Here is a 72,089-nt window from a genome sequence, read left to right as displayed (position 1 = left end):
CAATAGTGGATTTATTTTCTACAGCTAGATGGTACTTTGCTCATTCCTTCTGCAGCTATTTGCAAGATCATACTTATCCTATAAAGGTAATGTAAACACTTCTGGTAATGGCAGTTAATAGCACAATTATTGATAGAGCCGTGTAAAAGGATCATTCAAAGTGCAACATAACAAGACAGCGGGGCATGCAAGTAAGATCATTCTGCTCTTTATATTTATTTTTCTCCTTTTTTTTGTTCCTTTTAGGTACCTAGTAGTTCATAGTGGAAACAAACTTAAATTTTAAGAAGTCATAGCCAGGTAGAGTTGCCCTCGTGGTCGTGAGCTGCCAGCAAATCGTGTTTGCAGCTGTGTTGTGACCTCTGTTGGCTTTTAATTGAGCACTGGAGCAAGTCAGGAATTTGCTTGCCAATGTGATTCCAAAATGTTATTAGGAAAATCTGTTTAATTTCCAATGTTAATGAACACAGCTTCAACAGCTAAGAGTTGGCATCAAAGGTCATGCACTGTCCATGTAAAATAATGTCATAAGTATCCTGGAGAGAGGTTGTGTTTTTCTGCCAGTGGCATTTCTTTTCCTCTCCGAGGCAGACAATTTTATTACGAGCTTTGGTGAGTGCAGGGAAATGTACGTGTTTAGCGGAAAGCTCGGGATAACTGCCAACCTTGCATCAAAAATGTGTAGAGGTTTATTTAACAGAATATATGCAAATAAATCTCAAGAAATGTCTGAGCAGTTGCCCAAGACTACTAATTAGAGTCCAAGGGGTGGATTAACTGACCTGTGGTAAAACTGCTATGTGCAGAGAGCAAATAGCTATTTTAACAGTAGTTCAGACAGTAATGTGTAGAACAGGTTGTTAGTGATGAGCACAAATTTCACATATTTCACAACTGCAATGCAAAACTGTAATGTGAATGTTAGGGTAAAATCATAATTCATTTTGTTTGTAAATGTAATCAGGAGCTGTCATTTCACAATTTAGCATCATTTTTGTGTAATTTCACAATGGAGAGGGTAGGAACAAGGCCAAAAAATAATTTTGCAAAAAGATTGTAGTTTTTGTGAAAATCGATTTTAAAAATGCAAAGGAAAATGGTTTTTAAACTGGTTTAAAATTTTCTGAGTTTAAAAAAAAATTCTCTTTGCAAATTTAACCATTTTAGCCTTTTGAACGTAGCTGATATGACCATAAGGCTGCTGATGCGCTTCTGCGTACTCCTGTGGCCGCTCACGTGCTAAGTGAGCTCGTGCCACCATCTGTTAGCCCGGAGATAAATGAATGGGAACAGAGTTCCCATTCATTGATCTAAGTCCCAATTAGAAAGACCGAGGGTTTCTAAGAGAAGCCACGATCTTTCAAAACAAAACAAAACAAAAAAAGTCACATCCTCCCTACACTTCCTGTAAGCAAGAGCGCTAGCTTACAGATGGATTTTTTTTTTTATAATTAATTACTGAGGCCATCTTGTGGCTAAATAGTAAAACTACATATACACACATTTTTTTTCTATTTAAAACAATACATTACATTTAAAATTAACTGTTTCCCCTCCCAAACTCCAAAAAATACCCAAATACAATTTTTAACTTAATTTTTTTTTTTAAAGTTACAATGTAAAAAAAGAAACAAAACATAAATAGTTACCTAAGGGTCTGAACTTTTGTAATATGCATTTCAAGAGGTTATATTACTAATCTTTTTTTAAGTTATAAGCTTGTAAATAGTGATGGATGCAAAACTTAAAAAAATTTACCTTCATTTCCAAATAAAATATTGACACCATACATTGTGATAATGACATAATTTAAATGATGTAACAACCGGAACAAATGGACAACTAAAATACAGGTTTTAGCTATGGTAGCATGCATTATTTTAAATATTATAATGGCCGAAAACTGAGAAATAATATTTTTTTCTTTTTTTTTCTTAATATTCCTGTTTTGGATTTAGAAAAAATAATTCTTAGCAAAATGTACTACCCAAAGAAATTCAAATTGGTGGCGAAAAAACATGATATAGATCAATTCATTGTGGTAAGTAGTGACAAAGTTATTGGCAAATGAATGGGAGGTGAAACTTGCTCGAATGCACAGGGTGAAATACGACTGAAGGCTGAAGTGGTTAAAATCGATTTTCTCAAACTACAAGGTATTTTTGAAAAATTATATGTTTGCCTTGTTCCCACTATTCGCCTTAACATACGTAGCAATTTTGGTGACTATAGCATGTATGGGAGCTTTGATATAAACCACTAAATTTGGCACAAAATTGCACAAAAAATTCTCAAAATTATAAATGGATTACACAAAAACAGTTGAATGTCCAAATCGTAATTATGTATGGTCATAATGGTCATATGGTTATAATTGGGAACATTTACGTGAAATTTCACATCATTGTAATTTGCAGATTATGATCATTACTACATGTTTTTAGCAAAGTAATTAGCAAGACCTACATTACCTAAGTAAAGCGTACATTGCAAGGATACTGAGTACTATGCAAGTTAGCGTAGTGCGCAGTATCTTGGTTAAGTACCCGTTACCTAGGTAACTTGGGTTGCAATTATGTCCAACGCATACTACCTAACTGTTGGACACACCAGAACAATTGCAGTGTGATCTCTGCTTATGCCAGTTTATTTTGCCACTCTCCTGATAAACCAACCACTTAGTGTCATAGGCAATTCTAGGTGGACTAACTAATGAGAATTATCCTAAGCATCCCTTAGAGGATTCTCATTGGTCCACCTAATGGACCAGTTTGTAGGCTGATGGGAGCTATGAAGATGCTTTGCCAGGGCTCTTGTTTTCTGTATTAGCAATCAGAACTAGTGGAGATGACATAGAGCAATGATCATGGGGAAACTGACAAGTGGTGCATGGGTATTGGGTCAATTCTGGGAAGCCTGGAACTGTAGCAGCAGTGAGTGATGGGTTTGGTGGTAGTACCGATGGGGAGCGGCGGCTGGAAGAAGATTCTTCAATCAAGACTTAAAGGAGAAGAAAAAAAAAGATTTAATGGAGAAGAAAGAAATAAAAAGAGAATGAATTAACAGATAGAAAAGCAAAAAATACAAAATATTTTTTTTTCTTTTTCATAAGCTTTATTATAATTTATATAATTTATCATTTTAAACAAGCGACTAACTATGTATACCTATTTACCTGGAAGAGGACAGATATGACAAATAACAACATTTATATCAGGCTTTTCTCCTATTGGCCTCAAAGTACCAGAGCTGCATCCACTAAGGCACGCTCTATAGGCAGTAGCGGTGTTAGGGAGGCCTGCCAAAGGACTCCTACTGATTGAATAGGTGCTGACTTACTGAACAGGAAGAGCTGAGAGTCAAACCTTGGTCTCCTGTATCAGAGGCAGAGCCCTTCATCAGTACACTATCCTGCCACCTGGGTTCCCCTTACTAACAGGGACCCCATATTTCACCATAAAGTTACCAGGACCTATAAGCTCTCAGAACTACTCAGGGAGCCCTGGCAAAGCATCCCTAAGCCTCCCACCTGGGCTCCCCATTGGTCCGGGGCTCAAACCAATGAGACTCGCCCTTGAGAAGGATTTTTATTAGGCAGTTTAGTGGACCAATGAAAAACCTCCTCAGGGAGGATTCTCATTGGTTGCAACCCTAAACCAATAGGGATCCCGAACAGAATCCTCAAGATACTTTGCCAAGGTTTCCTGAATAGTATAGAGTAGGAGAGCCAGCAAGAAGAAGCGGTGCAGTGTGTGCTCCTGATGGCTAATGGCAGAGCATACCTATTACCTAATATGAGATCTGCACTTGGGATGGCCCCCCATCTGTCTTCTTATCCTTCTTACGCTCAGACATTGGCCTCAATTCACTAAGCTTATCTCCTGTCTTTAATAACTCTTCTAGAGTTGTTACCATGGTGATACGGCATGTAGTATTCAGGAAACATTTTACCTCAGGCAAACCTAAAGTTAACTCTTCTGTCTTTAAGTTAACTCTTTAATCCTTAAAATAACTCCAGAGTTAAAGACAGGCTGTTCATTAACTGCGTGTGAAAATAACTACAGAGGAGATAACTTAACTACAGAGGAGGTAAATTAACTACAGAGGAGGTAAATTAACTATAGAGGAGGTAAATTAACTACAGAAGAGGTAACGTAAGGAATGAAGAGATAAGATAACTCTCTTACTGTGTGGAGGTAAGTTTTCTCTTGCCTTATTATCTCCAGCATGAGGCCATTGGCCTCAATTCACTAAGATCATGCTGGAGATAATAAGACAAGAAAAAACTTAACCTCCACACAGTGAGAGAGTTATCTTATCTCTTCATTCCTTAAGTTACTCCTCTTTAGTTAATTTACCCCCTCTGTAGTTAAGTTACCTCCTCTGTAGTTAATTTACCTCCTCTGTAGTTATTTTCACACGCAGTTAATTAACAGCCTGTCTTTAACTCTGGAGTTATTTTAAGGATTGGAGAGTTAACTTAAAGACAAACTTTAGGTTTGCCTGAGGTAAAATGTTTCCTGAATACAACATGCCTTATCACCATGGTAACAACTCTAGAAGAGTTATTAAAGACAGGAGATAATCTTAGTGAATTGAGGCCTTTGTCCTGCATTTAAGTGAGTTAAATAGGCGGCAAGTGTATACAATGCACACCTCCAGGAGGCTTCCATTCTTGGTCTTGCTCATCATCATCATTCTCGGTTCTCTCTCTATGCCCTCAGTCCCCCGCTGTTCCCCATTGAAATGCTGTGCCTTGGGTCCCAGAGTGTTTCTAAATATGGGGGTATACATAGGGGTGCACAGTATGGACGCACTTGTCTTCAGAAATATTTGGGGGCTCAAGTACTTCCCAAAGCCTTCACATCACGTGGACTCCTGAAGCCGTATTCAACTAGTTGGTGAAATAACTTCAATAGGGTGAGAGCAGTTTACCAAGGGCAAGGAGAGTGGACCAGGAAGGCTCAGAGTCATCCCTCTACATTCTAATTGTTTATTAGTATTGCTTCAGTATTCCTTTATTCCATTTTTAAGGCAAATAGGGCAATAATCAGCATAAGTATAATGCTTCTAATAAAGTGCTCAGTGAGTGTACAAACTATGGCTTATAAGCACCATCACCACCAGACAACAGAATTAACACTGCAATTTAAATCAGTTAGTTTATCTGTAAACCTGCACAGTTCGAATACAGTATGTATGAATTTCCTAACAAACTGCTGTATATAAGCACAATTACCTTTTAAAAAAATATATAAATAGATTTCATTAAGGAAGACTTTGCTGATTTCCCCCACAGGAGCTTATGGCTTAACGGTAAGATTTGAGCAGTGGAATATTTTGATGTTCCATCATCGGTAGAAGTAATTGCATCTACTGATCAACTCCTTGAGTCTCCCCAGGCATAGAGGAAAGAACCTGTTCTCGGTGAGTGACTGGGGGTAATCTAGCAGAGCTCATTCTGTTTCTTTGTGTACGGGAGATGAGGCTGATGGCAATCAAGAACAGCAATTCTCTCGATAAACCACCAGAAGTAAAGATCTTCCCTGAGCTCACTTTGATTATATTGATGGGATATGGACTGGGATGAGGGAAAGTGATCATATCCAAGGGGTAATCTCAACAACAGATGATAATGAATACACTGAACAAATGTGTTTCTTTCTACGAGAAATGTTCTGTTTTGTGCGCTGTTTTAAATTTTGCTCTGTGCTGATACTATTGCTGTGCTGTTGATTGAAAGCAGAATTTAAAGCAAATCTGATGGCAAAAAGAAGACCAATGAATACTGCCACTCAAAGGTAATTTTATTCATCAAAACAGGACATTACTGTGCAAACCTGAACTGAACTGAAAATTAAAAAAAAACAAACTAAAAATAACCATACACACACGTCATACTTACCTCCTGTGTAGTCTACTCATCGATCTCTTTCTCCTCTCCTGCTTCCTGCTTGTCCACTGTAATCAATTGAATTCTCCTTCCTACATTTTGAAAATGGCCATTACCCCATAACAGCTTCCGTGTCAGGACAGGGTTAAAGGGACTCCGAGCAGTACCCTGTAATCAAAAATTTCACTTACCTGGGGCTTCCTCCAGCCCACCGTAGGCTGCGAGGTCCCCTGATTTCCTCCTGGCTGCTTGCCGTGTCCCTCCGTCGGATCCGTTACCGGCGACACCTAGGCCGATTGTCGGGCCGGCTCTTCCTGGTTCCAGGACGCTCTGCGTCATCACACCGGCCGCTATGCGTTATCGCAGTGGCCGGCATGACAGTCCTGCACATGCGTGGTTTAGAGGTTAAAAATCGCACATGCGCAGGACTGTCACGCCGGCCGTGATAGCAGGCGGCGTGATGACGGGAAGAGCCGGCCCGACACCCGTCCGGGGTGTCGCCGGTAATGGATCCGCCGGAGGGACACGGCAAGCAGCCAGGAGGGCATCGGGGGACCTCGCAGCCTACGGTGGGCTGGAGGAAGCCCCGGATAAGTGAAATTTTTGATTACAGGGTACTGCTCAGAGTCCCTTTAACTATAAGATCGCCCACTTGAGCTATAGGGAAACATGCACATTACCTTGCTCATCAGTTGTCCTTTCAGTTTTAACTGACAGCAACTGATATATTTCAGTACCAACAAAATCTTGGAAGGAATTGTTTTAAGAAGAAAATGATGAGCTTCTTAGAGGAATTGATGACAAGTTAAATATGTAATATTCATTTGCAGGTACATCATGTGTTTATTTTAAATAATTTTACTCAGTTCAGGTTCAATTTAACCCATTCTGCTTTGGTTTGGCTAGGTCCGATATTGCCATTTTCCTGCATGGCTGCTCTGTCGGACATAGACCGACGCAATGAAACTTGCAGCCCCTATATGGCGCTGTTGCCATATAAAATGTGCTACAGTGCCGCCCCTTGCAGCTCAGTGTCAAACACACACACACACACACACACACACACACACACACACACACACACACACACACACACGCTTAGACTTAGCCCAGACTGGTTGAGCACTGCCATGCAATGCTACCATATTGCAACAGAGTCGTCTGCAACTTTGTCACTCTTCCAGATGTCTCTCACTATCTTCTGAGCTAGGACTGTGCAATATCTTATAGCACCAGTTCTAACCCCCACCCCCACATCATACCATATAATGTTATATAAAAATGACTGCACTGATATTAAGTGGCAGTTCTTCTGCAATAAAACTTAGTGTGCACATGCTACATGCACCCCTCTCTGCGTAGCATGCACTCCTAACGTATGCGAGTTAAACCTAATTGCCACGCAATATCATGTATTGTGACTGCAAAAGTCCACTAGTGTGGCCACTACTACGTTAATTACTATAGTAGAGCACGCTAGTGAACTATCACGATCGCACTACATGCTAAGGCATGGAAATTAGATTTAGCTTGTGTAAGTAAGGAGCACACGCTATGCAGAGAGGGTCACGCATAGAGTGCACATAATTATTATAACTCATTCCTGCAAATTAACTCTCGCTACTGGGCGTATTCGTTTTTATGAACCAAACTCATAGTCACCATCAATGTAGAAAACTCCCCAATAACCTCAATTCCCAAGGCTCACTGTTTGAGGGTTATTCTGTACGCTGAGCTCTCATTTAGACCATATATTACTACATTAACTACCTCGTGTTACTTCCATCTCAAAAATGTTTCAAGCATTTGTCCCATTCTTTTACAGGAGGCAACCAAATTGCTTGTACATGCTCTAATCATATCCCGCCTTGACTACTGTAACATCTCTACCAGTGGCGTAGCTAAGGAGCTATGGGCCCCGGTGCAGGTTTTACATGGGACCCCCCCCCCAAGTACATAACAATCGATATGGTGCACCGAAACCTGCCAATGGCAACTACAGTGTCAGAGGCGCAAGAAGGGGATGGGGAACAGTGTGTTAAGGTTTACTGCTATTCAAAGCATCTATAGAAGTAATTTTTAGTATTACCAGCACAGGACCTATAGAGAGCTAATACTGTGATAGAGGGTAGGCCTTTCGGGCCCCTCTGGCCCAACGGTCCCAATGTGGTCACTACCTCTGCACCCCCTATTGCTACGCCACTGATCTCTACTCTCTACACAAGTTGTCACCTCCATACATTTCCTTATTAACCACTTGAGGACTACAGTACTAGACCCCCCTAAAGACCAGGCCATGTTTTGTTAATTTGGCCACTGCAGCTTTAAGGCCAACTCAGCACACAAGTGATCCCCCCCCCCCCCCCCCTTTTCTAAACACCACCAACAGAGCTCTCTGTTGTTGGGGTAAGATTGCCCCCCGGATGTATGTTTATTTATTAATGTTTGTTTGTCTATTTTTTAATACATTTCTTTGTTTTTTTTAAATTATATATTTCTTTTCCCCTCCCTCCCCCCCCCCCCCCCACCCCACCAGCCAATCAGCGTAATCAGCTGCTATAGACTTCAGCCTATGACAGCCGATCACCGTCTGGTCTCACAAGGGGACAGCCGTGTCACACGGCTGTCCTCAGTACAGCTCTGCTGTGGATAGCAGCACTGTACAAGGTAATTAGATGGCGGTTTCACCGTCTAACAGTCTCTGAGCTGCAACGCCATTGGGAGACTGAAGGCGGAGCTCTGCTCTGCCTTCCAAGCAGGAGTTTCACACGCAGCCTGCGCGCGATCTCATGCACAAGCCAGCTCCAGGACCTGATGCCAATTGGCGTTAGGCGGTCCTGGGGCTGCCGCCGCGGTCACGCCTATTGGCGTGATGCAGTCGTTATGTAGTTAATCTCTAGATACCATCCTGCCCAGAGCCTTTGATCCTCCTAGGAGACAATTTTGTTCCTTTGGCTTAGTCACTTTTGCAAGGACTTCTCACAAACATCCCCTCTCCTTTGGAACTCTTTCCCACAGCTGGTTCATTGTGCTCCAATCCTGGCATCTTCAAACTCTCAAAACACATTTTCAGGCAAGCCTATAATTTTCTGTAGGTAACAGTGGAGGCTCACTGCCTCATCTGCTAACTTTTGTGTCTCCTTCCCTAGTGTCTCCACCCCACTACACTCTAGATTGTAAGCTCGCAAAGGCAGGGACCTCCTTGTATTGTTTCACATTTTGCTGTAATTTATCTTATGAACGTGTACCGATTTTAGTGATGTCTCAATTCACACATCAACTATGTATGTATTTGTATTGCTGGATGTCATGATCATATAGTGTCTTGAACTTCTCATGCATATATGTTCCCCAATATTTGTTTTATACTATGTGCAGTGCTACTGAAAATATTGGCGCTATATAAATAAATAATAATGTATATTATAAGGCACCAAAAGGAACATATTCAATTAACAACAACACTGTATTTGATCAAAGTTCAATCCAATAGCTGGAACTCATTTGATGCTATTACTGTTGATCTTTGATCTGAAAATGTGTTCTTGTTGATTAAATATGTTCTTGTCAAGGTGCTTTATCCCAATATACATATATATATATATATATATATATATATATATATATATAGTATATATATATTATTTTTTTATTATTATTATTATTTAGTATTTATATAGCGCCGACATATTACGCAGCGCTGTACAGTGTATATATATATCTTGTCACTAACTGTCCCTCAAAGGAGCTCACAATCTAATCCCTACCATTGCCATATGTCTATATATTATGTAGTGTAAGTACTGTAGTCTAGGGCCAATTTTTTTAGGGGGAGCCAATTAACTTATCCGTATGTTTTTGGAATGTGGGAGGAAACCGGAGTGCCCGGAGGAAACCCACGCAGACACGGAGAGAACATACAAACTCTTTGCAGATAGTGCCCTGGCTGGGATTCGAACCAGGGACCCAGTGCTGCAAGGCAAGAGAGCTAACCACTACGCACCGTGGGATGCGAAAGTTTGGGAAATGACGTTAATTTTTTATGATTTTCCAGTATAAATTGTTGGATGTCACAATAAAAAATGTCAGTTAGATATATCATATAGGACACACACACAGTGATATTTCACAAGGGAAATGAAGCTTATATTGGATTTACAGAAAGTGTGCAATCTTTTTTGAAATAAAATTAGGCAGGTGCATACATTTGGGCACCACAAAAAATAAATTAAATCATTATTATTCAGTAGATCCTTCTTTTGCAGAAATGACAGCCTCTAACGCTTCCTGTAGGTTCCAATGAGAGTCTGGATTCTGGTTGAAGGTATTTTGGACCATTCCTCTTTACAAAACATCAGTAGTTTATTCAGGTTTGATGGCTTCCGAGCATGGACAGTGCTCTTCAACTCACACCACAAATTTTCAATTATATTCAGGTCTGGGGACTGAGATGGCCATTCCAGAACGTTGTACTTGTTCCTGTGCATGAATGCCTTAGTGGATATTGAGCAGTGTTTAGGGTCATTGTCTTGTTGAAAGATCCAGTCCCGGCGCAGCTTCGGCTTTGTCACTGATTCCTGAACATTGGTCTCCAGTATCTGCTGATACTGAGTGTAATCCATGCGTCCCTCAACTTTGACAAGATTTCCAGTCCCTGCACCGGCCACACAGTCCCACAGCATGATGGAACCACCACCATATTTTACTGTAGGTAGGTGTTTTTCTTGGAATGCTGCGTTCTTTTTCCTCCATGCATAACGCCCCTTGTTATGCCCAAATAACTCAATTTTAGTTTCATCAGTCCACAGCACCTTATTCCAAAATTAAGCTGGCTTGTCCAAATGTGCTTTAGCATACCTTAAAGAGAACCCGAGGTGGGAATTACTTTTACTATTGGGGCACAGAGGCTGGTTGTGCGCACTAAGACCAGCCTCTGTTGCCCCATCGTGTGCCTCCATGTCCCCCCTGCTCGCCGCTATACCCCCCGCATTGCTGGCTGTGTCGCCAGCTCAATGTTTACCTTGCGCTGTCAGTCAGCGCCGCTCCCCCGCCTCCTCCGCATCGGCGCCACCCGCCGCGTCACTTCCCTCCTATCAGCGGGAGGGAAGGGACACGGGCGGGTGCGCCGATGCGGAGGAGGCAGGGGAGCAGCGCTGACTGACAGCGCAAGGTAAACATTGAGCTGGCGACACGCTGCGTGTCGCCAGCAATGCGGGGGGTATAGCGGCGAGCAGGGGGGACATGGAGGCACACGATGGGGCAACAGAGGCTGGTCTTAGTGCGCACAACCAGCCTCTGTGCCCCAATAGTAAAAGTAATTCCCACCTCGGGTTCTCTTTAAGCGGCTCTGTTTGTGCTGTGGGCAGAGAAAATGCTTCCTCTGCATCACTCTCACATACAGCATCTCCTTGTGTAAAGTGCGCCAAATGGTTGAACGATGCACAGTGACTCCATCTGCAGCAAGAAGATGTTGTAGGTGCTGGTCTGTGGGTTGACTCTGACTGTTCTCACCATTCGTCGCTTCTGTTTATCAAAGATTTTTCTTGGTCTGCCACTTCAAGCCTTAACTTGAACTGAGCCTGTGTTCTTCCATTTCCTCAGTATGTTCCTAACTGTGGAAACAGACAGCTGAAATCTCTGAGACAACTTTCTGTATCCTTCCCCTAAACCATGATGGTGAACCATCGTTATCTTCAGGTCATTTGAGAGTTATTTTGAGACCCCCATGTTGCTACTCTTCAGAGAAACGTAAAAGAGGAGGGAAACTTGCAATTGACCCCCTTAAATACGCTATCTCATAATTGGATTCACCTGTGTATGTAGGTCAGGGGTCACTGAGCTTACCAAGGCAATTTGAGTTCCAATAATTTGTTCTAAAGGTTTTGGAATCAATACAATTACAACAGTGCCCACATTTATGTACCTGCCTAATTTTATTAAAACAATTTATTGATTTATAAAGCGCCAACATAGTCCACTGACTGTACACAGTAAGAAACAAACATGGGTTACATAAAAATACAGACAATGGTGTAAACCAATATACAAGATACATAATTAGTGACGAAATATAAAAAATGATGCAAAATACAGAATACAAAATATAGAATTGGTAATGACAGGGATAAAAGTAACATGATGAATAAAATGTATAATGATTTCCAAGACACAAAAGTGGGAAAGAGCCCTGCCCTTGTGAGCTTACAATCTAAAGGGAATGGGGGGAAACAAGAGAAGGGGTAGTATACGATAAAATATATAGAGGCAGTGTGTTTTAGGATACCTAGTAGGAGTGCAATTTGGTCTTAGGATAAAGGGAAGTGGCCTAAGGTAGCGCATATGCTTGTCGGAACAATATATATATCTATATACTGTAAGATTATTTTATTGGAGGACCTTGAAGTGTACCTGAGATGACTTAAAAAGAAAAAATCATACATACTTAGGGGTTCTTGCAGCCCCCTTTGGCCGGATCGCTCCCTCACCGTCATGCTCCGCCTTCTGGATTCTCTCCAATCCCCCCGGTAACTTTGTCAGTCGGGGCCAGTCGGTGCTGGCGCAGTGTGGCCACACGCTCCACCCCTCGCACCCCTGCGGCCAGCCAGGTGTGTTCTGCGCTTCCGCAGTAGTACTGCACAGGCACAGAACGCTCTCGGTCACAAGAGCACAATGAGGCACACGCACTTGGCTAGGCCGTGCATTGACAGTAAGCTCTGAATCCCAAAGTTACTGGGAGCCATAGCGCAGGATCCAGAAGGCACAGAGAGGACGGTGACGAGGGATGGACCAGGCTGAAGGGGGCTGGAGTAGGACTAAGGTATGTATGAATTGTGTTATATCTTCTGCAAGTGTTATATAACACTGAAGTGTTGACATCTTCTGCAGCGCTGTACAGATTGTACAGTATATTGTCTTGTCACTTAATTGTGCCTCAGAAGGGCTCACAATCTAATCCCTACCCAGGGCCGGTTCTAGACTTTTTGCTGCCCGAGGCAAACTTGTGAGACTGCACCCCCCACCACCCAATTTGGAATGATCGCACTGCACCTAACAATTTACTATGCTTGAGACATGACATGCTGCAGCACTCTAGCACACTGTCTGCGAGTCTGTGACAAACAAACTGCTCACCCACAGTCAGTCGTTCATCCTCTATTCCTCCTCAGTCAGGAAAACAGTGCCTCTTCCTCCCTTCTGCTGTGCAAGTCAAAAGAAACACTGCTGCTCTCCTGCCTCTCCCCTCCTCACTCTCTGTCAGACTCCTCACACAGCACAACAAGCTGCTTCTCCCCAATGATGACCTCTTCACCTCGCTCTCCTCTTGTTTCTCCTCCTACTCTGACTGCATCCTGTTAGTGTAAACACAGAACAAACATGCTATCCCTGTAATCTCTGCGCCTAATTATTATTATTATTATTATTATTATTTAGTATTTATATAGCGCCGACATATTACGCAGCGCTGTACAGTGTATGTATATATATATCTTGTCACTAACTGTCCCTCAAAGGAGCTCACAATCTAATCCCTACCATTGCCATATGTCTATATTATGTAGTGTAAGTACTGTAGTCTAGGGCCAATTTTTTTTAGGGGGAGCCAATTAACTTATCCGTATGTTTTTGGAATGTGGGAGGAAACCCGGAGTGCCCGGAGGAAACCCACGCAGACACGGAGAGAACATACAAACTCTTTGCAAATAGTGCCCTGGCTGGGATTCGAACCAGGGACCCAGCGATGCAAGGCGAGAGCGCTAACCACTACGCCACCGTGCTGCCTAATGCAAATGTTTCACCTTGCTTCATGAGCGAACCGGCCCTGCCCCTCCCCTTCCTTTTAATTAATCTCAGGTTTACATTAAGGTTCTTTTGGCTCCCTGCACCCCAATCCTTGTGGCTTACCTTGTCACAACTTTTGTTAAAAACGTAATGCTGTATGGTGAGAATGATGCATAATAGACAAAATATAGAACAAAGCTTGCATTATGCAGCAAGTGCCTAAGGGATGATATTGTCCAGAGGACTACCAGCAGCTACAACACGGGAACCTCTTTGTACTCTTTTTGTTTGTTGCATGGAATGTGCTCATAGATAGAAACATTCTAAACATACTAAACCTGACAGTCTCCACAGAAAGAAGCCTGCAGTACTTGTCTTCTTATGTCCTTCACAGAGTGATATCGTACTTTACTTTCTCTTCTAGAAATAAGAAACTTCCTGCTGTTCAGATCACAGCCTGGAATCTGTGTTCTTTGTCTTGTTTTCAGCAAATCAACACAAAATCTTCGATAATGAGCGATCTGTCTGTAAGGACATTCTAAGGGCATTGAAATAATACTTATCTATAATGTATAACTGTCTAGTTTGATATATTTTTTTTCCAGAATGATAAATTCTCATAGCAACTCATTCTTGTGTGGTCTTCTGTGGGAAAAATATGTCTCAAACACTGATGAAAACAAGATTCTGATTGGTTATTATGAAAAGGGATGCTCATTCAGATTCCGCAAAATTGAAATTTCCGCATTTCCGACTAGAAATTGGTATTTCTGATTGAAAATCAGAAAACAAAAAACGGAAATCAGAATTCTGTGAAAAAAACAGTTTATCACAACTCTGTAATTTTAGCCTAACCACAGAACTCGGAAGCATTGAACCAATCAGGGAATGCAGAGTTTTTCTGCAAAATTTTAATTCTAGACCAATCACAACACTGATTTTCTGTTTTCCAATTTCTGTTTTTTTTTTCTTCATTTTTTGCATTCTCTGATGCAGAAAAACAAAAAAGCAAAAAAAAAGAAATACTAATAAAATATTCCTCGGAAATCGGAAAAAACAATATAGGAAATTGGAAATCAGAAAAACTGAAAATAGGAAATTGGAATTTCTGCTGAATATGAAATGGACAATTCTGACCATCTCTAATTATGAAGGACAGTGCCATTTTACTTGTCTTTGCTTTATACAATTCAAGTAAATTAAAGGTCACTGGGTAGAGTATCTTACGTGATGTTGTAACAAACTTACCTGGTGTTGTCTCTGGAGGCTGCTCTGAGCAGCTGGAGGAAGCTTCCTCTTCCTCTTTGGTCGGTCGCATCCCCGGATCCCCTGTAGATGTGGGTCAACGTGTTGTTTCTGGCAGTCTCTCTAGGAGGACGCGCACAGCTCAGAGCTGCCTTTATAGGTTAAGGAGGCATGTCTGAAGTGTGTCAGCAGATTCCTGTGGTCAGCTGACACTTGCTGCAGGGATGTTGCTGATTGGTCTCATTTTCCTGGGGGCTTGGTCTGTGCTCTATTATTCCTGCTATATAAACCCTGGGCATTCAGTTACTCGCTGTCCGTTATAGCAATCAGGTCACTGAACGCTGGACCTTGCTTTGCTTCTGAGTCTAGTTAAAGTTCTGCTGAGATAGATATATATGTAGTGTTTGCGATATATAGCTATCCTTAGTTAGTATTGTATATTGTATTATTGTGATTGTTTTTCTGTGTATGACCCGGCAAGCCCTCCACTTTGATTAAAGTCTCATCCCTCTGTACTACAGTCATCTGATCCTCGATATTGATCTCGGCTAGCCTAACAACCTTGTCTCTATCTCATCCATAACTGTACCTCAGCCATCTGATCTTATGTGTATGACCTCCGCCTGAATAACGACTTAGCACCCGTCTTAGCCCTTTGGTACCTTAGCCATCTGATTACCAGTGTATGAATTTAGCCTGTTAATTGACCTAGCTCTGTCTTAGTCCTTTTGTACCGCATTTTCTGACTTCACGTGTATGACCCCAGTTGACGATCTGACTTTGATTTATTGTATTTTCAGTGTACACTTACAGCCAGTGTTACAGATGTCTATTAGGGCTTTATCTTTATCTGCCACATCCAAAACTCCACTAGATCCTGCAATTTCCACCTCCAAAATATCTCCAAGATCCGCCTTTTCCTGAAGCAGCTCATCCATGCCCTTATCACCTCCTGCCTTGATTACTGCAGCTTCCTTCTGTCTGACCTCCCCTTAAACAGCATTGCTTCTTCATTCAGTCACGAATAAAACTTCCAGACTCTATTTTCTCACTGCTCCAAATCCAAATCTCCCCTCTGTAAATCCCTGAACTGACTTCCTATCCGCTTCAGATCCAAGATCCTGTGCTTGGCTATAAATCTGTGCATAAAGCATGCCCTATCTACATCTTGTTCACAGAAATTGTTAACAGAAATACACCAGGCTACCCCCTCCGGTCCTCAAATGACCTTCCCCTAACTGCACCATAAATTTCCCACCATAAATTTCCCAAAGAGCCGCTCCCACCCTTTGGGACTTTCTTCCACCACTCATCGGACTCACCCCCTCCTTCAACACATTCAAGCAAACCCTCAAAACCCACCTCTTCAAGATGGCCTACCCATCCCCTACCATGCAGTAGTGATGCTTGGATACCCCTTTTTAAAATTCAAGTTTGGTTGAATTCGAATAGTAAATTATTCGAGGTCAGTCGAATATTCGAGTCGAATAATTTTTACTATTCGATTCGACCTCGGACTTCGAGCTCACTATTCGAGTCGGTATTCGAGCTCATTATTCGAGCTGACTATTTGAATTGGCCTTAGCTTCCAACACTTGTTTTGAGGGTGAATGATGCAAGAAACATCTTTTTTTCCAAGTAACAACAGCAAGTGATTATGTGGGGATGTTCCTTTAAAAAAAAAAGGTGGAAAGAGAAGTTGTGTCCAAAATTTTGTTCAGTACTGTATATACTTCTTCTTCTTCTTCTTTATCTTCTATATCTTCTTCTTCTTCTTCTTCTTCTATATCTTCTTCTTCTATAGCTTCTTCTTCTATATCTTCTTCTTCTTCTATATCGTCTTCATCATCATCATCATCATCTTCTTCTTCTTCTTCTTCTTCTTCTTCTTCTTCTTCTTCTTCTTCTTCTTCTTCTTCTTCTTCTTCTTCTTCTTCATCTTCTTCTTCTTCCTCATCTTCATCTTCATCTTCTTCTTCTTCTTCAACTTCTTCTTCAACTTCTTCTTCATCTTCTTCTTCTTCTCCTTCTTCTTCTTTTTCTATATCTTCTTCTTCTTCTATATCGTCTTCTTCTTCTTCTTCACTTATTTCTCTTTTATAATTTTTTTTTAAAGAAATGCAGCTATTTTTGAGCGTAATAAATAGCTGGTGGCGCACGCATGTTGGAAGCGCCATTGTATGTGCTCCCTGGCAGTGGAAACACACAGACAGCAGGAGGTAAATTGAGCAGCTGGAGGAGGAGGATGAGTGTGTGGCAGCAGGCCAGGCAGTCAATGAGGCAGGCAGCGTGACATAATATCCCTGGTACCTAGCGGTGATACCAGGGCTGTAAATAAACACAGCAGGAGGTCCCAGACAGCGGTCGTGCAGCCCACATCGTGTCCAATACACAACTGGGACAACACAGTTTTCAACCCGGGCACCTCAGAAAAAATTAAACCTTTTATTTTTTTAATGTTTTTTTTGTTTTGTTTGTACAAGTTAATTACACAGATATAGCTATTGTTTGACATAATAGCTGGTGGCAGAGTGGCAGCAGAAGGTAAATCTGTGTACCCTGGCAGTGGGAAACACAGACAGACAGCAGCAGCAGCAGGAGGAATGGAGGAGTAATGTGAGTGTGGCAGCAGGCAGGCAGCATGACATAATAGCCCTGGTACCTAGCGGTGATACCAGGGCTGTAAATAAACACAGCAGGAGGTCCCAGACAGCGGTCGTGCAGCCCACATCGTGTCCAATACACAACTGGGACAACACAGTTTTCAACCCGGGCACCTCAGAAAAATTAAACCTTTTTTTTTTAATGGTTTTTTTTGTTTTGTTTTTACAAAAAATTACACAGATATAGCTATTGTTTGACGTAATAGCTGGTGGCAGAGTGGCAGCAGAAGGTAAATCTGTGTACCCTGGCAGTGGGAAACACAGACAAACAGCAGCAGCAGCAGGAGGAATGGAGGAGTAATGTGAGTGTGGCAGCAGGCAGGCAGCGTTACATAATAGCCCTGGTACCTAGCGTTGATACCAGGGCTGTAAATAAACACAGCAGGAGGTCCCAGACAGCGGTCGTGAAGCCCACATCGTGTCCAATACACAACTGGGACATCACAGTTTTCAACCCGGGCACCTCAGAAAAAAATTAAACTTTTTTTTTTTTAATGTTTTTTTTGTTTTGTTTGTACAAGTTAATTACACAGATATAGCTATTGTTTGACGTAATAGCTGGTGGCAGAGTGGCAACAGAAGGTAATTCCTTGTACCCTGGCAGTGGAAAACACAGACAGACAGCAGCAGCAGCAGGAGGAATGGAGGAGTAGTGTGAGTGTGGCAGCAGGCAGGCAGCGTGACATAATAGCCCTGGTACCTAGCGGTGATACCAGGGCGTAAATAAACACATCAGGAGGTCCCAGACAGCGGTCGTGCAGCCCACATTGTGTCCAATACACAACTGGGACCACACAGTTTTCAACCCGGGCACCTCAGAAAAATTAAACCTTTTTTTTTTTTAATGTTTTTTTTTGTTTTGTTTTTACAACAAATTACACAGATATAGCTATTGTTTGATGTAATAGCTGGTGGCAGAGTGGCAGCAGAAGGTAAATCTGTGTACCCTGGCAGTGGGAAACACAGACAGACAGCAGCAGCAGCAGGAGGAATGGAGGAGTAATGTAAGTGTGGCAGCAGGCAGGCAGCGTGACATAATAGCCCTGGTACCTAGCGGTGATACCAGGGCTGTAAATAAACACAGCAGGAGGTCCCAGACAGCGGTCGTGCAGCCCACATCGTGTCCAATACACAACTGGGACAACACAGTTTTCAACCCGGGCACCTCAGAAAAATTAAACCTTTTTTTTTTTAATGGTTTTTTTTGTTTTGTTTTTACAACAAATTACACAGATATAGCTATTGTTTGACGTAATAGCTGGTGGCAGAGTGGCAGCAGAAGGTAAATCTGTGTACCCTGGCAGTGGGAAACACAGACAAACAGCAGCAGCAGCAGGAGGAATGGAGGAGTAATGTGAGTGTGGCAGCAGGCAGGCAGCGTTACATAATAGCCCTGGTACCTAGCGTTGATACCAGGGCTGTAAATAAACACAGCAGGAGGTCCCAGACAGCGGTCGTGAAGCCCACATCGTGTCCAATACACAACTGGGACATCACAGTTTTCAACCCGGGCACCTCAGAAAAAAATTAAACTTTTTTTTTGTTTTAATGTTTTTTTTGTTTTGTTTGTACAAGTTAATTACACAGATATAGCTATTGTTTGACGTAATAGCTGGTGGCAGAGTGGCAACAGAAGGTAATTCCTTGTACCCTGGCAGTGGAAAACACAGACAGACAGCAGCAGCAGGAGGAATGGAGGAGTAGTGTGAGTGTGGCAGCAGGCAGGCAGCGTGACATAATAGCCCTGGTACCTAGCGGTGATACCAGGGCGTAAATAAACACATCAGGAGGTCCCAGACAGCGGTCGTGCAGCCCACATTGTGTCCAATACACAACTGGGACCACACAGTTTTCAACCCGGGCACCTCAGAAAAATTAAACCTTTTTTTTTTTTAATGTTTTTTTTGTTTTGTTTTTACAACAAATTACACAGATATAGCTATTGTTTGACGTAATAGCTGGTGGCAGAGTGGCAGCAGAAGGTAAATCTGTGTACCCTGGCAGTGGGAAACACAGACAGACAGCAGCAGCAGCAGGAGGAATGGAGGAGTAATGTAAGTGTGGCAGCAGGCAGGCAGCGTGACATAATAGCCCTGGTACCTAGCGGTGATACCAGGGCTGTAAATAAACACAGCAGGAGGTCCCAGACAGCGGTCGTGCAGCCCACATTGTGTCCAATACACAACTGGGACCACACAGTTTTCAACCCGGACACCTCAGAAAAAATTAAACCTTTTTTTTTTAATGTTTTTTTTGTTTTGTTTGTACAAGTTAATTACACAGATATAGCTATTGTTTGACGTAATAGCTGGTGGCAGAGTGGCAGCAGAAGGTAAATCCGTGTACTCTGGCAGTGGGAAACACAGACAGACAGCAGAAGGGCAGTACACAGCAGCCCACTGTAGATGTAAAATGTGTGGCTGCAGGCGACGTAATAGTCAAAGTGAACCAGGCTGGCTTAGTGAGCAGGAGCCAGGAGGTGGTAAAGGGTGGTAAGGCACATTAAAGATGGTTTTTCCGGTAGCCAGTTCATGTCCCCCTCTCGCCGACAACAGGGGCCAGGAACTCGCCTTCCACCCACGCCTGGTTCATCTTGAGAAACGTCAGTCTGTCCACAGACTTGTGAGACAGACGTGAGCGTTTCTCGGTGACCACGCCACCAGCTTCACTGAAGCAGCGCTCGGACAGCACGCTGGAAGGGGGACAGGACAGCTCTTCCAGGGCGTACTGCGCCAGCTCGCTCCAGATCTCCAGGCGCTTGACCCAATACTCCATGGGATCAACAGGGGCATCGCTGTCAAGCCCGCTGTAGGACCCCATGTAGTCAGCCACCATACGGGTCAGGCGCTGGCTGTGACCGGAGGAGGATGCTGCTGCATGCACCTCCTCTCTAGTCACTGCTGCCGGAGCCTCTACAGTCCTGTAGAGCTCGTTGCTGAGAGACAGCAGGTCTGTGGGGCGCTTGCTGCTGGATGCAGGCACCTGCTGCTGCCTCTGTGCTGGCTGGACAGTGGGGGTGGAAGGCTGGGGGAAGGCTTCCTCCAAGCGCTCAACAAGGGCCTGCTGCAAGCTCCTTATTTGTTGCGCTGGCTCTCCTCCTGCAGGCGGCAGGAACTGGCTCAACTTCCCCTTGAGGCGTGGGTCCAACATCATGCTGATCCAGATCTCCTCCCTCTGCTTCATCTGGATCACTCTGGGGTCCCTGCGCAGGCACGCCAGCATGTGCGCTGCCATTGGGAAGAGGCGGGCCACGTGTGCTGGCACATCGATGGTAGTGCTGCTGTCCTCATCCTCCTCCTCTGCCGCCTCATCCTCTCTCCACCCCCGCACCAACTCAGCTGCGCTGTGCTGATCCTCCTCATCAGCAGCAAGGTCAGGGACCTCCACCAAGTCCTCCTCCTCCTCCCCCTCAGAGGTGGACTGTGCAGCTGCATGACGCTCCTGCTGGTCCAAGGCTGCCGCTCCCTGTTCCAGCAAAGCATCGAGGGCCCTGTTCAGCAGACAAACCAGGGGCACCCACTCGCAGACCATAGCATGGTCCCTGCTCACCATGTTAGTGGCCTGTAGAAAGGGAGCCAGCACTAAGCACACCTGCTGCATGTGCCTCCAGTCATCATCGGGGACGATGGACGGGATGTTGCTGGTCTTGTCCCTTCTCTGAGCGGCGGAAACAGTGGCCAGGGCAAGGTACTGGTTGACAGCGTGCTTCTGTTCAACCAGACGCTCCAACATCGCCAGGGTGGAGTTCCAGCGAGTCGGAACGTCAAGGATCAGCTGATGGCGTGGCAGCTCCAGCTCCTTTTGCACGTCTTCCAGGCTCGCACAGGCTGCAGCCGAGCGCCGGAAGTGACGCACAACGTTCCTTGCCAATTCCAGCAGTTCGCCCATCCCCTGGTAGGTGCGCAGGAACTTCTGCACCACCAGGTTCAGCACGTGGGCAAGACAGGGGATGTGGGTCAGGTTTCCCCTGTCGATGGCGGCAACCAGATTGGCCCCATTGTCGGCCACCACCTCTCCGACTCTGAGGCCTCTGGGGGTCAGCCAAATCCTCTCCTGCTCCTGGAGTTTGGCCAACACATGGATTGCCGTCAGTTTGGTCTTCCCAAGGCTGACCAAGTGCAGCAGCGCTTGGCAGTGGCGGGCCTTCACGCTGCTGCTGAGGCGGGGGGTTTGGCCAGGTGTGCCGGAGGATGGCAGAGGATCGGAGGAACCTGCTGCAGTTCCCCTGACCCTGTGGGGTGGCACCACCCACTGTGTTGCTGCTGCTGCTGTGCCCGCTGCTGCTCTCCCATCCTCACCCCCTTCCACCAAGCTGACCCAGTGGACAGTGAAGGACAGGTAGCGGCCTGTCCCGAAGCGGCTGCTCCAGGAGTCCATGGTGACGTGGACCCTTTCATCAACCGCGTGCTCCAGCCCTCGCTCCACATTGGCCATCACAAAGCGGTGCAGTGCAGGAATGGCCTTGCGGGCGAAGAAGTGTCTGCTGGGGAGCTGCCAGTCTGGGGCTGCACAAGCAAGCAGCGCACGCATGTCGCTCCCCTCCTGCACGAGCGTGTATGGCAGGAGTTGGGAGCACATGGCCCGTGCCAGCAAGCCGTTCAGCTGCCGCACGCGACGGCTGCTGGGAGGCAGAGCCCTAACCACCCCCTGGAAGGACTCGCTCAAAAGGCTCTGGCGTGGCCTTTTGCTAGCACGGGAATCAGCGGACACAGCAGAGGAGGCCACTGAGGACTGGCTGCCAGAACAGGCCTCAGTGTCGGCGGCAGGAGTTGCAGAGGGGGGAGGAGCAGTGCGTTTCCGCACTCCTGCTGGTACTGCTGGAGGAGCAGGAGGGCGGGTTGCTGCTGTTGCTGCTGCTGCTGCTGAAGGCTGTGCAGTGATGGGTGTGGTGCCACTGCCAGCACCAGATGCCTTCAGCCTCTGGAACTCCTCATGCTGGTGGAAATGTTTAGCAGCAAGGTGGTTGATGAGCGAGCTGGTGCTGAACTTTAAGGGGTCTGCACCTCTGCTCAACTTCCGCTGACAGTGGTTGCAAGTGGCGTACTTGCTGTACACTGTGGGCATGGTGAAAAAGCGCCAGATTGGTGACAAAAACAACCCCCTACGGCATGGAACCGCTGCTGCCTGTCTCCCTGTGGTGGTTGGGGGGGGGGGGGGCTTGGGTGCGGCTGGTGGTGGTACTGGCAGATGCTGCTGCTGCTGCTGCTGCTGAGCCTGAGACACCAGCAGGCTGTGGGGCCTGCCTACTGCTGCCAATGCTTGCAATGATGCGCCTCCTTGCAAGGCCCACAAGCGCATCCTCCTCCTCCTCCTCAGAGCTGCTGATGACGACATCCCCTGGAGCTGGTGGCACCCAGTCTTTGTCGGTCACCGTGTCATCATCATCATCCCCCTCCTGAAACATGTCCTTCTGGGATGATGACCCCCCAAACTCCTCTCCTGATGCATGGATGGGCTGCTTGACTGTCGCCACAGTCTTGCTGTCCAATCCCTCCTCCCCCAAAGTGCCCATCAGCATCTCCTCCTCAAAATCGCCAACAACAGCAGACAATACCCTGATGGTGCCTGGGGTGAAAAGACTGCTGAGTGACAGGTCGGTGACTGACGGTGAACTGGCCTCCTCCCCAGGCCCTGCTGGGCGGCTGCTGCGAACAGGGGTGGTGGTGGTGGTGGTGGTGGTGGTGAGGGTGGAGGCCTCGGATGCAGAGCTGATGGCGGGCTGCTCATCCTCCGTCATCAGTTGCACCACAGTGGCTGCATCCTTTTCCTCAATGGGACGTTTCCGACCCAGCTGGAGGAAAATAGGAGCAGGTGCTACACGCTGCTGCTGCTGTGTCTCTGCAGCGTGAGTTGCAGATGCTCCTGCTGGGCGGCGCCCAAGGCGTCCACGGCCAGTGGCTATAGGAGGAATGTTAGCCACTGACGCTGCTGCTGCGGAACTGTGCATGGTGGCGCGGCCGCGGCTTGCCACAATGCTGCTCCCTCTCCTCCTGATTCCCTTGCTGCCCTTCCCCTTGCCCAAACCGCGCTGGCTGCCACTTCCAGACATCTTAGATGTTTTGGGCGTAAACACAAAAGTTTTTTTAAAAGTGCGGGTGAAAAGTGGGGTACTTTAATGGAGTGGGTTGTTGGGTGAGGTGACACTAATCACTAAGTGATTAGATCGCTAAGTGATTAGTACAGTACAAATACAAAATACAAAAATCGGTAATCAGTAAGTGTGAACAGTGAACAGTGAGTGTGTCCCCTAGTACACTAACTAGAAAATACACTAATCAGTAGTAATCACAAGGAAATAGAGTGTGTGTACACTACAGACAGTGAGTGCACGCACGCGTAAACACGCGCAGGAGCTAGCCTATGAACAGAGACTGAGTGAGTGTCCCTAGTACAGTAAGTAAGTAGTAACAGTCAGGAAGTACAACTAGAAGTTACAATAATCAGTAGTAATCACAAGGAAATAGAGTGTGTGTACACTACAGACAGTGAGTGCACGCACGCGCAAACACGCGCAGGAGCTAGCCTATGAATAGTGACTGAGTGAGTGTCCCTAGTACAGTAAGTAAGTAGTAACAGTCAGGAAGTACAACTAGAAGTTACAATAATCAGTAGTAATCACAAGGAAATAGAGTGTGTGTACACTACAGACAGTGAGTGCACGCACGCGTAAACACGCGCAGGAGCTAGCCTATGAACAGAGACTGAGTGAGTGTCCCTAGTACAGTAAGTAAGTAGTAACAGTCAGGAAGTACAACTAGAAGTTACAATAATCAGTAGTAATCACAAGGAAATAGAGTGTGTGTACACTACAGACAGTGAGTGCACGCACGCGCAAACACGCGCAGGAGCTAGCCTATGAACAGTGACTGAGTGAGTGTCCCTAGTACAGTAAGTAAGTAGTAACAGTCAGGAAGTACAACTAGAAGTTACAATAATCAGTAGTAATCACAAGGAAATAGAGTGTGTGTACACTACAGACAGTGAGTGCACGCACGCGCACACACGCGCAGGAGCTAGCCTATGAACAGTGACTGAGTGAGTGTCCCTACTACAGTAAGTAAGTAGTAACAGTCAGGAAGTACAAATAGCAGTTACAATAATCAGTAGTAATCACAAGGAAATAGAGTGTGTGTACACTACAGACAGTGAGTGCACGCACGCGCAAACACGCGCAGGAGCTAGCCTATGAACAGTGACTGAGTGAGTGTCTAGTACAGTAAGTAAGTAGTAACAGTCAGGAAGTACAACTAGCAGACAGTTACAATAATCAGTAGTAATCACAAGGAAATAGAGTGTGTGTACACTACAGACAGTGAGTGCACGCACGCGCACACACGCGCAGGAGCTAGCCTATGAACAGAGACTGAGTGAGTGTCCCTACTACAGTAAGTAAGTAGTAACAGTCAGGAAGTACAACTAGCAGTTACAATAATCAGTAGTAATCACAAGGAAATAGAGTGTGTGTACACTACAGACAGTGAGTGCACGCGCACAGTCGCACACACACGCAGGAGCTAGCCTATGAACAGTGACTGAGTGTCCCTACTAGTACAATAAGTAGTAACAGTAAGTACAACTAGAAATTACAATAATCAGTAATCAGAAAGAAATAGAGTGTGTGTACACTACAGACAGTGAGTGCACGCACACGCAGGAGCTATGAACAAACAGTGACAGTGAGTGTCCTAGTACAGTTACAGTATATAACTACAATACAAAATACAATCACTCAGTAGTAAAGGACAGCAGAAATACTGGTATAGATGAGAAATAAACTAACAGAGGACAGGAGAGAACAGCTGCCCACACAGGCAGGCCCTGAGGCCTAAAGCTGTAAGCCTGCAGCAGCTGTCTCTATGTAACACAAAAGCTACTAACTAAAATACAATGTCTATCTAACTAACAACAATATAGGTGTATATAGGAGGTGTATGTGAGCAAAAACGCTAAGTGATTGACCACAATAAAGCTCTTGCTAAGCCAACGCACAAAGGAGCAGATCTCTCTCTGTACAAAGTCAGGCAAGGACGGAAAAACCTAACATGGCGGCCGTTATTTATAGGGTAGGGGCTGGCCAGGGTCCCCCTCTGTGATTGGCTGCCGTCAGAGGGCCTGGGAGCCCTCTGATTGGCTCTAAGGACATCAATCTGGGCTATGACGCTATTCGAGCTCGGTATTCGAGCTCGAATAGCGCTGTTAGCTCGAATAGCGCAAATAGTGAATGGGCTATTCGAGTTTACTCGAATAGCCCATTCGAATAGCTCCAGCTATTCGGAGCTCTAATACCGAGCTTGAATAGCTGAAAAAGAGCTCGAATATTCGAGCTACTCGAATATTCGAGCTCTGCTGAGCACCACTGCCATGCAGTCAATCTCTCTGCTGAATACCTATTCTACTGCCCTACCTAGTGTGCCCAACCCTCTCCCCTTAGATCCCAAGTCTTTGACATGGTCCTCCCTTCTCAAGTGTACTCAACATGATTGTACACCCCCATCATTGTGCTCCTTTCTTATGACCGACTTGTACTTCAATTGCTAGACCTATCTAACCAGCCTCAAATTTCATGATCATGCATCTTGTACACTGTTTACCTTGTTATACAACATAGGTTATATACAACATAAGTCTGCCATCCTTTGTACCATTGTATGTATTTATCGTCCAGCACTGCCTAATATTTTGACTTTTTATAAATACCATTAATAATGATAGTAAATAATGTGAGTTGGTACTGCTCAAGGTGTGAAGCTCCACATTTTTTATTTCAAATTCCCATGGGAATACTGGCCTGCATGGAGGGCAAGAGGGAAAAGTTCATGTAAGTTGAGACCTCATTTTACCTTTTTTTATTGTTGATTTATTTATTATTCTGGTTGTTATTAGTTATAATTTTAACAGCGCTCTCCCTGTGATCCCCTGTTGACAAAATGTAATGATGTTTATTAAAGAGTCTCTGCAATGAAAAAAAGTTCCCCTGTGGGGTACTCATCTCGGTAGGGGGAGGCCTTTGGACCCTATTGAGGCATCCTTCGTCCTCCTGTGTCCCACGGCGGCCTCGCTGCAGCCCACGGAACGTGCAGCCAACAATTTGTCAGGCTGTGCAATATTTACATTTTCTGCCTCCAGCGGGGGCTCTGTTGTGGCTCTCCACTGTTAAATAAGCGGAAATAGCCGATCTCTGTTGGGGCCGCTCTAGGTGCAGGAGACTTGTGCCTGCGCAGTAGAGCGGGCCGACAAAGATCGGCTATTTCTGTCTATCTCCAAGCATAGAGCCGATACTGCGCCTGCACTGGAGCCAGGAAGGTAAATATTTGGGACACAGGAAAATGGGGGAAGCCTCGATAGGATCCAGAGGCTTCCCACACTCGAGGTGAGTACCCCCCAGGGGAACTTTTTTAGTTAACTCTTGCTGTGTTTTTCCATAGACTAGACACCTGCAAACGAACACGTGGATTCCAGTGCAGGAGATTTGGGTACAGCCGGTTCCACCATAGACCATAATAGGAATTACAGCTATAGCAGCGCACAGAGAGTAACTTCGGCACTGTTAGAAGACAGAGCTGAAGTTACTTTTAAAACACTGTAATTCAGCAATAACTGGCAGCCGAATTACATCATTCCCCACCATCCATGTGGACCTGGAGGGGGAATAGTATTCAACGCCGCCAGGACTTGTGCAGGAGCAGTGTAAGCTGTATATTGGCTGTATCCTGCGCCCAAGTCTCCCGGCGGCGATTTAATTCATACGTCCTGCAAAGGGCATACATGCAAAAACGGCACCAGTATATTTGGGTGCAGGGTGAATAAAAAAAACTAAATTCTATCCCTGCTACTGTTAAGTCCTGGTGGGGTAAATTACTATTCCCCCTCCAAGCCTCCATGGACTCCGGGGGTAAGATGTAAATTGTCTGCCAGCTATTGCTGGCAGCCGAATTACACTGTTTTTAAAGTAATTTGGGCTCCATATCTTGATGGCATCCAAAGTACTGTCTGAGCTCTGCTATAGCCGTAATTCACATTATGCCTATGGCAGCGCATGGGGCACTCTAATTTAAATATTTAAAAAGTTTCTCTAATTTCCCTGCTCCATTTTGCAATGTTTTGCTGCAGCGGTACATAAAGATTTTTTTTCCCTACTTGCCTTCATTTAAGCTTTACTCGTTTAAGTTTGTACTCGTTTAAGTTTGTACTCGTTTGTACTTCATTTAAGTTTGTACTCGTCCAAGCCCTATCTCATACAGCCTTATCAATCCCTGCCATGTACTGATGAGGACCAAAAGTCCAAAACAGGCTGTCTACATGTGGGTTTGATATGGCTGTGTAAAACTTAAAGCTATAGGCTTGCTATAAACCAGCGGATCTGGATGCTTGCTTGGCTTAACAAGGGCAAAAAGGGATAATTTGCATATTTAGTAGGTGTGCATTGTGGGTAACCACAAATGTTCATTTATAACTGAATTATTGCAAATTTCCTTCTGTTTTAAGAAGGCAATTACACCAAGCTTTGCTTTTTTAGTAGAAGGCCTTTTATCCCCCTAGTACATTCTTAGTAGTTTGGGTCACCCTGAGCTGCTTGGTTACTCTGTTTAAGCTTTACACAATAATTAACATTATGCTTTAGTATGACCCAAGTGAGGATTGTAAAATATTGTCACCTTATCAAACAAAAATATATTCCGAACAAAAAACACTTGGGTTTACATCTCTCTAAATACACTCAATTAGATAAATTAAAAATCTATCTTGACTGTAATAGTGCTAAAAAAAATCTTGGATTTTTCTCAGATTAACATCATTACATGAGCAAAATCAATAAAGTGTTAATGTTAATTGCAATGGTAAATCCTGAGGTCCCCGGGGACAGTACTCCATGCGTGAACAACAACAAAAAAAAGAGTCAATTACAACCTAATGAACTCTATTAAAAACTCTTAAAAATTGCCCTGAGGCCCCATTCACACTTAGAAACGCAAAACGCCGGAGATTTTTTCCGGCGTTTAGCAGGAGTGATTTTTCCCGCAATTTCACGTGGAAAAATCACTGAATACTGCGACGATTTTGCCGCGATTTGCCGTGTTTATCACTTCTATAGCACTGAAACGCGATCACCGGGAAATCGCCTGAAAATGGTGCAGGTGACGCGTTTGTGTTTTGCGTTTTTACGGCGTTTTTAAGCGATTTGCGGTGATTAGCGCAAATCGCCCATGTAAGAACGGGCCCATAGGGTTTCATTTCACTAGCGCTTTTAAAAAGCGCTAGCGTTTGAGCGTTTTGCCTAAATCGCGGCAAAACGCTCAAGTGTGAATGGGGCCTGAGAGGCATTTTGACATGCATTATCCAGAGACAGACTGTTAAAAGTGCATGAGGATAGCTTAATCTGTTAAAAAGCATAGCTGTGAATAGGACCATATAATTCTATGGGCAGTGAGTTTACATGCAATAGTGCATTGTGTTATAATGAATATTTCATTAAGACATCTTGAAAATAATTGCAAAGGAATCATCACCAGGCAATATACACCAGTAATGCAATAATAATACTCTGCAAATGGTGTTAAAATTGTAGACAAGGTCAAGTCATAAAAAGATACTATATATTCAAAAGCTGGTATCAGTTGATAAGCAGAAATTTCCCCTTTGCGTAATTATGTATCGTAATTCACTTTGCTTAATTACGCATCCTAATTGTACTGTGAAATTTTGGGGAAAAGTGTCATTCATTTTGTATATAATTGTACCGTGCTAACACTATGGCCTTGATTCACTAAAGGGTGTTAGCATGCCAGAGAAGAGGAACTTAGGATGCAAAAACGGCCGTTTCATGCGCTAATATGCATGCAATTGTTTGCGCGTGCAAAGCTTAGCACTGCATGGTGCGCCCAAAACGTTGCACCGGTGCGCGCGAAAGGTCGCACCGTTCATGTGGAAAATAGCCTGAACAGCTATTTTGCACACGAATAGTGTGACCTTTCACGCACATCGGTGCGACATTTTGGGCGCACCGCATAGTGTGTAGAGATGTGGCGAACGGTTCCCGAACCGTTCGCCGGCGAACATCTCTAAATTCATGGGCCTCTTACTACTTCCGGGTCGCAATGACCCGGAGTAGTACGCCTGCGCTGCCCGGCGGAGCGCGTCCTAGATCGCGCTCCCGTTGCCGGGCACTCTCTGCGCATGAGCGTGACGTCATGAGTGACGTCACGCTCATGCGCAGAGAGCGCCCGGCAACAGGAGCGCGATCTAGGACGCGCTCCGCCGGGCAGCGCAGGCGTACTACTCCGGGTCATTGCGACCCGGAAGTAGTAAGAGGCCCAGAGAGGTTCGCCGGGCGAACTGTTCGGCCCAACACTAATAGTGTGCAATCAGTACCAGCTTTGCCCATGCAAACTACTTAGCACACTAGTTTGCAGGTCCAAAGCCTTAAAGAGAATCTGTACTGTAAAATTCTTACAATAAAAAGCATACTATTCTAATCATTATGTTCTCCTGGGCCCCTCTGTGCTGTTTCTGCCACTCCCTGCTGCAATCCTGGATTGTAATTGCCATTTTTATGCAGTGTTTACAAACAAAAGACATAGCAAGTGATAGGCTGAAAGTAGCTCAGTGTGTGAGTCATACAGAGCTTGGAGGGGGCCTGGAGAGGGTGTGTATAGCTTTTATCCAATCACAAGCAGCACAGCACATTCCAGCCTGACTGCCTAAGCCCAACAGACCCGACAGAGGAGAGAAGATTAGATCATATAACAGAGATAACACAGCCACCGTGCAACTAGGAAAGGCTGCAGTAAGACAGAGCACATTAGAACAGGTATAGGAACTTATAGGATAGAAGAAATAAGTCTCAACATTTTGTTACAGAGTCTCTTTAAGACGTGCTAACTGGGTTAGCACCGGTTAGTGAATCGAGGCCCATGTTTTTGAAGGGCTTTCTTTGGCGCACTATAAAAAGATGTGCCATCACGTGTCTATATAATCTAGTTAAGACAGTGAGCTTTTTAGAAGCAAAGGATTCAATGAAGCGTTTGAATTATGTATAAGCCCCTCTCCCAATGGACTCATGATTTAATATTCATAATTTAGGCTCCACTTGATAAGCAATTTTTGTATGTGCAATGCAATGTGTGTACAATGAATGAATGACATCTTAGATATGCAGTCAACAAGCGAATATGTTTAATACATTATAAATAGCTCCTCATCTATATAGGGTAGAAGTTTTCTGACTTTGGGGCGGACTGGTGGTGAAGCAGTGTCTAATGGCCCAATCAGAAAAATAGGAACTAGATGTATCAGCAGTTGCTAGGTAAAACAGGCAAGCTCGCTGATTGGAGCAGAGGTATGACTGCAAACAATAGAAAATAGGAAACGTGCGTACCTAACCTCGTTTTCATTTGAATAAGCTCCGAGGGAGGAGCGAAACGTGTCACGTGATCATGGCCGGTGACACAAGCGGCTAAGACTGGTACCTCACAGCTATATACGCTGATCAGCGTGTACACTTGCCTAAGTAAACTGACAATTTGGCGGCAGCCTAGGACATGGACAATATCTACAGGCAATGGTTACTGTGCATAGACCCCTAGATGGAGAACTTAGTGGGGGCAAGCCTTGTGGAGGTGAGACCCCCGGTGGGGCATCAACAAGTATTTTGCTTAAAGCTGTAGTGAAGTACGGCTTACGCTTTGGGCTTTATGATGAACTGAATCAGTGCTTGGATACATGTGCATACATTATTTGGGAAGCTACCTATATAAATAGGCCATGTGTCCCCTATGGGGTGGTGTGACACCCGATGAAATGCAATAAAGATCCTTATTTGACGCTGTTTGGTACATGACCAACATTCAGTGCATCAAATGGACTTGAGTGTGCTCCTAAGTGCATGTATGTTATCCATATAGGAGGCTGCCTATATTAAAGGAGTTCTTTCGCGAAAAAAGTAGGCAGTTAAAAAATGTGACAGATGACAGGTTTTGGGCCAGTCCATCTTTTTAAGGGGGATTCTCAGGGCTTTCTTTGTTTTCAACAGCATTTCCTGAACAACAGTTGCAAAATGTAACTGACATAATAGTGTGCAAGTGATTAGGGAGGCCGGCTGGTATCTTGCTATTTTGGCAGTTAAACTGTTGTTCAAGAAACGCTGTTGAAAACAAAGAAAGCCCTGAGAATCCCCCTTAAAAAGATGGACTGGCCCAAAACCTGTCATCTGTCACATTTTTTAACTGCCTACTTTTTTCGCGAAAGAACCCCTTTAAATGTTGATTACCAGGCAATGTGTTGACAATGACTACGAGGTTCCCTATATTCAGTTCCACTCCATGCAGTTTGTGATCTGCCATTGCAGTTGATGGACACTGACATTGTGGAAATCAAAATCCTGAGGACTTTCCATGGAGTGTAGCCAATTTACAGTGTTCTAACATTTGTGGTGGCCACCAGTATGTATGGTTGTGTCTGGATGTGTGGGAGTTAATCAGCTGTTATTAGTCACAAACTGAGACTTTTATTCACTATTTTAGGGCGGGATAAGGAATAATATTTTTCATTGCTGAATTTATGGGCTGTTCAATAAAGTAAATCTGATTTTTTGAAAGACACCTGGAGATTTTTTTCAATAAAGTGACAGTGTGTGGTTGTCTCAGGATGGTTCCCCCACAACTTTGTGGGGTTATCAGACTTAATAGTGGTCATTGTGCTCCCCATTATACTTTTTTTGTATATAATTTTATGCATACGTAATTACAAATGACTTTACACTTCATTTACGCGTAATTTTGTGCCGAATTTGGCGGTAAATAGCAAAGCCCCTAAACATGCTATTGCTACCAAAATTGCTACATTTGTTAAAAAGAATAGTGGATACAAGTTAAAAATTGAATTGTTCCAAAAGTTCTTGCAGTTTTTGAGAAAATTGATTTTAAAAATACAAAAAAAAGTTTTTTAAACTCATTTTTCTGAGTTTAAAAACCATTTTTCTTTGCATTTTTAAAATCGATTTATTCAAAAACTACAAGGTTTTTTTGAATTTTGGTAGCAATAGCATGTATGGGGGCCTTGCTATTCACCACCTAAGTTGGCACAAAATTACCTGTAAATCCATGCATAATTAGGAATGGTTATACGAAATCAAGTGAATTAACAATTTGTAATTATGCATGGGCGTAATTGTGAAGATTTATGTGAAATTTTGATAATCCTAATTAGCTGGTTACGATCATCATTATCTCAAATATCCAGAATTATGTATACCTATGTGTGACAATTAGGGGCATAGGGAAAAATTGCCAGATTATCCACGACAATGTAAACAGTTAGGCTCCCTGCACGCTGCATGCGATTCCGATTCCGCTTTTTAAATGTTTTTTACATCCGATTCTGTAATGAAATGTGTCAGCAAGTAACATAGTTCTGATTATTAGGTGATCTTCAGTATCACCTATAATGCAGATATATACCTGATTATATGGTGATCTGCAGAATCACCAATAATACAAGTATACCAGCAGCTAATGTGATAGCAAGGATAGTGCTTGGTGCAACAGTAGTACTGATAGGTTTAGCTTTACCTCACCAGAGGAGCTGGAGGGCACTAACAGTACAGAGCCCCTCATCAGAGACAAGGGCCCTCTGGTGAGAGTAGAGTGGTCAGACTAATTGAGTTGGCAACAGACAGACAGATACGGTACAAAATCAGAAGGCAAAGGCAAGAATGTTTTAACAGGCAGAGTCGGCAGCAAGATCAGATGGGCAGAAGTACAGAATCACTGAGAGTAAGAATAGTCAGAACGAGCAAGAGTCATACGCAGATAATAAACAGTATTCTGATTATAATTATAGCTATCAAACAAATCCTATCACTGTGTGAAATCCCCGGTTTCCTCCCGGATCAAAGCACACCGGATCTATCTAAGGTCTGAGCGCTAACACGAAGTATTCGCAACAGCAGACAAGTTGCGAGTGAATCAGCAAAGCTTAATAAACAGAGGAGACACCTTTGGCACGCCCACTCCCATCAACCAATGAGGAGCAGCGAGCGTCTCCTCTGACGTCAGCCAACCGGCCGGTCAGCTGACGCGCCTCCTCCCCGCATAAAGGTCCCGTCTGTGCGCGCGCACGCGACAATGCAACCCTATGTGCTGCTGACAAACCCGTCCTCGGCGTGCTAGACGCCCGAGGCCCAGAGAGATCGCTAGGCAGGGAGATGGAGGCAGCTGCGGTGGTATCGCTGTTCACCGCAGCTGTCTCTTCCATGTTTGTTACAGCTGCATTTTGGATCCTTTTTCTGTTGAATGTATTCAGGGAAAATTGGAATTGAAAATCGGAATCCGAATCGCAAAATGGATTTGCGATGTGCAGGGAGCCTAATATTTACAATTGTGCCTGTATTGTATCTATATGAACAGGCCCATGATTGCTGCTTATGTAATATACAAACTGCATGAACCAACTACAAAAAAGCTGAGCCCACTTCACAAATATACCTCAAATTGTATGGTGTCTAATGTAAAATGTGAGTTTAATCGGTTAGTACAGTGTTTCTCAAACCTGTCCTCGTGACTCACCAACAGCACATGTTTTGCAGTCATTGCCTCTGTACAGGTGGGGTCAGGGCCGGGCCGAGGCAGAGGCTGGAGAGGCTTCAGCCTCAGGGCGCAGTGTAAGAGGGAGCACACAATTAATTCAGCTGTCATTCCCAATTGTGTTTGAAGCACAAAGAAATAAGAAAAGGGCATACATAGCAGTGACTGCAAGACAGATACCTAGAGATTAAGGTGTTGGGGGCCCTGGGGCGCCCTTAGTCTAATAGCAATTAGTGGGTGACGGCTGGGGTGGGAGGGATGGAGGGGCGCACTTTGCTGTCTCAGCCTTGGGTGCTGAAGGACCTTGTCCCGGCTCTGGGTGGGGTAATTAGTGTCTCAGCTAGGTGGATTCCATGTAGCTGAGGCAATAATTACCCCACTTGTGCATAGGCAAAGTTGCCTGCAAAACATACACCATTGGGGAGTGACGAGGAGAGGTTTGAGAAACACTGGGTTAGTCCAAAGAGGCAATTATAAATATGAGGTAGGCAGAGAGTGATATGCAATGACCGGGGCCCTGATGTCGATGCCTCCTGCAAGATAAAAATCTTTTAAGGCAGAGGTCGGAAGAATAGAATAAAGCCAGAGTTGTCCACGTGAAAAAAAAAATTACCGTAACACGTCACTTAAATGTCTGAAAAAAAAAAAGAAAAACAAATTTGGGTTAGTGACTTAAAAAGTTGCAAATAAGCGCACAATATTTTATCCAACAGTATAGGAAAAGGCATGGCCCATATGCAATTAACTTTTCTCCTGAGTTTTCTCCTATGAGATCAGTTTTTATCCTCTATTTGAAATAACGTTTCACAACTCTGCAATAAAAAAGTACGGTACCAACAAGTAGGTGAAAAGTGCTATCAAATTTTTTTTTAGTATTTTCCTTTCTTTCTGGTAGTTTGGAAAGCATTTTATTGACAAGTTTGAAATTATTTTCTAGGAGAAAACTCAGGAGAAAAAGTTAATTGCATATGGCCCATAGTCCCTTATTCAATTCCCTTATTCTTCTAAGTTTTCTCCTAGTCCTAGGTGATATTTTTACATCTTATCAATAAAGAGCCTTTTAAGCCACCAGTAGTGTTGGGCGAACATCTAGATGTTCGGGTTCGGGCCGAACAGGCCGAACATGGCCGCGATGTTCGGGTGTTCGACCCGAACTCCGAACATAATGGAAGTCAATGGGGACCCGAACTTTTGTGGTTTGTAAAGCCTCCTTACATGCCACATACCCCAAATTTACAGGGTATGTGCACCTTGGGAGTGGGTACAAGAGGAAAAAAAAATTAGCAAAAAGAGCTTATAGTTTTTGAGAAAATCGATTTTAAAGTTTCAAAGGGAAAACTGTCTTTTAAATGCGGGAAATGTCTGTTTTCTTTGCACAGGTAACATGTTTTTTGTCGGCATGCAGTCATAAATGTAATACATATAAGAGGTTCCAGGAAAAGGGACCGGTAACGCTAACCCAGCAGCAGCACACGTGATGGAACAGGAGGAGGGTGGCGCAGGAGGAGAAGAAGGCCACGCTTTGTGAGACACAACAACCCCGGCCTTGCATGAGGGCAAGAAGCGTGCGGATAGCAGGCTTTGTACCGCCATGCAGTCATAAATGTAATAAAGATAAGTGGTTCAATAAACAGGGACCACGCGGCAACGCTAACCCAGCAGCAGCAGACGTGATGGAACAGGAGGAGGCGCAGGAGGAGAAGGCCACGCTTTGTGAGACACAACAACCCAGGCCTTGCATGAGGGCAAGAAGCGTGCGGATAGCATGCTTTGTACCGCCATGCAGTCATAAATGTAATAAAGATAAGTGGTTCAATAAACAGGGACCACGCGGCAACGCTAACCCAGCAGCAGCACACGTGATGGAACAGGAGGAGGGTGGCGCAGGAGGAGAAGAAGGCCACGCTTTGTGAGACACAACAACCCCGGCCTTGCATGAGGGCAAGAAGCGTGCGGATAGCAGGCTTTGTACCGCCATGCAGTCATAAATGTAATAAAGATAAGTGGTTCAATAAACAGGGACCACGCGGCAACGCTAACCCAGCAGCAGCAGACGTGATGGAACAGGAGGAGGCGCAGGAGGAGAAGGCCACGCTTTGTGAGACACAACAACCCAGGCCTTGCATGAGGGCAAGAAGCGTGCGGATAGCATGCTTTGTACCGCCATGCAGTCATAAATGTAATAAAGATAAGTGGTTCAATAAACAGGGACCACGCGGCAACGCTAACCCAGCAGCAGCAGACGTGATGGAACAGGAGCAGGCGCAGGAGGAGAAGGCCACGCTTTGTGAGACACAACAACCCAGGCCTTGCATGAGGGCAAGAAGCGTGCGGATAGCATGCTTTGTACCGCCATGCAGTCATAAATGTAATAAAGATAAGTGGTTCAATAAACAGGGACCACGCGGCAACGCTAACCCAGCAGCAGCAGACGTGATGGAACAGGAGCAGGCGCAGGAGGAGAAGGCCACGCTTTGTGAGACACAACAACCCAGGCCTTGCATGTGGACAAAAAGCGTGCGGATATAGCAGCAATGCTTTTTGCCGCCATGCAGTCATAAATGTAATACAGATGAGAGGTTCAATAAACAGGGCCCGGAAACGCAACACCATCCCAGATGTTCATTGGTCATGTTACTTGGTTGGGGTCCTGGAGTGTTGCGTAGTCATTTCCAATCCAGGATTGATTCATTTTAATTTGAGTCAGACGGTCTGCATTTTCTGTAGAGAGGCGGATACGCCGATCTGTGACGATGCCTCCGGCAGCACTGAAACAGCGTTCCGACATAACGCTGGCTGCCGGGCAAGCCAGCACCTCTATTGCGTACATTGCCAGTTCGTGCCAGGTGTCTAGCTTCGATACCCAATAGTTGAAGGGTGCAGATGGATGGTTCGACACAGCTACGCCATCTGACATGTAGTCCTTGACCATCTTCTCCAGGCGATCGGTGTTGGAGGTGGATCTGCACGCTTGCTGTTCAGTGGGCTGCGGCTGCATGGGTGTCAGAAAATTTTCCCACTCCAAGGACACTGCCGATACCATTCCCTTTTGGGTACTAGCTGCGGCTTGCGTTGTTTGCTGCCCTCCTGGTCGTCCTGGGTTTGCGGAAGTCAGTCTGTCTGCGTACAACTGGCTAGAGGAGGGGGAGGATGTCAATCTCCTCTCTAAAGTCTCCACAAGGGCCTGCTGGTATTCTTCCATTTTGACCTGTCTGACTCTTTCTTCAAGCAGTTTTGGAACATTGTGTTTGTACCGTGGATCCAGAAGGGTATAAACCCAGTAATTGGTGTTGTCCAGAATGCGCACAATGCGTGGGTCACGTTCAATGCAGTCTAGCATGAATTGAGCCATGTGTGCCAGAGTCCTACCAGAATCCTCATCATCCTCTTGTGAGCGTTGTGATAGTTGTTGTGATGCATCATAGTCGTCACCTTCCTCCTGGTCTGCTTCTGCTGACCATTCGCGTTGAATTGTGGAAGTCCAACGTGCACCGCTCTGGCCCTCGTCAGTGGTGGCATGAAATTCCTGCTCCAACTCCAGCTGTTCCTCCTCCTCTTCTTCGTCATAGCTGCTGGGGCCAGCGTTCCCTGAGGCGGATGGCCTGATGTTGGTACCATCACGCTGATCGTTTTCTCCTTCAGATTCCCCCAGTTGCATCATGACAGCTGTTTCCTTGATTTTTAACATCGACCTCTTCAGTAAACACAGCAGTGGTATGGTAATGCTGACTGAAGAGTTGTCACTGCTCACAAGCAACGTGGATTGCTCAAAATTTTGGAGGACTTGGCAGAGGTCCAACATGTTGGCCCAATCGGATCCACAGAAGCTTGGCAGCTGGCCGGATGCGCCTCGGTACTGCGCCGTCATGTACTGGACCACTGCACTCTTCTGCTCGCAAAAGCGGGCTAGCATGTGCAGCGTAGAATTCCAGCGCGTAGGGACATCACACAGCAAGCGATGGTGGGGGAGATTGAAGCGCTCCTGCATCTTGGCGAGTGCCCCCGAAGCAGTACTGGAATTTCTACAATGTTTGGACACTCGACGCACCTTCAACAGCAGATCGGGCACGCCTGGGTATGTCCTCAGGAACCGCTGAACTACTAGGTTCATCACGTGCGCCAGGCAAGGGATGTGTGTCAGCTTAGCCAACCTTAAAGCGCGAATGAGATTACTCCCATTATCACACACAACCATGCCCGGTTTCAGGTCCAGCGGTGCCAGCCACAAATCCGTCTGTTCCTTTATTCCCCTCCAAATTTCCTCCCCTGTGTGCTGCTTATCCCCAAGGCAGATTAGCTTCAGCAACGCTTGCTGACGCATGCCAACAGCTGTGCTGCACTGCTTCCACGATCCTACTGCTGCTGGGTTAGCGTTTCCGGATGAGGTACAGCTTTGAGATGCGTTGGAGGAGAAGGAGTCAGAGAGGTAGGTGCTGCTGTTGTTATCCAGTGGGAGGGACGGCGGTGCAGCTGTTTGTGGCGTGGGCAACACCCGTGCCGTAGCAGGTGAGGAATCGCTGCCAGGCTCCACAAGGTTCACCCAGTGCGCGGTAAGGGAGATGTATCGACCCTGGCCGAACGCACTCGTCCAGGTGTCAGTGGTGAGGTGAACCTTGCAGGCAACGGCATTCTTCAAGCTTCGGGTTATTTTGCTGACCACGTGCTCATGCAACTCAGGCACTGCAGAGCGTGCAAAGTGGTAGCGGCTGGGAACCACGTAACGTGGGATGGCCACTGACATCATGCCCTTGAAGCTGTTTGTCTCCACCAATCGATATGGCAGCATTTCGCAGGCCAGAAGCTTGGCTATGCTGGCTGTTACTGCCACGGCCCGGGGGTCATTTGCTGGCAATTTCCTCTTGCGCTCAAACATCTCCGACACAGACAACTGAACCGTAGCGCTGCACACGGAAGGGCTGTTGGTTGTTGTGTTTGATGAACACTGGGAGACCTCAAGAGCACTACTCCGGAAAGTGACAGTGTCAGCGTCGTCTGATGTTTGTGAATGTTGTGAACCACGCAATGGCTGGGCTACTGCTGCTGCTGAGGCGGGTCTGGTGAACCCAAGGGAGGCAGTGTTGTTTCTGGTACCCTGTCCTGACGCGTTTGCCCAAAGAGTGGGATGTTTGGATAGCATGTGACGGCTCATGCTGGTGGTGGAGAGGTTGTTAATATTTTTCCCCCTGCTCAGGCGGGTCTTGCACACCTTGCAAATCGCCATGGTAACATCCTCAGTGCAGTCTTCAAAGAAAGCCCAGACTTTGGAGCACCTGCCTCCTTGCTGGCGATTTCTGTTTGCTCCTCTTTTGCCTCTCACTTGAACTTCCACGCTTGTGGTGCCTGAAATTGCGCGCCGCCTACCTTGTGGCACAAGGCGAACTCGTGCAGCAGTGTGTTCTTCAACAGACTCATCTGTGCTGCTGCTACGACGGCGATGTTCTCGTTCACAAACAAAATCTGGGTCTCTGTCCACATTGTCCATACCCTCCTCTTCCATCTCCTCAAACTCGTCATATGTCATTGTGGGCCACCGCCGTGGAGTAGAGCTCCCCACAACAACCTCTGCGCAGCACACTCCAACGTCGTCTTCCAGATCTTGTCGGCCGACCTCCTGCAATTGCAACCCCTCCTGCCCAAATTGCTCTGGGATTTGGGTTTCCGAGTCCTCTTCGGACTCGCCTTGTATTTCAGTGCGCGGTGCATTTCCCACAGTTAACGGTTGTGAATCCAGGCACAACATTTCTGGCTGTTCCTCCATTGACCTTTGAAAGGTGGAAGTTTGTTGGGCTGGGAATAGCTCCTGCGAATACCCCATTGTGTCCTGAGGTAATTCATCGGACTGGTTATCTGGCAGTTGTGTGCGTGGTGTCGCTGCCGGTTGTGTCAGCTTTGTGCCCACTGGCTCCTTGTAACTGGCTGAGGACTCGGACCTCGTGCGTGATGTGCTGGTGCTGCTTAACCCACTGCTGGACGCTTGAGAGGTCATCCAAGTAATTATCTGGTCCTGTTCTTTTGGATTTGTGAGGGTTGTTGTCCTGGACAACATGGGCGGTATTGAGTGGGTTTTCTTGGGTGCTCCCCTGTGGCCTGTACGTGAACCGTCAGGGGAAACACCTCTTCCCTTGCCCCTCCCTCTTTCACCGGATTTCTTCCTCATTTCACTTATCCTTACAGTACACGCTGACTGGCAGCAGTACAGTGGCAGTACAGAAATGCTATACAGTACCACTATTCCCAGCAGCGACACAGAGCACAATGCTATACAGTGACGGGTGAGCGGTGTACCACTATTCCCAGCAGACACAGAACAGTACACAGAATGCTATATAGTGTGGCTGAACGAGCGGTGTACCACTATTCCCAGCAGACACAGAACAGTACACAGAATGCTATATAGTGTGGCTGAACGAGCGGTGTACTACTGTTCCCAGCAGACACAGAACAGTACACAGAATGCTATATAGTGTGGCTGAACGAGCGGTGTACTACTGTTCCCAGCAGACACAGAACAGTACACAGAATGCTATATAGTGTGGCTGAACGAGCGGTGTACCACTATTCCCAGCAGACACAGAACAGTACACAGAATGCTATATAGTGTGGCTGAACGAGCGGTGTACTACTGTTCCCAGCAGACACAGAACAGTACACAGAATGCTATATAGTGTGGCTGAACGAGCGGTGTACTACTGTTCCCAGCAGACACAGAACAGTACACAGAATGCTATATAGTGTGGCTGAACGAGCGGTGTACTACTGTTCCCAGCAGACACAGAACAGTACACAGAATGCTATATAGTGTGGCTGAACGAGCGGTGTACTACTGTTCCCAGCAGACACAGAACAGTACACAGAATGCTATATAGTGTGGCTGAACGAGCGGTGTACCACTATTCCCAGCAGACACAGAACAGTACACAGAATGCTATATAGTGTGGCTGAACGAGCGGTGTACTACTGTTCCCAGCAGACACAGAACAGTACACAGAATGCTATATAGTGTGGCTGAACGAGCGGTGTACCACTATTCCCAGCAGACACAGAACAGTACACAGAATGCTATATAGTGTGGCTGAACGAGCGGTGTACTACTGTTCCCAGCAGACACAGAACAGTACACAGAATGCTATATAGTGTGGCTGAACGAGCGGTGTACCACTGTTCCCAGCAGACACAGAACAGTACACAGAATGCTATATAGTGTGGCTGAACGAGCGGTGTATTACTGTTCCCAGCAGACACAGAACAGTACACAGAATGCTATATAGTGTGGCTGAACGAGCGGTGTACTACTGTTCCCAGCAGACACAGAACAGTACACAGAATGCTATATAGTGTGGCTGAACGAGCGGTGTACTACTGTTCCCAGCAGACACAGAACAGTACACAGAATGCTATATAGTGTGGCTGAACGAGCGGTGTACTACTGTTCCCAGCAGAATCAGAGTGGCAGTAAACAATGGTATATAGTCTGGCTGAGCGGTGTACACAGAGTGTCAGTAAACAATGGTATATAGTCTGGCTGAGCGGTGTACACACAATGCTATATAGTCTGCTATATAGTGTCAGTAAACAATGGTATATAGTCTGGCTGAACGAGCGGTGTACTACTGTTCCCAGCAGACACAGAACAGTACACAGAATGCTATATAGTGTGGCTGAACGAGCGGTGTACCACTGTTCCCAGCAGACACAGAACAGTACACAGAATGCTATATAGTGTGGCTGAACGAGCGGTGTACCACTGTTCCCAGCAGACACAGAACAGTACACAGAATGCTATATAGTGTGGCTGAACGAGCGGTGTACTACTGTTCCCAGCAGACACAGAACAGTACACAGAATGCTATATAGTGTGGCTGAACGAGCGGTGTACTACTGTTCCCAGCAGACACAGAACAGTACACAGAATGCTATATAGTGTGGCTGAACGAGCGGTGTACTACTGTTCCCAGCAGACACAGAACAGTACACAGAATGCTATATAGTGTGGCTGAACGAGCGGTGTACTACTGTTCCCAGCAGACACAGAACAGTACACAGAATGCTATATAGTGTGGCTGAACGAGCGGTGTACTACTTTTCCCAGCAGACACAGAACAGTACACAGAATGCTATATAGTGTGGCTGAACGAGCGGTGTACTACTGTTCCCAGCAGACACAGAACAGTACACAGAATGCTATATAGTGTGGCTGAACGAGCGGTGTACTACTGTTCCCAGCAGCGACACACAATGACTGGGGGGGACCCTGGCTAGCGTGGCTGGAGCGCGAACTACCCTGCCTGCCTACCCAAAGCTAAACCCACAGACAAATGGCGGAGATATGACGTGGTTCGGGTATTTATTTACCCGAACCACGTGACAGTTCGGCCAATCAGAGCGCGTTCGGGTCCGAACCACGTGACCCGTTCGGCCAATCACAGCGCTAGCCGAACGTTCGGGGAACGTTCGGCCATGCGCTCTTAGTTCGGCCATATGGCCGAACGGTTTGGCCGAGCACCGTCAGGTGTTCGGCCGAACTCGAACATCACCCGAACAGGGTGATGTTCTGCAGAACCCGAACAGTGGCGAACACTGTTCGCCCAACACTAGCCACCAGCAAGCAAGAAAGTACTTGACCAATAATTTTGACAATACCTTTTTACTTACTTTTTGGAATCTTTTGAATTGCAGAGTTCTGAAAAGTTATCGTAAACAAGTTATCGTAAACAAAAGTAGAAAAATTTAAAATTTAAAAAAATTGCCTAAAAAATAGGTGAAAAATACCTTTCCACCTACTTTTTGGTAGTTTTTCATTTACAAAGTGCTAAAAAGTTGAGATGAAAAATTATCTCCTAGGAGAAAAAGTTAATTGCATATGGGCCATAGTGTATAAAAGTATCAACAATGTAGGCCTAAAACTTTATGATGCACTGTTTCATTTTGCCAAACGTGGTTTGACAAAAGTCAAGGGACCATATCCAATGCACTTTTTCTCCAAGTTTTGTCCTAGGTGATATGTTCACCTGTTATCAATAAAATGCCTTTAAAGCGGAATATAACCCTGCATTTCAACTTTGCTCTAAAACATTATTTACAGCAATGCAGTGACATATTAGACAGAAAGATTAGAAAATTAGCACACAACACCCCAAGGCTTCAACCTCTTGATTTTCCCTGTCTGGTAGAAAAGCCTATTGTATCTATGCAAAACTGGAGACAAGCTGAGCTAATTAAATACCACTGAAAAAAAGAAAGACATTAAAAAAGGAACAAAAACTGAAGGACAGTGAAGACAGTGGAGATAAAAATAATATTATTTTTGTGAAGCTGTATTCTTTACTTCTAGAAGGGGAGAGAGGTGGGAGGTGGGAGGCGGGAATTATTGTGAACACCTTCTTTTTTAAGAAGGCAAACTATTGTTTTGCATAACATTTTTGGCAAGAGGGTTTTTTGGTCCTTTATAGCCCCTTAAGCCCAGTTCAAACTTCCGTTTTGTGTGAAACCGGGCCTTAAGTCTGGGTTCGGGGGGGGGGGGGGGGGGGGGGGTCCGGGTCCCGTATTGGGGCCGTACGGATCCCTCAGGATCCGGTCAGGTTGCGGACAAAAAAGTATCAGTTTGGCATCCGGAAAGTAACACTTCAGGATTGCCGATACTGTACTTTTAAACAGGCGCGGCATCACAGACAGGCATGGGGGGAGTCGGGGGGGACAGCGCACAGTACAGGACAACAGCCCACAATACAATAATAAACATACCTGGGCTGTTGTCCTGTCAGCGCTGCCGTCCCCCCCCCCATCTGTCCATGCCTGGACCCCCCATGTGGCAAAGGACAGGTGCCATAAGCACCTGTTCCTATTGCCAGTGTGATGAGAAACTTCCGTTTCTCATTACTTCCTATGGTGCGGGGAAAATGGTCAGGTTCCGGGTCAGGTGCGGCGGCCGGAGCCTGCATTCCGGAAAAATGCTGCATGTTGGAAAAATCCTGAACGCAGCCCGGATCCTGACATATGGACGGGTGTGAATGGATACATTGAATAACAATGTATCCATTCACATCCGGGTCCATTTGTACAGTATACGGTGCGTTCCGGGTCCGGGGAAACCAGACCTGGAACGCAAGTGTGAACCGGGCCTAACACACTCCTATGAGTTTTGGTTCACCATCAGCTTGCTGGGTAATCTGTAACTCTAGGTGCTTCAAGTCCTACTCCATAGAGCCATATGCCACATGCCATGCCCTGCACCGATGAGGATCAACCAATCTGAAACAGTATGTATGCATGTTGGATTATTGTGGCTCTGTACAATTTACAAGTCAACACATAGTTGCATTGCATTGGTGTGGTTAGCTTACAGGGACATCAGAGAGATGAAGAAGAGATGATTTGCATACTCAGCAGCGATGCATTGTGGGACACCTCAAAGCTCACTTCAACCTGAGTTATCACAAATATCTTTCGTTTTAAGAAGGCAAACTTCTGTTTTGCATAGCATTTTTGTAAGAGGGCTTTTTAGTCCTTTGTAGCCCCTTACACATCCTAGGAGTTTTGATTCACCATGAGCTTGCTGGGTAGTCTGGAATGAATCTCTTGAGGAGTTTTATCCTACCTTGGATGCCTCTTTCTCCCTAGCTCACATTAGGTTCATGGTACAATTCCCAACATTTTGGGTTCTTTGCTGCTGTTGCCTGTCTGGAGGAATAAAGCAGTGATGGACTAGGAATATCCCACCCATCCAGTTGTGTGTTTCCTTACCTTGACATTTGGAGTGGCACATTCGGACATCCAATTTCTTCACTTTCAGCTACAATCATTTAGATTGGATTGTCATCAGCTGATGTCTGTATCTAGTTTGATAGTCTAACCTTTGACAACCACCCACCCATGAATGTTTGATTGGGCCATCTCAAGTATTGACGTCATGGTTATAGTTTCTTAGAACATTAACCTTTATTGCCTATTTATTTGTAAGTGTCTATTGATTACTGCATGGAGTTTCTTGCTGAAGTCAAAAGATCTATTTTTCTTTTAAATCAATATGTTGTATTTAGCTTTAATCCTCTATTCATACCACCAGCATATAACTTATTATTGTTACATAAATGGGATTTGAATTCAATCACGGCTATTGACATTTGAACCTTATAGAGTCTGTGGGGACAAAATGCCTTGTAGCTTTGTTGTTCTAATTAATATTTTATCCCAGCTCTTATTGTAGTTGAAAAAATATAGAGAGGATTTTTAAGCAGTTTTGGGTCACTGCATTCTACTGTTCATCATTAGTTTGGCAATGTCTTAATGAATAGACCGTAAAGAGCAGAAATGACCTTTCCCTGACCTGTATTCACACAGCTATTAACTTCCCTGACTCCCCCAGAACCCCCCCCCCCCGCTCCCCACAGACACACTTTTGGGGGAGAAAAACTACTGCAACTACTGCAAATGAATGTTGATTTGTCAGCTGGAATGAATGTTTTACAGAAGGCATACCACCTAAAATGTATATCTAAACTATGTAATGCAACTCTGTCTAAGTTTAAAACTGTTTAAAACTGCTGCTAGAGCCCGCACTTATGGTCTTTTGGCTACACAAACAGAGAACAGAGGTGGACATCCTCCCAGCTATGTAGGCAGTTTGGGTAAGCTGGTCTATGAAAAGAGGGATTTCAGAAGTCATATTAAATATATTAGGTATATATACTAGATATACAATAATTGTCATTAAATATTTTCTTTCAAATTCAACCTACAGCTGCTATGACCACTTTTGCTGCAATTAGGGCAAGTACTATGTCCCATCCCCCACCACTTCAGAAAGGAGACCTATTGCCCGCCGCTACCATTTAGCAGCAGTATAAGTGGAGCCCCATCCCAAAGAGCAGTATTAGGGTTGCCTTTATCCCCTCCCCTCATGACAGTATGGGGTGCATTGTCCTCCCTCGCACCACACATAATAGTATTAGGGTTCCCTTTGCCAACCCTTCCAAATTAAACCTGCAGAGTGCACAGGGGAGCATCATTTTACTTCTTTAGCCCATGCTTTTGCCTTCTTTCTTCAGCATGCTTTGACCTCCATCTCTGTCAGCAGCACCTGTTCTCTACTCCCCACAGCAGGTATGTACGTACTTATGTAGCACGTCAGTTGGCCACTAGGACTCAGATATCTTGAGGAGCCATGGAGGTGGCAGGATGCCCTGAAGGAGGAAGAAGGATCAAATACAATCAAATAAAAAAGAGAGGAAGAGGGGTTACTATTAGCTCGCATCACACCCCATACTGACTCCCCTTAAGGTGGGAGACTTGAGGGCCTATATAGGTTCTGGGGCACTGGGCAATGGCCCAGTTTTCTCCTATGGTAACACAAGACTTGCCTGCGATAACACATTCATTACCTGAAAAGAGATACTACACATCTGTGAGCATGCTGGAAATACATTTATTGCCTCCACTTTAGTAGATACCCTTGTCTCAGTAGCAATACAAATTTCGTAAATTTTCACCAAAGTACGTTTCACATTACAAATGCTATTTTAGGTACTTATCCATTAGCCGGGCGCATCCTCTAGGTGGCGACAAAACTCCACCAGAGTTACATCTTTCCCTACTATCCATGTCGGCCTGGAGGGGGAATAGTAATTAGCGCCACCTGCCAGATGCGCCCGCCTAACGGATAAGTACCCTATTTTATATAAATACATTGTATTTTTGCAATATGGTCAAGAAAAACAAATTTTTTGTTTCCGCTGCAAAAAATTTGCAGAAAACTCAAAAATTGTTTATTTTTAGCATGAAGATTCGCAAAACATGCAAAAAACAAAAAACAAAAAACACACAAATGTATTACAAAATAATTTTCAATGGCATCTTTGCTCGAAAGTGGCACTTAACATTATTTTTGTGAAAATGAATGTGAAAAGAATATCAGCATTTTTGCTCATCACTGCTCAGTACTAGCAATTGTCATCAGTACTGCAGTAGAAGGTTGCAGAGCTTCAGGGTTATCACCAGAAAAAAACATAGATGTACTTGTTTAACACAGGATGTAGAGATTGTTGTTGTTTTTTCCTTAGATAAAGTAGAGCTTCTCTCTCCAGTCCCAATAAACATAGAAAGAGTCAGAAGACTAGTTTCAGTTTCCTGATAGATAGCTTGGAGTATCGTAAGTATTGTAAGTGCTACGAGACTAGTCTTCTATCTCCTGCCTCAGGGGTGGAGAGCTGTTAAATCAGATGAATGAAGATGGTCGATAATGAAAATGAAACAAGAACGAATGTATCTATAGAAAGCCTGCAGCTATCTCCAAACTAAGAAATGTCTATAGTGACTGATGGGCTTTATTCAGCCCCTCTAGATTACAACCGAAGTTCTCAACTATAGTACTCGAAGAAAACATAAACCAAACAGAAAAACTCAATGGACTTGCAGGCCAATGTAAAACAAGAAGCTGTTCAAATATGAAATATACTAATGTAATATTTCCTTTGTAATGCAAAAAAGTTAATACGTGTGCTAGGCCAGAGGTCGTGCTTGATAATAAACATTTTCATTGAAGACCATCTCAAAGACAGTTACAGGTTGCAATACTTAAAGTACACATCAACCAGGTAAAATCTATTAAATAAAGCCCGGGGGTGACCTCAAGGACAACGAGCAGCAGTGGCAGTACCTTTTACAAAGGTAGTCTAGCCCACCATGGGCTAGACTACCTTTGTAAAAGGTACTGCCACTGTTGCTCGTTGTCCTTGAGGTCACCTCCGTTCCTGGTCCCACCCACTCCAGATGTTCTTCTGAGCAGCGCAGAGCTATTCTGAAGTTCACAGGCCCAAGTTTTGAGGTGCCCCTGTAGAGGGATAGAAAGTGCTTGTGAAAGAGCGCTTGCTTTCTCTGTGCTCATGTGGTTTGAAACTTGCATCTGCGCAGTTCCAATTTAAGCATCATTGCTGCATTGTATCTATGCTGGTGCTATAATAATCCAGAGTTTCCAGGTTTGTATATTGAACTGGAGGATTCAGTTGAATATGGAGACCACTGGGGACTGGGAACAGGGTGACCCCAAAGACAAAAAGCAGTGGCAACACACTTCTACAAAGGTAATCTAGCATATCATGGGCTTCAGTCATTTTATTTAGATCCATTTCAGGGATTTTAAAACAAGCACAAAAAACTATCACCGGGCCTGGTAAAAAAAGAATGACGAGCTGCTTGATGACCAAAAAAATTATGTGTTGCTGGATCTTGCTGGAGGGTGAACAGAGCTGGCATGTGCACCTCCAGGTTAGAGATCCTATACGCAAGATTTGGTATCTGCATAAGAGATGGGGGGTAATTGAGGTTTTAAAAGAGAATACTGATTTTTTATTTAGGGCATATAAGAGTTCATGCTGTACATGGATAATTGTGTACATTTTTTTTTTATGTACCCACACTTGTTGTTGCTTACCTTATCTTTATTTTATGCACAATATACTGGCATGAGTTGTGTAGGTCACTATGCTGGCATACATTCTGTACCTCACAGGAAGCATGTTTTTAGATCCCACATTGTAGACAGGAAGGTAGTCTAGCAATGGGTTCTGGATTGTGTCTGTATAGATGTGCAAGTGCAGGTAAGTACAGCTTTAACACACATCTCTAATTTAAAAACGCTACACCAGAAGTAAAACTTAGAAATCACACCAAATAACTATGTTGTGTTCCTTTTCTTTGTTTTTTGCCTGAAAAAGTTAAACATCAGGTATACAAGCAACCTTTTCTCTCAAGTTGGGATCAAGTATTACATTACCAAATCTTTATGAAATTACTTTAAAAAGCATAAATGTATAAACTTTTTCATGTTAGTTTCCTTTTTTCTTTATTCTAATTTTACCTGTTTTCTTTTTTTTGTGTAAACAGGTTAAGGGGGGGATTCTTTTTTTACCCAACTACCTGTATGGTGGTGGCTTTTTAGTGACCCTCCTTGTTAAAGGGGAACTTCAGCCTAAACAAACATACTGTCATTAAGTTACATTAGTTATGTTAATTAGAATAGATAGGTAATATAATATCTTACCCACCCCGTTTTAAAAGAACAGGCAAATGTTTGTGATTCATGGGGGCTGCCATCTTTGTCATGGGGGCAGCCATGTGATCACCTGTCCCAGCTGCATGTGCTAGGCTTCAAATGTCAAATTCAAAATGTAAAAAAAAAAAAAAATTGGACCAAATCAGCAGAACGAGAACAACAACATCAGATATCCCATTATGCTTTGCACAGCATTAGGGGGAAAATGCCCGGGCAGTTTTTTTCTGTGGAGCTAAAAATAAGGCTTGTATAAGAGAAAAAAAGTTTTGATGCTGTGAAACAGTTAAAGAAACACCAGGCCTTTCCAGTGCTGCTGAGACAATTTTTAGTCTGGAGGTTCACTTTAAGGTGGTGACTGAATATGACTGCAAGCACCTCACCTTCCCTTCATCTTATAACAACTCCACCTGGGCCACAGATGTGGGATGAACTCTTTTCACCTCAGCGGAGGGATGATAATGATTGTAGATGTTAAAGACTACCTAAAGAAAGTTGGAATGGCAATACATATATGTAGTCTGTGCACTTCGTACATTTAGAGAAACATATAAAGTATACATCTGGTACATCTTGGTGTCTAAAACAGACACACAATTATTTCTGTAGTAGCACCTCCATCTTTCGTCTCATGCAGACGTCTTGCAAGTAAACCCTCAGCATTGTGTCCTCCCCTCCAGTCTGGTTCCCTACTCTGCTCCTCCCTCCCTTGCCCTCTGCCTGATTCGTGGATACAATTACATCTCTTTTCACAGTGTTTCGGAAAGACAGAAGAACAGCTTGTCTGTTTGCTGTAATTCCTATCCTAGATGTTTGCCTGTCTGCTTGGATTAGATTATTTCTCTTTTCCCACTGGGTGTGCACTGGGAGCACAATGTGGGGGTGGAGTCATGACTTCAATCCCCCAGCATCCTTTGCACCCATGGCTAGTAAAGAAAGGGGGGAGAAAGTCACACTTTGTTATGTGTGATTTAATATATCTTGGCAACTTATTGGGTTTACAGCTAACTGTCATTCATAATTTAGGTACTCTTTAATATACAAATACTGGAACAATGGGCAATTAAAAAAAAACATTTCACCAGCATGGAGAAGCACATATTGTACTTTATTGACTATCAGTATAGGCACAGCAGAATAGCAAATTACTGTACATACTGGAGTTGACATGTCAGTACCTCACCCCCCCAAAAAAGATATCATTATTTAATGCCTTGCAAAGCTCTCTTCTAAGAAAAAAAATATTTAAATTCTTGTATAATCCCAATTGTAACTGGTTCTCTTTAATCTCCTACTGTTTTCTTCATTCAAAAAAAAAGCACTGTAAACATTGCCCATAGGAGAAAAATCTAATACAATTATGCGGTATGACGTTGATCAACATCTTGAAACGTCCAGCGGATTTCACATAAATCTGAACTGACATGAGAATCTTCACTTATGAAAACATTCGAATGGCTTATTAAGTCTAAGCAGGCAGCCATTCTGCACTCTGGCTGGATATTATGTTTCCATTTTAAGCCTGCCAGAGGGGGAGCTTCATTATTCAATAAAGCAATAAATAGTGAAGGCATGCTCTCCATATTAAATTGCTTCCAGAAGAGAGGCAAGATTTGTTTAATATGTTCACGGAATAGGAATACCGATGGAATTTATTTAATCAAAAAACCCCAGGAAAATGTTTAAAAAAATAATTTACTTTCCACACAGGATCACGGAACGCTACCTGGTCTTATTTTTAGCTCATGGTGGCCCGTGTTGGTTTATGACAACCAAGAAGAACCGAACATGATCGGCTGACGTCACCGTGCTAGATGAAAGTAATGTCAGATTCAAAATGAAAGAGCGTAATAAACTATTTATGGTCTGGTCTACACAGATCTTTTGATTTGGCTAGCTTTCAGTTTATTGTTATTATTTTGGATTCAATAGCTCCAGCATTTTCGGTGGTGCTTATGTTCAGCTCAAGGTCAAAGAGGTGAACTCAAACTGATATCTAAGATATATCCATGTAAGCTATCTCAAAACCTCACTTTGAACTTCAGTCAAGTTCATGTTATACTGACTCCAAACTGAAATTAACCCTACATCAAACTTAACACAGCATCACTATGGGCAAGGTGTATTTTGTCCAACCTTTTCATTCCCTCTCTCATGCTCATCTCAAAAACAAGTTTTAATATAGACAACTGTGAAAGTCACTCTGCAATTAGGACTAGTGTGTTGGTGCTAGATTTTGGCATAGCAAATTGCTATGGGAGCACCCCATATCACGCACAATGCTTGGGATGATGGTAGTCTATGGGTGACATGCGTAGTGTAAATGGTGGAGCCCGGCGGATCATGGCAAGCATGCATGGACTGATGGGAAGCCCAGGGAATCCCCATTGCCGTAGAAAAGGAAGGTCCGCACCAATGTCTCCACTTCCAATAACTTTATTCAGGACGTATCCAGTTACAGGTGATAGCACTTGACTAGTGCTATCACCTGTAACTGGATACATCCTGAATAAAGTTATTGGAAGTGGAGACATTGGTGCGGACCTTCCTTTTCTATGTCTGTTTACTGGGCTTGGCTGCTCGTGTTCCTGCACTGTCCCACCGAGTACAGTGAAGCGGTACCCTCTGCTGAATCCCCATTGCCCAGCAGGCAATATGTCACTGAGCGAGGTTGGGTGATACGCAAATGACCCTCTCCGCACCCTCTGCCACAATGTCATATGGTTGTGATTGTTTGCGTTGCAATAGGATGCGGTAGGCTCTTTGTATCTCCACCGCTACACAAAAAAATAGATGTAAAACCAGCATAAAACATAATCTATAAAGTGCCAATCAAACTTTTGATCACACCTTCTAAATTAATAGTTTTAATATATTTTTTTGTATAATAGATTACTATTGAAGGCATCAACACTCTGCAGATTAATTTAGTATATTGAGCATTGACATTTCTGAGGATATGCAGAATAGAGAGAGGCTCGGAGTTAAGAATCTGGTGAAGTATTGTATTATTCAAATAGATCTTTGGATTAGCGATTCACTTCTTGTAATAGGAGGATGTTTGAATGGATTGCGGGAAATAATTGTCTGTGACATTAGCTTTCCTCCCAAATTCTGGAACTGAAATAAAATGAATATCTTTGTGTTTAGAAGTTGAGTTATTTGAAGCTGATAAAATAGACAAGATACAGCAAACGTTTTAATTGTATAATAAAAAGGTCAAGTTTAACTTTTGTCAAAAATCAACTTCCTCGTCTTTTGGAAAAGAGTGAAGTAGTTTTAAGGCAAAAAAAAAAGATACCTACCTATGGACAGGGAAGGGTCTGGATCCTATAGAGCTTTCCATGACCTCTTATGCGCCTCGATCCAGCGCCGTTACCTCCTTTTAATTTGCTGGCTCTGATGGCTTAAGAAGTAGAGATGGTCCAAACTGTTCGCCTGGCGAATTGTTCACGGTGAACAATGCGTACTCGTGTTTGCATCTATTGGCGAACATATGGCGTGTTCGATTTGCCCCTATACATTATAATGGAGTCAGCAGACACATGGCAGCCAATACGCTATGCCTCCCACCTGTACCATTCCCTCACCAATCAGAAAGCTAGCACAGCAGCAATTTTACACTCTGACTGTGGCTGCTGTGAAGGAGACTAGGGATGGAGCTGTACTGCTATTAGGGAAAGCGTTAGTTAGGCCTGTATTCTGTGTCCCCAGTGGAGTTTCTTACTGCTATAGAACCAATTCACCATCTACATAACCCCAAGAGCCCTTCTAAAGGCTCTGTTTTGATCTTGTGATATTGCTGTTCAGCGTGTCCACACAGTACACTTAAGCTGTTGCAGACAGGTGCAGTAAGTGCTTAGTGCTAAAGTAGTTAACCCTTCTAGGGGCTGCTTTTATTTTTCTTGCTATTGTTATATTGCAGTTCTGTGTGTTCAGTGTTCCCATTAGCTGTTGGAGACAGGTCTGCTGGTCCTAGTAGCGCACCGACTTGATAAATCCACTACCCTTGTAAGGGCTGTTTTTCTTTTTTTTGTAATTGTTATATTGCAGTTCTATGTGTCCAGTGCACCCATTAGCTGTTGGAGACAGGTCTGCTGGTCCTAGTAGCGTACTGACCATAACCCAATAATTGTTTACCACATCTACTGGCATCTAGTATCCACTAGTGCCCCCTGTATGAGGCCTCAGTGTAGAATCAGTGTTTTTTTGGTCACTTAACCATCATTGAACTACCTCAACCTGACCATATGGGCTGGAAAAGCACAATTGTCTGCACTCCCGCGAATGTGCGCACAAGGACGGTGGCCAGTACACATCACTACACAAAGATTGCCACTGAGAGGACTAACATTTATGTCCTGGAGGTGTCAACTAGCAAAAACAATGATTTGCTCACCTGACATTATCACTAAAGCTCTTTGCGGTTGTTTGTGAAGCGTTAAATGTGGCATTTCGTCTGTCAGTGTAAGCTGGGCCTAACCCTTACACTATCTTATCGCCGTGCACACACGCCGGATGTTTTAAAGCACTTAATTCCACAAATTTAGGAATGTACAGTGGTTTCTGCCCTTTAGAGATTAAAACATGACTCTGCATCAACTATGTAATTTTTGGTGAGACTTTTGCCATGAATCCCCCTCCGGTATGCCACAGCCACTGAGCCCAGGTGTTAGGGCAGGTGAAACAACTTTTCCATCACTTTCTTGCACAGAAACAGTCCCTATAGGCTTAAAAAATTCACCTGCCCATGGAAGTCTATGGTGGTTTGCCCGGTTCGCCAGTTCGCAAACTTTTGCAAATAATTCATGCTCTTGAACCAAAAATTGAATGTTCGCTACATCACTATTCTGAAGCACTTGTTTTCCAGAGTTCTTCCAAAGACGTGCATCTCCATGCTGTGTGCAAATGTGCTTATGCATATGCAGTACAGAGCCGCCCATCTTCCAAAGCAGATGGGGAGTGGGGACACCAGTGCTTCCAAGCCTCCCAAGGATACACAGATGTGTATTGGTTCAATTACTGAAATTGTAGTTTGGGCTGTATAATTGCCACTGGATCTAACATGGAGCCCTAAGTTATTTTTCTTAAATGGCACTCTGTACCGTACATTTCTTATATCAGAAATATGAAAATAATGTCTGAATCCCATAGTTTGAGAATCATGAAAAACTGGCCAAATTGACATTATCAAGCCCAGAGGCAAGACTTGCAGGTAGTCAGTTGTCTGTCTAGTGAAACTGTCTTTACAGTTTAATCACACAATGTTCCAATCATATGTATTACCCAAAGTGTCTTGCTATCACATTTCTCTACATCTAATTTATAATTCATTGAATTTATATATAATATAATGTCTTGTCAATTATAGAAGCAACAGGATTTCAAAGTAGCATGGAAGTTGAACCAAATGAAAAATAGAATGCAAATCTAGCAATAAGTGTGATGTTAAATAATATATCTACAATGATTAGGAGGTAGCGGGAAAAAAGGGCGCTGGCTGAGGGTGGACGAAAAGGTCGCCGACATAGACTTTAATGCAATTATCATTAATACGGTGAAAAAGCAGAAAAAGGGCACTGCAATAAATATCGTTACCAACATTAGAACATTAAAGTTTTTAAAGTATGTTATCATTTTAGAAGCTTGCAAGGTTATCGTTTTTGTCATATTATTACGTTTGTATGTACAGATTTTAAGTTGTCATATATTATCGTTTCTAGGTGGAAAAGCGTGTTTCTGCAGAGGTAGTGGTTAGGGTTAGGCAAAACCAGGGGGAGTTGTTAGGGTTAGGCATCACCTGGGTGGCGGGTAGTTTTAAGCACCACCAGGGGGTGGTTAGGATTAGGCACCACCGGGGAGGGGTTTAGGGTTAGGTACCACCATGGGGGGTGGTTAGAGTTAGGCACCATCGGGGGGGGGTTAGGATTAGGCACCACCAGGAGGTGGTTAGGGTTAGGCACCACCCGGGGAGGGGTTTAGGGTTAGGTACCACCAGGGGGGGTGGTTAGGGTTAGGCACCATCGAGGGTGGTTAGGGTTAGGCACCACCAGGGGGTGGTTAGGATTAGGCACCATCGGGGGAGGGGTTTAGGGTTAGGTACTACCAGGGGGTGTGGTTAGGGTTAGGCACCATCGGGGGGGTTAGGGTTAGGCACCACCAGGAGGTGGTTAGGGTTAGGCACCACTGGGGAGGGAAGTTGGTTAGGGTTAGGCACCACCAGGGGAGGTGGTTAGAGTTAGGCACCACCGGGAGGTGGTTAGGCTTAAACACCACCGGAGGGGGGGTTGTTAGGGTTAGGCGCCACCAGGGGAGTATTTAGTTTTAGGCACCACCAGGGGAGGGTTCTGTGTGAGAGTAGGGTTGGGTTAAGCTGTATTATTGAATTACGTAACGATTTTTAACGTTAATATATTTTCATTAATAATTCCCATTTGTTTTAACATCGGTATTTATTGTTAACCAAGTTTGTCAATGATGTTTATCATTATCAGATTTCGATATCCACCAGCGTCATTTTGTTATCCAGCTGGGCCCTTTTTTCACGGTGCCCTTTTTTCATGCACACGATTAGGATCATTCCTGTTATAAAGTGACAAATGACTGGCAACAGAAGCAGCAAAATATGTTTTTTGTTTTTTTTTTTTTTTTGGGGGGGGGGGACAATTAAAAAAAAATATATGCAAATAGGTATATTTGACGGGGATTCTTATACAGCAATATTGCGGCTGTACAGAATTCCCCAATAAAAGCATTGCAGCTTGCCCCAGGGTTTCCTCTTGGTCATTACACTGTCAGTATACTAACTGACTGGAAACCCTGGCAGGAAATTTACTGCTGTTTCTGGGGTTATATGTAAATGTTTAGTACCGATGGGTAGGTACAGATACGTTATCTGTCATTTAACTGAATTTAAAAATACTTTTCGTATTGCAACTTTAAAAATTACAAGGACTTTTTGAAGTTGTTTTCCCACTTGTTCCCACTATTCTCCTTAAAGAGGAGGTGTCAGCCCACTAGCTCAGAAAAAAACCCCACATATATAAGCAGATAAATACTTGCTCTACTTACGTAACATATGTATTGCACTGTCCACATTTTGATTTTAGTGATTCTTCTATAGTAAAAAAAGAGAAAATCCTTCTTAGGATTCTCCATTTTAACTGTGTCTATCTTGAAACCAATCCTGATGTAATTTCCTCCCTTACTTTGCCTGATTGTGTATGCTTTGCCCGCCCTCCTCCCAGTCTTCAGACACGCCCACCCAGCTTTGCAATAGAAAGTGCATTGTCTCAGCATGAGGAATATTGGCCAATCAGAGAAAAACAGTGCTGTGGCAAGGGAAAAAAGGGGGGGAAAGAGGCTTCAGCCAATCAAGCTGATTAGATAAGTCTAAGAAGATAGTAAAGAAGCAAAAAAAGACAACCCAGCATGCCTTGCAATTTTCTTTGTGTGTACCAAATAAGTCAGGTAAACTGGGGAATGATCGATTATCAACAAAAAAAATAATAGTGTAACGGTTGGGTGTCGCAACTCAGAATCTGCAGAATCACCAATAATACAGACGCTATACCTGATTATGTGTGATCTGCAGAATCACCAATAATACCAGTATAGCAACACAGAGAGCTGAGTGTATAATGTTTGGTGCAACCATAACTTTAATAGTTTTATAAGACCTCACCAGAGGGCTGGTGAGGTACCATCGGTACACTGACCATGTAATAGAGTTCAAACTCCAGCAAGCTGGAGATACGATACTGCGGAGACCGGATCCCCCGAGGAGCGGGTGATTCGGAGTGTACTGCATCCGAGTGGTTGTCCGAGGAGTTGGTGATTCAGACAGTACTGCAGCCTAGGAGCAGGAGACACAAACAGTACTGCGCTAATGATCTCCTGAGAGGCAGGTGATTCAGACTGTACTGCAGGTAAGTATCGGTACAGAATCGTGAGGCAAGAGAGTAATCGGTAATCAGGCAGAGGTTCAGCAACTAATAAGGCAGATAGGCAGAAGTATAGAATCAGAAAACAGGATCAGAGTCAGAGTTTTAGCTAAGAGTCATACACAGGAAATCAATACAATGCAAGCAATATCCTAGTCTAGGTGTGAAGTCCTTGGCATCAACACCTGGGATCTAGCCTAAGGTCTGAGCGCTAACACGCTATGTATTCACGACAACAGACAACCACAGAATGAAGCCCGGAGGCTTAAGAAGCAGAGGAGACCCCACTGGCACGCCCCTCCGAATCAGCTAATCCTGGGCGCCGTGGGACTTCTCTGACGTCAGCCGACCAGCAGGTCAGCTGACGGGCTTCCTCCTCGAATAAAGATCCCGACTGTGCGCGCGCCCGCGTGAGACGGTGACCTCTTGAACAACCGAAAGCTCCATCCTCGGCGTCCTAGACGCCGGGAGGATGGATGGCGGCATGGAGGCAGCTGCGGCGGCAGTACTGTTCGCTGCGGCTGCCTCGTGTGTTACAAATAGTGATTTTTAACTTTTGGATTACCTGGTTAGCATCCCTATTACTTGTTTACCAGTTAAAATAAAGAATTGATGTTTGATTTTATGCCCAACAGCTACACTTTAACATAGCTAGCAAATTTTGTGATTATAGCATGTATGGGGGCTTTGCTTGTAACCACTAAAATTTGCACCTTTGGCTTTAATGCAATTTGCCAAATTGTTTCTGGGAAAATTCACGGAACCACCCAAAGTTCAAGAAAATTCTCATGAGACTGTCAGAGGCATTCTTGCTCATGCCTAGTCATTTTAACATCTTAATGGGCAATAATAAAAACATGTCTAAATATTAGTAGTAAGTACAATGCAATGGCAGGCACTTTTATTTCCTAACTGATCTGTGAAAATGCCAATCTATCTATCGATTTTGTGGCCCGATTGACTATCCGATTCAATAATTTTATCAAATTGGATGAAAACAAGTGCCCTAACAAGCATGCTTGATCATGGATTCAACCGGTTTCGGGCTGAAAACCATCGATCCATTGGCAAAATGCATCAATCGGAAATGCTGGAAAGATCTCAGCTGAAAGTGCTCACGGCTCAATATTGACATAAGATATCTAAGGATACGACAAATACTGCCTGTTTAACCGCCTCCTAGTTTAAATCCTCCACCCCTGTGCCCTGAAGTGTGAAATCTCACTTGTCCCGCTGTAGTGACTCCTGGCCTCACCTGCTGTCACCCTCATGTGGCACCAGGTGTGCCTGTAACATCATATGCTGGTGCTCAGGGGTGGTGGTGGAGAAGGTCGAGAATAATAGTAGCAGGACAAGTGATATTTTAGACTGAACGGGCATGGGCATTTACATTTGGGGGGCGGTCAGGAAGTTGGCAAAGGCATCATTGCCAGGCTGATTCCTGAGATGCTGAAATTATTTGTTGTTCGGGGAAAGGGTTTGGGAGGTTAGACACATAAAATGTAAGGTGAAGAGGTTTATGATCGGCACTAGATGCAGCTGGCAGCCTAGGCAGAGTTAAGTGGTACACCTACTGTGCCTCCGGAGAACAGCAGTAATTGTAGCTTCAGTAGAATGAAAAGATCCGGGCACCAATGGTGTTGCAAATTCCACTTGTTTATTTCATCCCCACCCTACAAAACACACAGCAGGGCTAAATCTGTTTAGCCCTGCTGTGTGATTTGTCGGGTGGGGATGAAATAAACAAGTGGAATTTGCAACACCATTGGTGCCCGGATCTTTTCATTCTACTGAAGCTACACATAAAATGTACTTTGTCCGGGGCAACAATATTTCCGAATTTGTCGTATGGGATGCATTTAAGAGGCACTAGGGGTTTAAAAGTCTGTTGATGGATGGTTTATGTAAAACAAAAAAGATACCCCTTTCTCAGGAGAAATATTTACATTTTCTCGAATAAATCATCATGGGGAGGTCTGTATGGCTGATACTGTGGCAAAACTCCTCCCACATTGTGATGTCATTACCGAGTTCCCTTACAGTTTCCTGTCTGTGAACCTCGTTGCATTGTGGGAAATAATAGCTTTTTCCAACTGTCAAGCAACCAGTATCTCCCTCTGTGGATACGTATATCTATTAAAAAAAAAAAAAAACCTTTAAGCATATCAAAATGTTAATGGGTGTTGTTATACAGTAAATAATGGCAGTGGGTGTTTTCTAGTTTTTTCTTGCCTGCCAGTAGTAAAGATGATTACGTGCAGGGTCATTGTAGATCAAACAATATGAACAAATTACATGGTGAATATCAATCATTTCTTAATCTCTCTTTTGTTTTTCAACTTCTCACTTTGCCATGTATTTATTTTTTCCACCTTTTGCTAAAGTTCCTCTTCAAGATTCTGTAACTAGAGATGGCCCAAGCTTGTTTTATAGCGAACACCTATGGGGAATGACCTTGGAGTCATTTCCGCAAACATCATTTGACGCATTACTGTATAGGCGCTTTCCCGGCTGCCGTATGTTCTTGATCGCGCGCCTGCAGCCGGTGACCTCATGCGCATGCGCAGACCGCTCCAGCTGCGGGCACGCGATCAAGGACCCGCGCCGTGGCCACCGGGAAAGCGTCTGTGCAGTAATGTGTAAAATGACATATGCAGAAATTACCCCGAGGTCATTCCCCAATAGCTGTTCGCTAAAGAACAAGTTTGGGCCGTCTCTATCTGTAACTGCTATGTAAATGACTCATATTTTTGTGATTTAATATCTGTTTTTTTTTTTTTTTAAACTTGTGAACATTTTATAGAGGTATCAAGCCCAGAAGCAAGACCTGCAGATAGTAAGTTGCCTGTCTAGTGAAACTATCTTTACACTCTAACCACACATTGTTCTAATCATACATATTACCCATAGTGTTCTGCAATCACATTCTTCTACATTACATTTATAATTCATCGTATTTATATATAATGTAATGTCTGCTGTCAATTATAGATGAACCAGTATTTTAAAGTACTGTTCAAATGAAAAATAGAATGCAAATCTAGCAACGAGTGTGATGTTGAATAATGTATGTTAAATCTGAAAAATGATTAGGGCTGGTCCTGTCATAAAGTGACAAGAAAGCAACACCTTCTGAGAGAAGGACTTACTTTAAAGAGAACCTGTACTGAGTACAAATATTTAAAATAAACACATGAGGTAACTTCAAATGAACATTACATAGTTACCTTGCCATCAGTTCCTCTCAGAAGCTCACCATTTTCTTCTTACAGTGATCCCTTCCAGTTCTGACACTATTTTGTCAGATCTGAAATATATCAGTTGCTGTCTGTAAAATATCAGTTGCTGTCAGTTATAGCTGAGAGGAAAACTGATGTACCAGGTAATGTCCATGTTTCCCTATGGCTCAAGTGGGCGAGGTTACAGTTTAACTGTGTGCTGACCAGAAAGCTGTTATGGGGTAATGGCCATTTTCAAAATGGAGGATGGAGAATTCCCTTGATCACAGTGAACAAACAGGACGCGGGACAGGAGAAAGACACTGAGGAGTAGACTACATGGAAGGTAAGTATGACTTGTGTTTGCTTATTTTGACTTTTAAATTTTCAGTTCAGGTTTTCTTTAAAGAAAACCTGAATGGAAAATAAAAAGTCAAAATAACCATACACAGGTCATACTTACCTCCTGTGTAGTCTACTCCTCAATCTCTTTCTCCTCTCCTGCGTCCCATTTGTCCACTGTGATCAATGGAATTCTCCGTCTTCCATTTTAAAAATGGCCATTACCCCATAACATCTTCCTGGTCAGCACACTGTTAAGACTGTAATATCACCCACTTGAGCCATAGGGAAACATGGACATTACCTTGCACATTCAGTTGTAACTGACAGCTGCTGATTTATAACTGACAGCAACTGGTGTATTTCAGTTCTGACAAAATATTGTCAGAACTGGAAGGGTTCACTGTAAGAAGAAAATGGTGAGCTTCTGAGAGGAACGGACAGTGAGGTTAGTATGTAATATTCATTTGCAGCTACGTCATGTGTTTACTTTAAATAATTTTCCTCGCTTCAGGTTCCCTTTAAATTTCTGCAAGGGTCTGACTGTTGTTTTTGTAGTTGGAACTACATCTTTACAGACAGTCTAAAGGCTCATACACACGTTCACCATAATGCACAGACAACCGCACAACATGACTAACCACACGACAAGTTGTTTACATGACAAGTATGTGCACACACGCCAATCAATTAAACAACCACTCACTTACATACAGCGCGTGCAAGCAAAGCAACAAACTGCGCAAAATGTCCACATTCAAAGACAACAAAGTCGATCAAATGACTTGTACACACATAACAAGTGATTGGATCTGGCAAACCACCTGTTATCAGTTGGTTGTCTTTTTGTTTGCCAGCCGTACACATGCCCAACTGTCTTCCAACAGATCAAGTTTAGATGATAGTTGGGCAGATTGCTTTGGACGTGTGTACAATCACTGGCAGTTTGTCATAACAAAATATACTTTCCAAAGTCTGTGTTATACGGTCACTATTATTTGCAGATTTTTAGGCTCAAGTGATTGTAGCATTATCCCCCTTATTGTATCCTTGCTACACAGTGCCCCTGTAGGATAACTCCACTATAGTGTTCCCTCTTGTAGAATCTTCCTGATAGTTCTGCCCTTTATAGTGCCCTGCAGATCTCTTAGGTCTAGTGTTAATCCTTAATAACTGTTAACTCAGAGGACAGCTCTATAGCAAATTAAAAATGCGTGTTAAAAATGTGGTTCAATGTTAAAGAGAACCCGAGGTGGCATTTCATTACGTTAGTGGGGCACAGAGGCTGGTTGGGCACACTAACACCAGCCTCTGTTGCCCCATCGTGTGCTTCAAAGACCCCCCTGCTCGCCGCTATAGCCCCGCAGTGCTGGCAACACGCAGCGTGTCGCCAGCACAATGTTTACCCTAGCGCTGTCTGTCAGCGCCGCTCCCCCGCCTCTTCCGCATTGCCGCTACCCGCCCGCGTCCCTTCCCTCTCGCTGATAGGAGGGAAGAGACGCGGGCGGGTAGCGGCGATGCGGAAGAGGCGGGGGAGCGGCGCTGACAGACAGCGCTAGGGTAAACATTGTGCTGGCGACACGCTGCGTGTCGCCAGCACTACGGGAGCTATAGCGGCGAGCAGGGGGGTCTTTGAGGCACACGATGGGGCAACAGAGGCTGGTGTTAGTGTGCCCAACCAGCCTCTGTGCCCCACTAACGTAATGAAATGCCACCTCGGGTTCTCTTTAAAAATCTTTTATTTGACCTTATCTTTTTACATTTAAGGGTTAATTACAGGCAGAATCCTTCTACTTCCTCCATCCGCAAGCTGATGGAGCAACAGAAGTTGGAGGTCATATAAGAACTCACCTAATTAGACTTTATTACCCAATAGCATACCCATTAAGCATTAGGTAGAGGTATGAGTCTTCCACACTGTACTTCAAATAGAAATCATTAGTCACACTGAAGGATTTCACATCAAACCCTGAATAATGGCAGTGAAAAGGTAGCAGGGGGGTTAACTTCTCAAACATGGCAGCCCTTTCAGCTATTTGAAGCCAGGAGCTGCTAAGATCCCTTTAAGTGTTCCATCTTATGGTGTCCTCCTCCATAGTGCTTTTCCTTATGTTGTTCCCCTTTAAATGCTCGCCCTTATTGTTTTTGCTTATATAGTGTTGTCTCTTATAGGGGCATTTGCAACAAAAATTGTTAACATTCCACCATTAATCATTAATCAAGGTAGCATGTGTTTCACAATAAATTCAGCCCATGTTACCTTTTCATGGCATATTCAATCCTCAAGGGACATATCCATGCCAGTGGCCAGAAAAATGGAGAAATATTTTCTACTTGATGAACCACATCTTTCCGGATTCAGTCCCACCTATTCATGTGAGCTGTTCCAGAAAGGTGAGGGATTGTGGAGAGCTGTCCTCAAGTGTTAGATCGAGGAAAGCAACCTGATCACCATTCACCTGTGAACCACATATTCATCCTATTATCATCTAGATAGTCCATGAAGTGGTCCAATCTGTCTCGGGTGGACACCTAAATGACAAGCACATCATCCAAGTACCTCGACCATGTCCTCAGGTCATATCTATAGGGATTTCTTTCCCTATAGATATATTTCTCTTCCCATTTTTCCAAAAAAAGATTGACGAATGTCGGGGCTACCGAAGTTCCCATAGCTGTACCAGCTATTTGTTTGTACCATCTCTGTAATTAATATTTGTTGGTTGCTATTGGCAACAACACTACACCTTCGTTCGGCACCATATCACAGGAAGTGTGATAACTTGAAACTCATCACAGCAAACAGCATAGGAGATAGAACTTCTTAGACGTCACCAAAGGTTCAAGAGTTTATTTGTAAAACAAATATACAGATGTACACTCTGCCTCTGAAGAAGCTTGTTTAAACCAGCGAAACAGCTGTCAGGCTCTTTTTACCCCCACTGCTGTGTACCTGCTATTTCCCCCACCGGAATAAAGGAATTTTAAAGAAGCGGTGCCCCCTTTTTTGCCTTCAAATCTACTAAATATACAGATGTGTTCATCAGCAATCTTATATCTTCGTTACATGTTAACCTCGGCAAAGCAAACGGTCTGTAGAATCTTATGCTTTCCATGCAGACTTGGCCTATCCCTAGTGACAAGGCCAGGCTTTCTCTTTGTTACATCTATGCTAGTTGCACTTATCATATATACAGCATACAGATAATGTAGAATGAAAATAGAAACAGAAGTGAGAAGTAAAGTCATAAGTGAGAAGCAGTCCCCTCGGGAGCCCATGTTGGCTATTTTTATACTAACCTCTAAAGAGTTAAATGTGACATCATCCAGCAAGGATGGTCCAGTCCCCATTGCATGCAATTGGCTGATAATAGCATGCAATGGATGACCCTATCCGCGCCTGCTCTGATGGGACAAGCCAAATATGGCTTTTACTCTACTTGTACCCAGAAATTAGGTCAAAGTTTCCCTGGCTATTGTTTACCTCTAGGAAATATGAAACCACTCGATGTTTACAGTAAAGACTGCCTGGATCTCTGTACATGTCTGTACATCGGGGACAGATAAGACCTCTAGCCTTGCGTAGTTAGAAGCACAATATTCTCCAGTGCTTCTAGAAATCCTCCATAAATTTTAAAGGGCGACTCTCTGCAAATCAACTCTTTTAACTAAACTCAGTTAAAGTAACTCAGACCTAAGAACTAAGCATATCATACTTCAATTCTAACACTCTCCCCTCAAATCTGAAGGCATTATGTTTTAGAACAAACGAAAGACACTCACCCAGGAACTGACACTCCGTGTCAGATTTTCAACCACAGTCCCAACCCCCATCTTCTGTGGTATCCTGTTATACAGGTTTACCGCATCGATGGTGGCAAGGCTATCCCCCAATTGCTACTTTAACTGCTGTACCATTTGCACGACATGGGTAGTGCCCTTCAATAGGATGGAACAAATGTTAACAGAGGTCTAAGGACATGGTCGAGGTACTTGGAAAGGGGCTCAGTTACTGAGCCCCTACCTGAGATGATGGGCCTTATGGACCTTAGGCAGAAAATAAATCACTGGTTTCTTAGGAAAAGGGAGAAATAAATCTTCTCCTAACTTTTCATCTAGAACTCCTACTTGGACTCCCTTTCTAAGAAGATTTCTTGATTTTGGTAGTGATAGGTGGTATTCCCCTCTAATCTAAGGTAGGTTTCAGTGTCCCCCAACTGTCTCATGGCCTCCTTGTTGGATTTGGAAAAAAGCCTAGATTTTCCACATAATGAGAGGTGCTTCTTCCTCCATCAGATCCATATAAACAATAAATATTCATCTTCCTCACATTTTTATAAAAGTCAATTTCAAAACGTGTGTAATCAAAGTTGTTTGTGGCCTCAAAGTTCAAACCTTTAGACAGCACATCAATACATGCCACTGGCAGCTCTATGTCAGACAGGTTTATAATCCTGTAGAGTCCCAGACCTGCTTCCATCAACCTGCACTATCTGGGGGGCAACCCCTTCCATGACACTCGTCTTGTGCATTATCTGCATATAAGTGGTATTGAAACCCAAATAAGTTGATTAAGTTGCCACGACCATGCATGTAGATGGAAAAGAGAAGGGAGTACAGGACAGAGCCTTGAGGTACCTCCACAGACAATGAATGTAGAGAAGAGAGAGTAAGAGGCTGTAAAAAGACCTTAAAGAGACACTGAAGAGAAAAACAAATATGATATACTGAATTGGTTGTGTACTATGAATAATTACTAGAAGATTAGCAGCAAAGAAAATATTCTCATATTTTTATTTGCAGGTATATAGTGTTTTTTTCTAACATTGCATCACTCTATAATATGTGCAGATTACACAACACTCAGCATTCAAAATGATTCTTTCAGAGCAGTCTGTGAACTAATGACCTGTCCTCTGGCAGAGAAAAATAAATTTGTTCACTAACAGTTGAGATAATAAAAGTCAGAAGACAGCCCTCTCCACGACTTTGAAAGTCACAAAGCTTAATGAAGCTTCTTAACTCTTCCTGTACTGGAAACAGTTAGACTGATGTATCTGATCTTAATGTTTTATTTCTTATCTGTACCAGTGGTGCTCAGCAGAGCTCGAATATTCGAGTAGCTCGAATATTCGAGCTCTTTTCCAGCTATTCGAGCTCGGTATTCGAGCTCCGAATAGCTGTAGCTATTCGAATGGGCTATTCGCGTACACTCGAATAGCCCATTCACTATTCGAGCTATTCGAGCAAACGGCGCTATTCGAGCTCGGTACCGAGCTCGAATAGCGTCATAGCCCAGATTGATGTCCTTAGAGCCAATCAGAGGGCTCCCAGGCCCTCTGACGGCAGCCAATCACAGAGGGGGACCCTGGCCAGCCCCTACCCTATAAATAGCGGCCGCCATGTTACGTTTCTCCGTCCTTGCCTGAGACTTGCATAGAGAGAGTTGCTCCTTTGTGCTTTGGCTTAGCAAGAGCTTTATTGTGGTCATTTACCTAGCGTTTTTGCTCACATACACCTCCTATACACACCTATATTGTTGTTAGTTAGTTAGACATTGTATTTTAGTTAGTAGCTTTTGTGTTACATAGAGACAGGCCAGCTGCTGCAGGCTTACAGCTTTAGGCCTCAGGGCCTGCCTGTGTGGGCAGCTGTCCTCCTGTCCTCTGTTTATTTCTCTCTATTCTATACCAGTATTTCTGCTGTCCTTTACTACTGATTGTATTAGTATTGTAGTTATATACTGTAACTGTACTAGGACACTCACTGTCACTGTTCATAGGCTACTAGCTGCTCCTGCGTGTGTGCACTCACTGTCTGTGTACACACTACACACACTCTATTTCCAAGTTCTGATAACTGATTGATTATTGTAATTGAATATTGTAATTAGTTAGTTGTACTCACTGTTACTACTTACTGTACTAGGAGTCTAGGACACTCAGTCACTGTTCATAGGCTACTAGCTCCTGCGTGTGTGCACTCACTGTCTGTGTACACACTACACGCACTCTATTTCCTTCTGATAACTGATTGATTATTGTAATTAGTTAGTTGTACTTACTGTTACTACTTACTGTACTAGGAGTCTAGGACACTCAGTCACTGTTCATAGGCTACTAGCTCCTGCGTGTGTGCACTCACTGTCTGTGTACACACTACACACACTCTATTTCCTTCTGATAACTGATTGATTATTGTAATTAGTTAGTTGTACTTACTGACTGTTACTACTTACTTACTTACTGTACTAGGGACACTCACTCAGTCACTGTTCATAGGCTAGCTCCTGCGCGTGTTTGCGCGTGCGTGCACTCACTGTCTGTAGTGTACACACACTAAATTTACTTGTGATTACTACTGATTATTGTAACTGCTAGTTGTACTTCCTGACTGTTACTACTTACTTACTGTACTAGGGACACTCACTCAGTCACCTCACCCACCAACCCACTCCATTAAAGTACCCCACTTTTCACCCGCCCTTTTAAAAAACTTTTGTCTATACGCCCAAAACATCGAAGATGTCTGGAAGTGGCAGCCAGCGCGGTTTGGGCAAGGGGAAGGGCAGCAAGGGAATCAGGAGGAGAGGAAGCAGCATTGTGGCAAGCCGCGGGCGCGGGCGCGCCACCATGCACAGTTCCGCAGCAGCAGCAGCAGCGTCAGTGGCTAACATTCCTCCCATAGCCACTGGCCGTGGACGCCTTGGGTGCCGCCCAGCAGGAGCATCTGCAACTCACGCTGCAGAGACACAGCAGCAGCAGCGTGTAGCACCTGCTCCGATTTTCCTCCAGCCGGGTCGGAAACGTCCCATTGAGGAAAAGCATGCAGACACTGTGGTGCAACTCATGACGGAGGATGAGCAGCCCGCCATCAGCTCTGCATCCGAGGCCTCCACCCTCACCACCACCACCACCACCCCTGTTCGCAGCAGCCGCCCAGCAGGGTCTGGGGAGGAGGCCAGTTCACCGTCACTCGCCGACCTGTCATTCAGCAGTCTTTTGACCCCAGGCATCATGAGTAAATTGTCTGCTGTTGTTGGCGATCTTGAGGAGGAGATGCTGATGGGCACTTTGGGGGATGAGGGATTGGACAGCAAGACTGTGGCGACAGTCAAGCAGCCCATCCATGCATCAGGAGAGGAGTTTGGGGGGTCCTCATCCCAGCAGGACATGTTTCAGGAGGGGGAGGATGTTGATGACCCGGTGACAGACAGAGACTGGGTGCCACCACCTCCAGGGGATGTCGTCCTCAGCAGCTCTGAGGAGGAGGAGGAGGATGCTCTTGTGGGCCTTGCAAGGAGGCGCATCATTGCAAGCATTGGCAGCAGCAGTAGGCAGGTCCCACAGCCTGCTGGTGTCTCAGGCTCAGCAGCAGCAGCAGCAGCATCTGCCAGTACCACCACCAGCCGCACCCAAGCCCCCCAAGCCCCACCCCCAACCACCACAGGGAGACAGGCAGCAGCGCTTCCATGCCGTAGGGGGATGTTTCTGTCACCAATCTGGCGCTTTTTCACCATGCCCACAGTGTACAGCAAGTACGCCACTTGCAACCACTGTCAGCGGAAGTTGAGCAGAGGTGCAGACCCCTTAAAGTTCTGCACCAGCTCGCTCATCAACCACCTTGCTGCGAAACATTTCCACCAGCATCAGGAGTTCCAGAGGCTGAAGGCATCTGGTGCTGGCAGTGGCACCACACCCATCACTGCACAGCCTTCAGCAGCAGCAGCAACAGCAGCCACCCGCCCTCCTGCTCCTCCAGCAGCACCAGCAGGAGTGCGGAAACGCACTGCTCCTCCCCCCTCTGCAACTCCTGCCGCCGACACTGAGGCCTGTTCTGGCAGCCAGTCCTCAGTGGCCTCCTCCGCTGTGTCTGCTGATTCCCGTGCCAGCAAAAGGCCACGCCAGAGCCTTTTGAGCGAGTCCTTCCAGGGGGTGGTTAGGGCTCTGCCTCCCAGCAGCCGTCGCGTGCGGCAGCTGAACGGCTTGCTGGCACGGGCCATGTGCTCCCAACTCCTGCCGTACACGCTCGTGCAGGAGGGGAGCGACATTCGTGCGCTGCTTACTTGCGCAGCCCCAGACTGGCAGCTCCCCAGCAGACACTTTTTCTCCCGCAAGGCCATTCCTGCACTGCACCGCTTTGTGATGGCCAATGTGGAGCGAGGGCTGGAGCACGCAGTTGGTGAAAGGGTCCACGTCACCATGGACTTCTGGAGCAGCCGCTTCGGGACAGGCCGCTACCTGTCCTTCACTGTCCACTGGGTCAGCTTGGTGGAAGGGGGTGAGGATGGGAGAGCAGCAGCGGGCACAGCAGCAGCAGCAACACAGTGGGTGGTGCCACCCCGCAGGGTCAGGGGAACTGCAGCAGGTTCCTCCGATCCTCTGCCATCCTCCGGCACACCTGGCCAAACCCCCCGCCTCAGCAGCAGCGTGAAGGCCCGCCACTGCCAAGCGCTGCTGCACTTGGTCAGCCTTGGGAAGACCAAGCTGACGGCAACCCATGTGTTGGCCAAACTCCAGGAGCAGGAGAGGATTTGGCTGACCCCCAGAGGCCTCAGAGTCGGAGAGGTGGTGGCCGACAATGGGGCCAATCTGGTTGCCGCAATAGACAGGGGAAACCTGACCCACATCCCTTGTCTTGCCCACGTGCTGAACCTGGTAGTGCAGAAGTTCTTGCGCACCTACCAGGGGATGGGCGAACTGCTGGAAACGGCAAGGAACGTTGTGCGTCACTTCCGGCGCTCGGCTGCAGCCTGTGCGAGCCTGGAAGACGTGCAAAAGGAGCTGGATCTGCCACGCCATCGGCTGATCCTTGACGTTCCGACTCGCTGGAACTCCACCCTGGCGATGTTGGAGTGTCTGGTTGAACAGAAGCGCGCTGTCAAACAGTACCTTGCCCTGGCCACTGTTTCCGCCGCTCAGAGAAGGGACAAGACCAGCAACATCCCGTCCATCGTCCCCGATGATGACTGGAGGCACATGCAGCAGGTGTGCTTAGTGCTGGCTCCCTTTCTGCAGGCCACTAACATGGTGAGCAGGGACCATGCTATGGTCTGCGAGTGGGTGCCCCTGGTTTGTCTGCTGAACAGGGCCCTCGATGCTTTGCTGGAACAGGGAGCGGCAGCCTTGGACCAGCAGGAGCGGCAAGCAGCTGCACAGTCCACCTCTGAGGGGGAGGAGGAGGAGGACTTGGTGGAGGTCCCTGACCTTGCTGCTGATGAGGGGGAGCAGCACAGTGCAGCTGAGTTGGTGCGGGGGTGGAGAGAGGATGAGGCTGACGAGGCAGAGGAGGAGGATGAGGACAGCAGCACTGCCGTCGATGTGCCAGCAGACGTGGCCCGCCTCTTCCCAATGGCAGCGCACATGCTGACGTGCCTGCGCAGAGACCCCAGGGTGATCCAGATGAAGCAGAGGGAGGACATCTGGATCAGCATGATGTTGGACCCACGCCTCAAGGGGAAGTTGAGCCAGTTCCTGCCGCCTGCAGGAGGAGACCCAGCGCAACAAATAAGGAGCTTGCAGCAGGCCCTTGTTGAGCGCTTGGAGGAAGCCTTCCCCCAGCCTTCCACCCCCACTGTCCAGCAGCCAGCACAGAGGCAGCAGCAGGTGCCTGCATCCAGCAGCAAGCGCCCCACAGACCTGCTGTCTCTCAGCCACGAGCTCTACAGGACTGTAGAGGCTCCGGCAGCAGTGACTAGAGAGGAGGTGCATGCAGCAGCATCCTCCACCGGTCACAGCCAGCGCCTGACCCGCATGGTGGCTGACTACATGGGGTCCTACAGCGGGCTTGACAGCGATGCCCCTGTTGATCCCATGGAGTATTGGGTCAAGCGCCTGGAGATCTGGAGCGAGCTGGCGCAGTACGCCCTGGAAGTGCTGTCCTGCCCCCCTTCCAGCGTGCTGTCCGAGCGCTGCTTCAGTGCAGCTGGTGGTGTGGTCACCGAGAAACGCTCACGTCTGTCTCACAAGTCTGTGGACAGACTGACGTTTCTCAAGATGAACCAGGCGTGGGTGGAAGGCGAGTTCCTGGCCCCTGTTGTCGGCGAGAGGGGGACATGAACTGGCTAAGAACCATCGTTAATGTGCCTTACCACCCTTTACCACCTCCTGGCTCCTGCTCACTAAGCCAGCCTGGTTCACTTTGACTATTAAGTCGCCTGCAGCCACACATTTTACACCTACAGTGGGCTGCGTACTGCCCTTCTGCTGTCTGTCTGTGTTTCCCACTGCCAGGGTACACAGATTTACCTTCTGCTGCCACTCTGCCACCAGCTATTACGTCAAACAATAGCTATATATCTGTGTAATTTGTTTTACAAACAAAACCAAAAAACCATAAAAAAAAAAAAAAAAGGTTTAATTTTTCTGAGGTGCCCGGGTTGAAAACTGTGTTGTCCCAGTTGTGTATTGGACACGATGTGGGCTGCACGACCGCTGTCTGGGACCTCCTGTTGTGTTCATTTACGGCCTGGTATCACCGCTAGGTACCAGGGCTATTATGTCACGCTGCCTGCCTGCTGCCACACTCACACTACTCCTCCATTCCTCCTGCTGATGCTGCTGTCTGTCTGTGTTTCCCAACGCCAGGATACACAGATTTACCTTCTGCTGCCACTCTGCCACCAGATATTACGTCAAAAAATAGCTATATCTGTGTAATTGGTTGTAAAACCAAAACTACAAAACCATAAAAAAAAAAAAAAAGGTTTAATTTTTCTGAGGTGCCCGGGTTGAAAACTGTGTTGTCCCAGTTGTGTATTGGACACAATGTGGGCTACACGACCGCTGTCTGGGACCTCCTGCCTGCTGTGTTTATTTACAGCCCTGGTATCACCGCTAGGTACCAGGGCTATTATGTCACGCTGCCTGCCTGCTGCCACACTCACACTACTCCTCCATTCCTCCTGCTGATGCTGCTGTCTGTCTGTGTTTCCCAACGCCAGGGTACACAGATTTACCTTCTGCTGCCACTCTGCCACCAGCTATTACGTCAAACAATAGCTGCTCACATTACTCCTCCATTCCTCCTGCTGCTGCTGCTGCTGTCTGTCTGTCTGTGTTTCCCAACGCCAGGGTACACAGATTTACCTTCTGCTGCCACTCTGCCACCAGCTATTACGTCAAAAAATAGCTATATCTGTCTGTGTAATTTGTTGTAAAAACAAAACTACAAAACCATAAAAAAAAAAAAAAGGTTTAATTTTTCTGAGGTGCCCGGGTTGAAAACTGTGTTGTCCCAGTTGTGTATTGGACACAATGTGGGCTGCACGACCGCTGTCTGGGACCTCCTGCCTGCTGTGTTTATTTACAGCCCTGGTATCACCGCTAGGTACCAGGGCTATTATGTCACGCTGCCTGCCTCATTGACTGCCTGCTGCCACACA

This window comes from Hyperolius riggenbachi, chromosome 2 (assembly GCF_040937935.1).
Source record: "Hyperolius riggenbachi isolate aHypRig1 chromosome 2, aHypRig1.pri, whole genome shotgun sequence".
Taxonomy (NCBI): Eukaryota; Metazoa; Chordata; class Amphibia; order Anura; family Hyperoliidae; genus Hyperolius; species Hyperolius riggenbachi.
The sequence above is the reverse complement of the archived record's forward strand: the minus strand, read 5'-3'. Positions refer to the sequence as shown.